Source organism: Nicotiana tabacum, chromosome 22, assembly GCF_000715075.1.
Source record: "Nicotiana tabacum cultivar K326 chromosome 22, ASM71507v2, whole genome shotgun sequence".
NCBI classification, from domain to species: Eukaryota; Viridiplantae; Streptophyta; class Magnoliopsida; order Solanales; family Solanaceae; genus Nicotiana; species Nicotiana tabacum.
This window is the reverse complement of record NC_134101.1, coordinates 71048857-71120945: the sequence shown is the minus strand read 5'-3', so window position 1 is coordinate 71120945 and position 72089 is coordinate 71048857. Positions and strand designations below refer to the sequence as shown.

The following is a 72089-nucleotide window of genomic DNA, read 5'->3' as shown; positions in this document are numbered from 1 at the left end:
CAAAAAATATAGAGATGTAGGATTTGCAACTGCCATGATTTCTGCTAAGAAAATTGCATCTAACTTGAATATAGAAACTGAATTTCGTAATAAACGTGTAATATATAGAAAGAAATAATTTTATGAGAATATTGATAATGAAATTACAAAGTCTCTTGAAGAATCTTTTAGAGTTAATTACTTCTTATACATTGTAGATCAAGCTATTTTTTCACTTCAAAATAAATTTGAACAATTTGAAGTGTATGAAAATATTTTTGGTTTCCTATTTAGTGGCAAAAAATTGAGATCTCTAAATGATGAGAACTTAGAGAAAAATTGTCCAGTTTTTAAGGGGTTTTTTGCTTCTGATTGTAAATAACTTTTTCCCAGGTAATAAAATTTAATTACCGAAAAAAAAAAGGCTTTAAAAGATGAGCCATACAGATCATGGGGACCAGACTGTTTCACCAAACTACTAAGAAAATACAATATAGTATTCACAGGATTGGCATCTTTCTATTGAAACATAGTACGACTAAACTTTGTCTTACTCTTTTAATTATAAGATCTATTTTTGTCGTTTTTCAAACTGGTTGCTAGGAGATAAGAATCCTGATTACTGGTACGTAGCTACCAATAACCAATAGGTGGGGAAGGATTAGGGAGAGCAGGCCAGCCTAATGGCCGAAGCAAGTAAAGCCCTTGCTTAGGCACCTTATTTGTAGGGGTCCCAAAATTTTCTAACATATTTGTCCATTTTCTTTTAACAATATTAAGTATTTGAAAAGAAAAAAAAAATGCAAGTTCCAAGGAAAGGGGTCGTTGAAGAACAATTGAAAAAGAAATATATTTTTGGGATCCATGCCTTATTTACGTGTGAACATTCACAATCTTGCCTCATTTATGTACCATCATTATTATAAACAGGCCCACATACTTTTTATCTCTTTTTATCTTTCTCTGCAAAAGTCTATTAAATTTTACTATTCTATTGTTCCTTTGGCCTTCTCTACATTCTAATCTCATTGAATCACTATCACAAAATAAAAGAGTAGAACACAAGTACCATCTGTTTATTTGTTTTCAAGTATTTTGGCGTTACATCAAGAATTTTGAAGTAGTAAAAGCTTATCAAATTATCTATTTGTTGAATCATATTTGATTGTTCTATATTTTATTATTTGCATTTATTTTTAAAAAAAATTTGGATATATTTTCTTTGTAAGTATATATTATATTTTTAGTTATTTATTAGAGTTTTAATATGTCAAGTAAAAAATATGAATCCGTACGTTCAAAACGGCAAAAAGGGAAAATGATTGAAACTCTAATACAATCCCAAAAAGGAGCACTTGATAAATTTGTAGAGAATAGTAAAAATACTAAATCAAAAAATATGAAAGATTTTATGATAGATGAACAAATCACTAATATAATTGTGATAGACAATAATAAAATTCAAGAAGAAGATGAAAGAGGAGAAGTTGGCGAAAAACCTAACATATATCCTCAAGAAAAATAAGAAGTTCTAAATAAGTTGGATAATTATACTCCTAGGAACATATATGATCCTAGTCAATGGACTAGTATAGATACAAAGTTGAGAGATCTATTAGTAGAAAAGGGACCAATTGAAATTACTAACATAAATTTTCCAAAGGATAAATTCTTTAGACATTTTTCTACCACAAATTATATTCAAAAATTGCTAATGGAGAAAGACAAGAAAGAAGATGGTTAGTTTACTCTAAAGATTTGGATAAAGTATTTTATTTTTGTTGTAAGTTGTTTAATACGACTTCTAGCTTTTGTACCAGTAAATTAGCTAGTGATGGTAGTACTGATTGGAGAAATATAAGTGCTAAGCTCAAAACTCATGAAACATCAAAAGAGCATACTATTAATATGGGTGCATGGATTGAATTAGAAATGAGATTGCACAAAAATAGAATAATTGATAAAGATGTTCAAGAACAAATCAATAAAGATAGAGAGCACTGAAAAAATGTATTATCAAGAATTATTGTTGTGATAAAAACTCTTGGAAAAAATAATTTGGCATTTGGGAAAAAAATAAAAAGATCTATCAAGAAAGTAATGGAAATTTTTTGAGTCTAATTGAAATGATTGCAGAATTTGATCCAATCATACAGGAACATGTTCGTCGAATTAAGCATGATTAAATCCATAATCATTACCTTGGACATAATATACAAAACGAATTGATAAATTTATTAGCTAGTGAAATTAAGAATAAAATTATTGAAAAAAATATAGAAACAAAGCACTTCTCAATCATACTTGATTGCACTCCACATGCAAGTCATCAAGAACAAATGACTTTTATATTACGGAGTGTCGACATAACTGTAACTCCAATAAGAATTACTGAATATTTTTTTAGAGTTTTTAATAGTTGATGATACAAGTGAAAAAAGTCTTTTTGAAGTTATTGTAGATGAGTTAAAAAATATTGGACTTGATATTGATAATTTAAGAGGTCGAGGATATGATAATGGATCCAATATGAAGGAAAAACACCAAGTAGTGCAAAAAAGACTACTCGACATAAATCCTGGATCATTTTATACACCATGTGGTTGTCATAATCTAAAATTGGTACTTTGTGATATGGCTAATTCTTGTACCAAAGTTATATCATTTTTTGGAGTAGTACAACGCATATATTCATTGTTTTCTTCTTCTACTAAGCGATAAAATTTTTTAAAAGATAATGTACCCAGCCTAACTCTTAAATAATTATCACAAACCCTTTGGGAAAGTCGTATTTAAAGTATTAAATCAATACGATTTCAAACTCCACAAATAAGAAATGCTTTATTGAAATTAGTAGAAGTTAGTGATGATCCAAAAACTAAAAGCGAAGCTAGTTGTTTAGCAACTTATGAGCTTGAAAATTTTGAGTTTTTACTGGATATGACTATTTAGTATGATATACTATTTGCAGTTAATTCAATTAGCAAACATTTACAATAAAAAAGATATGCATATTGATATCGCCATAGATCAACTTAGGGGTTTGATTTCTTTTTTCAAAAAATATAGAGAAGAAAGATTAACAACTGCCATGATTTCTGCTAAGGAAATTGCATATGAGTTGAATATAGAACCTGAATTTCGTAATAAACGTGTAATATATAAAAAGAAACAATTTGATGAGAATGTTGATAATGAAATTACAAAGTCTCTTGAAGAATCTTTTAAAGTTGATTACTTCTTATACATTGTAGACCAAGTTATTTTTTCACTTCAAAATAAATTTGAACAATTTGAAGCGTATGAAAATAATTTTGGTTTCCTATTTAGTGGCAAAAAGTTGAGATATCTAGATGATGAGAACTTAAAGAAAAATTGTCTTAACCTTGAATGTTCTTTGAAACATAATAGTCACTCTGATACTGATGGTTTAGACTTATTTTTTGAATTAAAATTTTTATGGAAAATAATACATATAGAAGATGATACTCTAATCGATATACTTAATCATATAAAATGAGTTGATTCTTTTCCAAATGCTTATATTGCTTATAGAATAATGTTAACAATTTCAGTAACAGTTGTCTCAACGGAAAGAAGTTTTTCAAAATTAAAATTAATAAAATCATACTTAAGATTAACAATGTTTCAAGAGAGATTAAATAGATTAGCTATATTATCAACTGAAAAAGAATTATTAGAAGAAATCGATTATAAAAAAGTTATTAATAATTTCGCATTTCAAAAGCTAGAAACATAAATTTCAAATAAAATTATGAGTTTTCTGCTACAACAAAAATTTTAGGGCCTCTCATTGGAATTTGGTTAGGCCACAAATATCATTGAGTCGCCCTTGATGGTGCTTTAAGGACTTATTTCAAGGGAAATTTTCAAATCAATTTCCTTTTCCAGAAGCTGAACACCTCATCGTTCATAGCAAAATTTATGAAAACTTGCAAAAAAGGAGCTCAAAACTTCAACTCCATAATTTTTCTTTTTAAATCTCTAATTTCACTCGCATATTGTCTAAAGGGCTTAGTTTTTAATTTTTTTCAAACTCATTTAACTCTTCAAATTTTAAACTTGAAAAATGATGTTTTCTACATCTGTCAAACTAATTTTTAACCATTGCTTCGCTTCTAGTAATTATTAATTAACATAAGCTAAATCAATATTTTAAATCTAATGTTCAGTTAAATACATCAAATAAAATAGACAAACTCTTTTTATTTCTTGCAATTTATTTTATGTTATACTAGTACTACTTGGAGAGTGACACAACTTTTTCCTTCTAGAAAAAAATAACCTTTTTGTGACAACAAATTTTTATATATTTTACAGTATTTATAAATAACAAAATTATTACTTTTAAGAAACCAATTTGAATTAAAAAAAAATTCAACTCATTTTTCGAAATCCTTCATTTTTTTGAGAAGGCGAGTATGTTTAGACTTAGCTAGATCACTTTGATTAAATATATTTAATTTTTACTATTTGTCATAATTTGGTTAAACTCTACTAATTCTCAACATAGCTTTCGTTTCATTTCTATTTTTGTTAATATTATTACTAATAATTGGTAATGCAAAGTTAAAAATTCCTTTGTGTCGTTTTCCATATCTACTTCTTTGTATTATGTGAAAGACAAGAGTCCCGTATGGATTAAGAAGAACTCTCTTTTTTCTTTATATATAGTAGTCCTTTATTGGGCTAGTAAAAAGGAGGGACCTTGCGCATATTGAAAACTGGTCAATTTGTCCCCTTGAACGCGAAGATATACATGAGGCCTAATTTTGCATTTTGCTAAAATTATTTTTGGTATTTTGAGCACCATGGATATGTTCAATTACATGCTTACGAGAATATGTATTAATTTCTATAACATCTGACTTTATTCTTATTTATTCCTCAGATTAATTCCCCTTCTTGGCATATAAATGCAGCGTCTTTGTGAATAATCATATACACCAGCACATAGAAATTATTCCTCTCATTTCTAAAGTTGTTCTTCTCAAATTTATTTTTGGACAATTGTATTTGTGCAAATTTCAAATGTGCATGTGTCTTGGGTATTGTGGTATCTTGAGGAATACTTACATCCTAATAAGGTCGAAATCGCTTTCAAGTATATGACTTACCACGAAGCATCGTTAATCCGATAAGTTGTTTCCTATTTCCCTTGTTCTTGGTCAATACCGTCACTTGTCTTTTCCAACAATTTTGTTTAGAGGTTTAGCTTTCTTGCATGATCAAGTCAATTGTAAGCGACAAAAAGAAGCGTTTAAGCCAATTACGGATAAGAGTTCATACCTAGTATCAATCAACAACCAATAAAGGGTGTAAGCAGCCTGTTATAGACTCGTAGTCAATAAAATGTGGTACAAAGGATTGTTTCTATACTCTATTCCAATTTATCTACATGGCCTGCGTTTATATGCATCGTAATATTCGCGTTGTTAAAAGGTTTACAAATAGCATTTTCCAAGGGCGAAGCTAGGTTGGGTTAAGGGTGGTCAATTGATCACCCTTCTTCGAAAATTTATATGTATATATAGGTAAAATATTAAATTTTAGAGATATAATATATATTAAACACTCTTTGTCAGAGAATTTATTTCTCTTCTTTCAAGTTTGAAGAACCTTGGAGAAATTTCTGGTTTCGTCACTGATATTTTCTAAATCGAAGATTCGAGAAACTTTCACCTAACTTGGGATTGACTCTAATTACTATGCTTCAGAAAAGACTATATTTTAGATTGCATGTCGTGCTAAAGGGATTCTAATAGTACAAATGTTGCAGCCCACAATAGGTGGACGTTCACAACCCAAATTATCATCAAGCTAAAAGCTTTTCGGTTTGTTTTTGGTTGAAATTTTCAACAGTTATTGAACAAATGCCTTAAGAAGCTGATGTATTCACAGCCCAACTTGCTATACTCAGACCACTTCCAATAATTTGGGCTGTTAACGTCCACCCATTGTGGGCTACAACATTTGTACTATTAGAATCCCTTTAGCACGACATGCAATCCAAAATATAGTCTTTTCTGAAGCATAGTAATTAGAGTCACAGTTGACGAATTCTCTTAGGAAACAAATGTAAAAGGGTCCCAACGTAAAAGGGATCTTTATGCTGCCTGTTGTTATAAATATATTATATTATGGATGTTCATTTAGTACTTCATTGTAAATAAGTTTCATGAAGAAGTTTATCCATATAAAACTCCATCGTAAATATGTTTATCTATTTAGTACTCTATTGAAAATAAGCCTCCTGAAGAAGCTTATCCTTTCGGTACTCCGTTATGGATAAATATTACCCATGATAGAAGATTATCTATATCTGGCACAACAGTTTATAGCAACAGCTTACACAGCAGCTTAAATAGAGGAGAATTCAGTTCATTATGTACATAAGTTTGAAGTTTGAATAATATACCAATCTCTCTATATACTTGTCTTTACTTTACTGTCTTTATTTTATAACACGTTATCAGCACGAGACTCTGCCATCTCGAGAAAATACTTTAAAAGTATCAGAGGTACGAACTTTCTTTTTCTAAATAATGTCAAATCTTTCTAAATTTGAGTTTGTAGCCCTGGATATATCGGGCAAAAGCAACATGTCTTGGGTTCTTGATGCCGAAATTCATCTTGATGCGATGGGTCTGGCAGACACCATCAAAGATAAAAATCAGGCATCAAACCAAGATCGTGCCAAAGCAATGATATTCCTACGCCATCACCTTGATGAGGGCCTGAAAATGGAATATCTTACTATTAAAGATCCAGTCATACTGTGAAATAATTTGAAAGATAGATATGACCACCTGAAGATGGTCGTTCTTCCACAGGCACGTTATGATTGGGCTCATCTAAGGCTACAGGATTTTAAATCTATCAGTGAGTATAATTCTATTATGTTAAGAATTATTTCCCAATTGAAACTATGTGGTGATAATATTACTGATCATGATATGTTGGAGAAAACTTTCATCACTTTTCATGCCTCGAATATGCTCCTGCAGCAGCAATATCGAGAGATGGGATTCAAAAAGTATTCTGAACTTATCTCACATCTTCTTGTAGCCGAGCAATATAATGGACTATTAATGAAAAACCATGAAAGTCGACCTACTGGTTCTTCTCCATTCCCTGAAGTGAATGAGACGAACTTCCACCAAGCTAAGCGTGAAAGAGGATGTGGTCCCAGTCGTGGTCATGGCCATGGTCGAGGAGGAAACTCTAATCGTGGTAATAACAATGCACCAAAGAACCCTCCTCACCACCAGCAGTGAAAAAGGAAGGAACAAAAGCATGAAGCGGTGCAAGCAGCAAAGCTAGAAAATGCATGCTATAGATGTGGAGGAAAAGTGCACTGGTCACGTACATGCCGTACGCCAAAGCACCTGGTTGAGCTATATCAAGCCTCCCTAAAGAAGACAGAGAAAAATGTTGAAGCAAATTTTATTTCTGAAGATAATTTAGACTTCATGCATTTGGATGTAGCTGATTACTTTGCACTCCCAGAAGGAGAAACAAGTCATGTGATCGGTAGTGAATCTGTAGAGATGTAAATATTTTAATTTTTGTTATTTGTAGTAGATAGTATGGTTATGTAATTGTTGTACATAAATAAAAGTTATGCTTTGATAATAATGTTTACTATCATATTTATTTTGTTTATGTTATTTTGAAGAATATGGATAATCCTCAAATTATGTTTGGATCAAAGACCAATCATGAAGATATTTGTGTAATTGATAGTGGAACAACTCATGCCATATTCAAAGATCAGAAATACTTTTCTTATTTGCTTTACTTTACTGTCTTTATTTTATAACACTGCCAGATTTATTGTTTAATTTTTCTAGATTATCAATTAAGTGTTCTACTATTTAGGTTAATGCTTCAATGTAAAATGTGTATGAGGGTCCGCAGATCAAGGCCTATTGGGCCTTTTGATGAGTTCCTTGTAGATCACAATATAATCGAACAAAATAGAGGAATGTGATGGCTGAAATGAATTTAAGGGTTATAACTTATATAAATAATAGATATATCATTTTATTTGTGTAACAATTTTTTTTTTTTTTTTTGATATACCAGTGACTTGATTAACATGCCCGCATTTCATTTTCAAGCAAGCCTACAAATAGGAAGAGGATACACTCAATGGCAGAGCCATATAAACTGAATGGTAGAACATCTTTTATCAAAAAATTATATTATGTATATAGTATTATGAATATATTATATTATGGATGTTCATTTAGTACTCCATTGTAAATAAGTTTCCTGAAAAAGTTTATCCATATGAGACTCCGCCATAAATACATTTATCTATTTAGTACTCTATTGGAAATAAGCCTCTTGAAAAAGCTTATTCTTTCGGTACTCTGTTATGGATAAATATTACTCATGATAAAAGATTATCTATATCTGGCACAACAGTTTAGAGCAGCAGCTTGCAGCAGCAGCTTGCAGTAGCAGCTTACACAGCAGCTTGCAGTAGTAGCTTACACAGCAGCTTCCTTTCTTCTATAAATAGAGAAGAATTCAGTTCATTATGTACATAAGTTTGAAGTTTGAATAATATATCAGTTTCTCTCTATACTTGTCTTTATGTTACAGTCTTTATTTAATAACACGTTATCAGCACGAGACTCTACCTTCTCGAAAAAATACTTTGAAAGTATCAGAGGTACGAACTTTCTTTTTCTAAATAATGTCAAATCTTTCTAAATTTGAGTTTGTAGCCCTAGATATATCGGGCAAAAGCTACATGTCTTGAGTGCTTGATGCCGAAATTCATCTTGATGCGATGGGTCTGGCAGACACCATCAAAGATAAAAATCAGGCATCAAACCAAGACCGTGCCAAAGCAATGATATTCCTACGCCATCACCTTGATAAGGGCCTGAAAATAGAATATCTTACTGTTAAAGATCCAGTCATACTGTGGAGTAATTTGAAAGATAGATATGACCACATGAAGATGGTCGTTCTTCCACAGGCACGTTATGATTGACTCATCTAAGGCTATAGGATTTTTAAATCTATCAGTGAGTATAATTCTGCTATGTTCAAAATTATTTCCCAATTGAAACTATGTGGTGATAATATTACTGATCATGATATGTTGGAGAAAACTTTCACCATTTTTCATGCCTCGAATATGCTCTTGCAGCAGCAATATCGAGAGATGGAATTTAAAAAGTATTCTGAACTTATCTCACATCTTCTTGTAGCCGAGCAACATAATGGACTATTAATGAAAAACCATGAAAGTCGACCTACTGGTTCTTGTCCATTCCCTGAAGTGAATGAGACGAACTTCCACCAAGCTAAGCGTGGAAGAGGTCGTGGCCCCAGTCATGGCCGTGGTCGGGGAGAAAACTCTAATCGTGGTAATAATAATGCACCAAAGAACCCTCCTTACCACCAGCAGTGGAAAAGGAAGGAATAAAAGCATGAAGCGGTGCAAGCAGCAAAGCCAGAAAATGCATGCTATAGATGTGGAGGAAAAGGGCACTGGTCACGTACATGCCGTACGCCAAAGCACCTGGTTGGGCTATATCAAGCTTCCCTAAAGAAGATAGAGAAAAATTCTGAAGCAAATTTTATTTCTGAAGATAATTTAGACTTCATGCATTTGGATGTAGCTGATTACTTTGCACTCCCAGAAGGAGAAACAAGTCATGTGATCGGTAGTGAATCTGTAGAGATGTAAATATTTTAATTTCTGTTATTTGTAGTAGATAGTATAGTTATGTAATTGTTGTACATAAATAAAAGTTATAATGTTTACTATCATATTTATTTTGTTTATGTCATTTTGAAGAATATGGATAATCCTCAAATTATGTTTGGATCAAAGACCAATCATGAAGATATTTGTGTAGTTGATAGTGGAACAACTCATGCCATATTCAAAGATCAGAAATACTTTTCTTATTTGCATAAGGAAAAAGCAAATGTTTCTACAATTTCTGGTAATATAAGTTTGATTGAAGGCTCCGGAAGAGCTATTGTATTTCTGTCTAAGGAACAAAACTTATTATCGACAATGCATTGTACTTCTCCAAGTCCCGAAGAAACTTGTTGAGTTTTATAGATATCCGCCGAAATGGGTATCATGTTGAAACAATAGATGAAAAGAATGTGAAATATCTTTGTATTACAAAGAATATTTCTGGCCAGAAATGCATTGTAGAAAAGTTACCAACTTTATCTTCTGGTTTATATTATTCAAAGATTAGTATAGTTGAAGCACACTCTATCGTAAATCAGAAGTTTACTGATTCAAATACTTTTGTACTTTGGCATGGACGTTTGGGCCATCCTGGATCAATAATGATGAGACGAATTACTGAAAATTCGAGTGGGCATCCATTAAAGAACCTCAAGATTCTTACAAATAATGAATTTTTTTGTGATGCTTGTTATCAAGGCAAAATGATCACTAGACCATCACCAATGAAGGTTGGCATTGAGTCCCCTACCTTCTTAGAACGTATATATGGGGATATATGTGGACCTATTCACCCACAAAGTGGGTTGTTTAGATATTTTATGGTCCTAATAGATGCATCTTCAAGATGGTGTCATGTGTGCCTATTATCATCTCACAACCTGGCGTTTGCAAAGTTATTAGCCCAAATAATTCGATTAAGGGCACAATTCCCAGATTATCCTATAAAGGCTATTCGCCTTGATAATGCTGGAGAATTCTCATCTCAAGCTTTTGATGATTATTGTCTATCAGTTGGGATAAAAGTTGAACATCCGGTAGCTTATGTTCATACTCAAAATGGCCTTGCAGAGTCATTTATTAAACGACTGCAATTGATAGCAAGACCACTACTTATGAAAACAAAATTGCCCACTACTGTTTGGGGCCATGCTATCTTGCACGCAACATCACTTATCCGTCTCAGACCAACACATTATAATAAATATTCTCCATCACAATTAGTTTTTGGTCATGAACCAAATATTGCCCATCTACGAATTTTTGGATGTGCTGTATATGTGCCAGTAGCACCACCACAGCGCAGTAAGATGGGCCCCCAAAGAAGGTTAGGAATATATATTGGGTTTGAATCACCCTCTATTATTCGCTATCTTGAACCATTGACGGGAGATTTATTTACTGCTCGATTTGCAGATTGTCGATTTGATGAAATAAATTTCCCACAATTAGGGAGAGAGAAAAAGGAAATCAAAAGAGAAATTGTGTGAAAAGTTTCATCATTATCTCACTTTGATCCACGTACCGCTATATGTAATCAGGAGATCCAGAAGATCATCCATTTACAGAATATAGCAAATCAAATGCCAGACGCATTTACTGATTTGAAAAGGATAACTAAGTCACATATCCCTGCAGAGAATGTGCCTATCCGAATTGATGTCCCAGCAGGACCATCTATTAGCATGAGAGCTAGTGAACCTAAAGCACGCCTGAAGCGTGGTAGGCCTATGGGTTCTAAGGATCGAAATCCTAGAAAAAGAAAATCGACAAATGATCAAAATGATATTATGAAGGGATCTCCTGAAGAGACCCAAGATCTGATTAGTTATGAGATTCCTGAAGAAATCAATAAACCCGAGACTCAAGTGAGCGAAGAACTTTTAATAAGTTCTACTGGTGATGGGATTAATTTAAATCGATCTGAAATAGTGGTGGATAATATTTTTGCATATAATGTTGCACTTAACATTATGCAAGATAGTGAGGATTTTGAACCCCGATCTGTCGAAGAATGTCAACAAAGATCTGATTGGCCAAAATGGCAAGGGGCAATTCAATCATAATTGAACACACTTGCTAAAAGAGAGGTCTTTGGACCAGTATTCCAAACACCTACTGATATAAAACCAATTGGTCATAAATGGGTTTTTGTGCGAAAAAAGAATGAGCAAAATAAAGTTGAAAGATACAAGGCTCGCCTTGTCGCACAAGGATTCTCACAATGGCCTAGAGTCGATTATGAAGAAACATATTCACCCGTTATGGATGCCATAACATTTCGATATCTCATCAGTTTAGCCTTACGTGAAAGGCTTGAAATACATATGATGGATGTGGTTACAGCTTATCTGTACGGGTCACTTGATAATGAGATTTACATGAAAATCCCTGAAGGATTTAAAATGCCTGAAGCATATTCAAAATCTCGGGAAATGTACTCAATCAGATTACAAATATCTTTGTACGGTTTAAAATAATCTGGGCGCATGTGGTATAATCGCCTCAATGAATATTTGTTGAAAGAGGGTTACATAAATGATGTTATTTGTCCATGTATTTTTATAAAGAAAATGGCATTAGAATTTGTTATACTTGCTGTTTATGTTGATGACATAAATCTTGTTGGAACTCCAGAAGAGCTCCAAAAGGCAATTGAATATCTTAAGAAAGAATTTGAGATGAAAGATCTTGGAAAGACAAAACTTTGTCTTGGACTGCAAATTGAATATTTAGCAAATGGGATCTTTATGCATCAATCTGCCTATACAGAAAGGGTCTTAAAACGCTTTTACATGGACAAAGCGCACCCATTGAGTACACCAATAGTTGTTCGATCACTTGAAGTGAATAAGGATTTGTTCCGACCTCCAGAAGAGGACGAGGAACTCCTTGGTCCCGAAGTACCCTATCTCAGTGCAATTGGTGCACTTATGTATCTTGCTAATGCTACAAGGCCTGACATAGCATTTTCTGTTAAGTTACTAGCAAGATATAGCTCTTTTCCTACACGGAGACAGTGAAACGGGATTAAGCATATATTGCGATATTTAAAGGGAACTCTTGATATGGGTTTGTTTTATGCTAACAAAGATAGTGCAGATCTTGTTGGTTATGCAGATGCAGGTTATTTATCTGATCCCCATAAAGCTAGATCTCAGACCGGGTACGTGTTTACATGTGGAGGTACTATCATATCATGGCGCTCCACAAAATAATCTATTGTTGCTACTTCTTCAAATCATGCTGAAATAATAGCCATTCATGAAGCAAGTAGGGAATGCGTATGGTTGAGATCAATAATTCATTTTATTCGAGAAAAATGTGATTTGGAATGTGAGAAAAGACTCACAATTTTATACGAAGATAATGCTGCATGCATAGCCCAATTGAAGGGAGGATTTATAAAAGAAGATAGAACGAAGCACAGTTCACCAAAATTATTCTACACACACGATCTTTAGAAAAATGGTGACATTTATGTACAACAAATTCGTTCAAGTGACAATCCGGCAGATTTATTCACCAACTTCAACTTTTGAGAAGATGGTATACAAGATTGGAATGCGGAGACTTAAATATTTGAAACAAGGTTTTCATCAGGGGGAGTAAAAAATATGCGATGTACTCTTTTTTTCTTATTAAGGTTTTTTTCCACAGGGTTTTTCTTATAAGGTTTTTAATGAGGCAGCTAGCAATGCGTATTACTAAATATGTGTACTCTTTTTCCTTCACTAGGATTTTTCCTAGTAAGGTTTTAACGAGGCACATTATCTTTTAATGAACATCCAAGGGGGAGTGTTATGAATATATTATATTATGGATGTTCATTTAGTACTCCGTTGTAAATAAGCTTCCTGAAGAAGTTTATCCATATGAGACTCCGCCATAAATACATTTATCTATTTAGTACTCTATTGGAAATAAGCCTCCTGAAAAAGCTTATCCTTTCGGTACTCTGTTATGGATAAATATTACTCATGATAGAAGATTATCTATATCTGGCACAACAGTTTAGAGCAGCAGCTTACACAGCAGCTTGCAGTAACAGCTTACATAACAACTTCCTTTCTTCTATAAATAGAGGAGAATTCAGTTCATTATGTACATAAATTTGAAGTTTGAATAATATATCAGTTTCTCTCTATACTTGTCTTTACTTTACAGTCTTTATTTTATAACATATAGAATATTATACACCGTATATAGATTTAAAAAAAATCATAAATTTTGCTACTGAATACACCTAATGAATATTCCTTTTCAGAACTTAAGAACTACTCCACATAGAAGCCTTTTTGGATAATTGCGTTTTTCATCATTCAGTAGATGATTTTTTTTATTATTATTATTTTATTTTTTAACTTTTGGGTTAATCGCTTATCAGCAGCTTGCAAAATATATGGAATTGTCGAAAGAAATGAAAAACCGTAGCAAAAAGGCCTTTATGTCTATTCTCATAGCTCATAGAATTTCTAAATCTTTTTTTTTCTGTATATCAACTACGAGTATATTTAACAGTAATTTTCATAAATCACTATCGTTTAGTGCCTATTAACTTCCTATAGCTATTATATACATAATTACTTCCTATAGCTACTATTCAGTTGTTACGGTAGTGTATTCACATGTATTCGCGTTGTTGTATTCATGGATACATCAGCAAAAAGCGCCTAAAATCAGGGCAGTCCAGCTTGTACGCACATGTATTCACATGTATTCGCGCCATGTATTCATAAATACAACAGTAAAAAACGCCTAAAATAAGGGCAGTCCAGCTGTACGCGCATGTATTCATATGTATTCACGCTGCTATATTCATGAATACAACAGTAAAAAATACCTAAAATTAAGGCAGTCCAGCTGTACGCGCATGTATTCACATGTATTCGCGCCATGTATTCATGAAATACAGCAGCAAAAAGCGCCTAAAATCAGGGCAGTCTAACTGTATGCGCATGTATTCACATGTATTCGCGCTGCTGTATTCATGAATATAGTTGTACGCGCATGTATTCACATGTATTCGCGCCATGTATTCATGAATACAGTAACGACAATCCTTTAAAAATAGGTATGTCCAACTGTCTAATAGAGAGGAAAAATATAAATAGCGTATTTCATGCCTCAATGGTAGTATATACCATAAAATACTTATTTTGATATAAAATATAAAAGATAGCTATAGAAAATAATATTTTAAAATAATTTTGGTTTATAATAAATAGGATGTATACCTTTGATATAAGAATTAAAATTTCTTATATTTAATCGTACAATGGGGTTGAGAGAGATAAATAAGGAAAAAGAAAAGCAGATAGAGAAAAATGAATATATATTTTTTAGTATAGAGATGAAGAAAGACAAGGAAAAGGTAGGGATAAACGTTAGGTGAGGATAGTTACACACTTCTTAACATTTGCACAAGTCAAGCAACCCATAGTCAAATTTATTTAGATATCTAATTCAGAAATTTATCTTTTTTTTTGGGTCTACGTACAGATCATGGACTCTTATTGGGTTGTCTCTAAACAAATATTATCTACTTGGCACACTCTAATGAATAAATAGTTATTCATCTTGATTCAAGATTAAACATTAGACTAATAAGCGGAGTACATCATGTCATTAGATAAACCCCGTTGATCATTACTTATTTACTTACAATATTAGTAGTCCAAGCTTTTACACCAAATTATACCAATTTATAATAGTTAAATAATTTTATTTGGTAAAAATATGTTTAGTTAACCATGATCAAGTGAAAGGAGTATATTTACAAGCACATGTCATGTATCGATTAATTTGATGTAAACTCGAATGTGAGTAAGCTTTAATATAACATAATCATATTGTGCTAGCTTCCGTTTAACCGTTTCAACTATGAGATGATGTGCTGCAAAACCTAGGGATAATCTAAATATAAGACATATTATAGATTTTTTTTGTTTTTTTCAAGAATTGGGTTTGGATGAATCTAGACATATTATATCTGCGTCTGTATCATACATAATACATGGTACACACTGACACTGACACAAAAGCATTAGCTATATATCGTACTCCGTCTACTCAATAATTTCCTCTTGCCATGGTAACTAGATAATTGCGTTTCCCTCTTGACGTAGACATTATTATTGTCTTCTTCGTTGTCTACTTATCTGTTTTCGATTTTGAATTTGGGATAAAGTTCTTTGACCAAAAACTAGATAAGTCCCGTGGATATGGAGAAGATTGACGAGCATATACAAAGACATCACATTTTGCATATTAATTCCATCAAGAGAACGCACGTGAAACGAAAGCTGGATCGAACACATGATTTTAAAGAAAAAATTCCAACGTTTTTTTTTTTTGAGTTTAATTAACTCCTATGCATTGACTATATATCATGTCATTTAAAAGATACTCAAATTACATGTATTTATTCATCATATATGTGAGATTACTAACTAAAAAATAGGGTAGATATCCACTACGACATATTAAAATACATTAACAATGTAAAAATTATAATAACATATTAACGATATAAGTAAGTTAAATCCTTCTATCAATTTGGAAGACCCACCAACTAAAAGTTCTTCTCATAAAACATGCATGTCGCTAGTCCTCCCAAAGCATAATGGATTTTATAATATAATGAAAAAAGTTAAAACTAAAACTTCCCCCATAATAAACTAATAGAATATTTAGATGACACAATGGAAGAATCTCTCCAAGTACACCCATTATCCTTAAAATGCATCATCTAGCTATTTTCTTTTCTTTATTCCTCTGTGCTTTTCCTGTATTTGTGTTGGTGAAATATTGGATTAAGGAGAATAAAATTTAGTTTGAGGTGTGTCAAGGATACTATTCTTAAGGATATTTTTTCATACCGTAATAAATAAAATTAGACGTATTCTTAGAATTCAACAAGTTCTCCTAATATAACTAGGAACACAAACAACAAAAATGAAAAAAAAAAAAAAAAAAAAAAAAAAACCAGCACCGAAAGTAATTTAGAAGAAGAGTTTTGCTTTCTGTTTCATACTCTTTTTTTTCTCCAATTTTCAAAGTGAATGTAAAATGAATTATATAGTCCAAAAGTGGACATACGCTGGTAAGCAACAGCAACAAACAAATCCATTAAGATTAAGCCATTAAGATTAAACAAACGTTATATTTTGACTTTCAAAATAGTGACGTACAAATCTCATAATAGTCATTCAAAGTCTTGTAAATGCTCTTTCAATTCTTTTAACTCTGGCGGGGTCATACGGTATGATGGGATAGAAATGGGCTGTGTGCCCGGAGCTAAATCAATACAGAAGTCAATAATTCTGGCGGGTGGCATACCCGGCAAATATGTAGAAAATACTTCTGGAAATTCATGAACAACTGGTACTGAGTCCATAGAAGGAACATCCACATTGGGATCGCGAATATAAACCAAATAGGTTAGACACCCTTTCTTGACCATACGCCAAGCCTTCATATAGAAAATAACCTTGCTGGTAGAATGACCAAGAGTTCCTTTCCACTCTAATCGAGGTAACCCCGGCACGGCTAGGGTCACTGTCTTGGCATGACAATCCAATATAGCATGATAAGGTGACAACCAATCCATTCCTAAGATGACATCAAAATCTATCATATCAAGAAGTAGAAGATCCACACTAGTCTCAAGACTCCCAATAGTAACCACACACGAATGATAGACATGATCTACCATGATAAAATCTCCCACCGGAGTGGACACACACACAGAAGCACTCAGAGAATCACGAGGAATCACCATATATGAAGCACAATAAGAGGACACATAGGAATAAGTAGATCATGGATCAAATAGAACTGAAGCATCTCTATGGCAAACTGGAACAGTACATGTAATCACAACAACGGATGACTCGGCCACAGGCCTAGCTGGAAAAGCATAAAATCGGGGTTGGGCCCCACCACTCTAAATTGCGTCACTGGGACGACCTCTAACTGGCTGGCCTCCACCTCTAACGGCCTGACCTCCACCTCTAACGGTCTGACCTCTACCTCTAGCTACCTGACCCATACCTCTAGCTGGCTGAGCAGGCGGTGAAGCAACCAATACTGGAACCATAGCATGAGAACCTTGTTGTTGCATGCTGCCCTGAGACCTGGGCAGAATCTAGCAGTGTGCCTCGGATCACCACAAGTATAACAAAACCTCGGCTGCTGTGACTGCTGACCCTGAAATTGTCCATGTCAACCTAAGTAACCATCCTGAAAACTCTGGATCAGAGGTGCACTGATAGGAGTTGGTGGTGCACTGTAGAATGCTTGGAGCGCTGAATGGAATGTCCTGGGAGGATGACCCCTACCAAAATTACCCATGCCTCCAGACTAGGCACCACTGAACCCACCGAACTGACGAGGTCTCTTATCAGACCCCTGCTCTCTTTCCTGTGCAAGAACCATCTCGATCCTCCTAGTAATATTAGCAGATGCCTGAAAGAAAATCTCACTTTAGGTCTCCTTGGACATCTGAAGCCTGATAGGGTGATTATGTCCTTCAATAAACCCCCTTACTCTCTCCCCCTCAGTAAGAAGTAAAAGGATAGCATGATGGGCTATATTCACAAAACGGGTCTCGTACTAAGTAACAGTCATACTGCCCTGTTGGTGACGCTCAAACTGCCTACGAAAATCCTCTCTCAATGTGATAGGGAGGAACTTCTCTAGAAATAGCCGTGAGAACTGCTCCCAAGTCAGTGTAAGTGACCCAGCTAGTCTGATCAACATAAAATCTCTCCACCACCTCTTGGCGGAACCAGTCATCTGAAATACAGCTAAATCGATCATATTGGTCTCAACTATACCCATGTTCCGCAGTACCTCATGGCAGCGGTCAAGATAATCCTGTGGGTGCTCAGAAGGTGTACCACTGAAGTGAACTAGAAAGAGCTTAGTAAACCTATCGAGTCTCAATAAGGCCTCAGAAGACATGGTGAGCATATTACAGGCCTGTGCCGCAACAACTGGTCCAATTACCCCAACTGGTAGGGCTGCTGGAGCCTGATTCTTTGGAGCCATCTACTCCGGAGTGGGGGTAGTGGGAGTCTGTGCTCCTCCCCAACCTGTGTGACGGCTGGTGCCACTGGAAATGTACCATTCTGGGCCACGCCCTCCATAAGACTCACTAAACGGACTAGAGCGTCCTTACGCACTTGAGTAGATATAAATCTTTCCGGGACCTGAACTGGTCCAATCGGAACAGTCTGAACGAGAACCTCCTCCTGTAGATCCACCTGAGGTTCTACAACAGGTGTTGTTGCTCGAGCTCTAGACTGAGCTCTACCTCTGCCTCTGCCTCGGCCCTAGCACGACCTCGGCCTCGACCTCTACCCCTGGTCATAGTTGCCACCGGGGGCTCTTGTCCCTGTCCATCGGTTGATGTATTACGTGTTCTCACCATCTGCAAGAGAATAAGAATTGAATGGTCCAATCATCGATTATAGAATAAAATCGCATGATAGAAAAAGAAAGAAGGGATATTGTTCCTAAACTTCATAGCCTCTAAGAGATAAGTACAGACATTTATGTACCGATCCTTTAGACTTTACTAAGCTTGCTCGTGACTAGTGAGACCTATGTAACCTAGTGCTCTAATACCAACTGTCACGAGTCACGACTTGAAATTTCCCACCTTCAGGATCGTGATGGCACCTAACATTTCACTTGCTAGGAAAGCCAACGTTAAAATAATCTTAACTATTTTTTTAAGCAAATTTAATTAAATAGAAATTAATTACTAAGATAAAGTGCGAAAGACCATAAGTACCGAATTATCAAAATACATCCCCGAATCTGGTGTCACAAGTACACGAGATACTAGGATAATACAAATAAAGGTCTTAATAAAGTTCAAGCTGTTTGAAAGATAATACACAGTTGAGACAAAATAGAAGGGGACTTCAGAACTGCGAAAGATGTGCAGTTATACCTCAAGTCTCCACTAATAGCTTTATTCAGGCAAATCTAATGTATGTCGTTGGGACCAACTCCGAAATCTGCACAAGAAGTGCAGAGTGCAGTATCAGTACAACCGACCCATGTACTGGTAAGTACCGAGCCTAACCTCGACGAAGTAGTGACGAGGCTATGACAAGACACGTATGTAATCAACTTGTACAAGTATATACAAATACAAAGTAACAATAATACAATAAATAATAATTTATAAATTGGGAGGGAACATACGAAGGGGGAGGATATAATAATTTCAGCATGAGAAGTGTCACTTAGCAGCCAATTAATTTATCAAAAATAAAATGAGCAAATGATAATATGGAAATGGCACGGCACCACCCTTCGTGCTTTTACTCTCATTTGACACAGCATCACCCTTGTGTCACAAATAATGACACGGCAATACCCTTCATGCTTTTGTACTAACAAATGACACGGCAACATCCTTCGTGCTTTTACACTTACAAATGGCACGGCAACACCATTCGTGCTTTTACATTCTTCCTTACCATGAAAATAATAATATAAATTTGGAAGAGTATTTAAATACGGGGATATACACTTATCAATCAATTCGATACGAAAATACCGATTTCACCTTCCAAAATATTCAACAATAATTAAATGAATAATAATTTCACGAATAATGATCAAATAATGAATAATAAACTTAAGCAGAAATATATTAATTAAATAGACAATTATTCACAATAAACAAATTCCACTCGCATGCTTTGACTCAACCACAACGCATAAGTACTCGTCACCTCACATATACGTTGTACCTGCATATTAAATCATGTAGTAAATAGACAAATAAATCCTACTCCCTCAAGTCAAGGTTAACCACGACACTTACCTCACTTTGCAACCAAATTCAAGAATTCAATAAAACTTTGCCTCACGAATTCGTGTCAGAAATCCTCAAATCTAGTCATAAACAATTCAATATATTCAATACAAATTGTAGGAATTAATTCCGTATGAAATTACAAATTTTCCGGATTAAAATCCGAAATTCATCTAAAAAGTCATTACTGGGGCCCATGTCTCAAAATCTGATGAAACTCACAAAATCCGACAACCCATCCATTTATAAGTTCAACCATACTAATTTCACTCAAATTCGACTCCGAATCGATGTCCAAATCTCAAAAATGCATTTTATGAAATTGTAAAAAATTCCTCCGATTTCTCTCTAAAAATCAATAATCTAACGCCGAAATGAGGATTAATTCATGAAATATAATCAAAGGGAGTCAAGAACACTTATCCAAAATTGTGTGGAAATATTTCTCCACAAAATCGCCCAAATCGAGCTCCAAAATCTCAAATTGGTGAAAAATAGCGAAACCCCGAACTTAAAGGGTTCTGCCCAGCACCTTCGCAGATGCGGTCAAAAGGTCGCACCTACGACCCCCGCTTCTGCGGAAAATTTGGCGCATTTGCGAGCCAGGCTGCTTATGCGGAAAACCAAGCGCAAATGCGACTCCGCATCTGTGGAACAATTTGCGCACGTGCGAGCACTGCCCAGCCAGCACTCCCTCACTTCTGCGGCCTGCAACTCTATTTTCGCATGTGCGAAAATACCAGAACTAGCAGTCTTCAACAATGTAACATGCAACGAAATTGATGTGAACCTCGTCCGAAATTCACTCGAGGCCCCCGGGACCTCAACCAAATATACCAACAAGTCCTAAAACATAACACAGACTTACTTGGGGGTCTCAAGTCACATCAAATAACATCGAAATGACAATTCACACCTCGATTCGAGCTTTTGAGTTTCAAACTTTTTAATTTATAAATCTTGTGCCGAAACATGATAAATGAATCCAGAATGACTTTAAATTTGGTACACAAGTCATAAATGACATAACAAAGCTATTCCAATTTCCAGAATCGGATTCCGGCCCCGATATCAAAAAATCAAATCCGTGGTCAAACTTTTGGAAATCTTTAGCCTTTAAATTACTAGTTTCCGTTAAATGGCCATAACTTGAGCTAGGGACCTCCAAATTAAATTCCGGACATACGCCCAAGTCCTAGATTACGATACGGACCTACCGTAATAGTCAAAATACTGATCCGGGTTCGTTTGCTAAAAATATTGATCAAAGTCAACCCAGTTGGGTTCTAAGGCTCTATTTTACATTTTAATCCATTTTCACATAAAAATTTTCCGGAAAATGATACGGATTGCGCACGCAAGTCGAGAAATGATAAATAGTGCTTTTCGAGATCTTTGAACACATAATTATTTATTAAATTTAAAGATGACATTTTGGGTCATCACAGCGACAAACAACAAAGTCTATGCAAGTATAATATGATAAATAAGACACTAAACTTACAAAAGAATTCTTGATTCATAGAAGTTTTAAACTTCAGCAAGTGTGTTGTAAGTTTAATCTTATTTTATCTAGGTCTCGTTCATAGTCTAAGAGACATCAGATTCGACGCATTATGCTTATTAGTGAAAACCTTATTATCATTTCATTATTTTTTTTAATATTCTTTTTGAGATATGTGGGGGATCGAAAGAAAAGTACTTTTGATATCTCAAAAAGAAATATTCCAAAACTATGTCTAGATTCATTTTCTTACAATTATATTATTGAGTCTTTATCGTAGTAATTATTTTGAATATATTCTGTAACAGATTATTTGATAAAATTGAATTTAATTTTGGCTAAGTGCTATAGTTATGAGAAAACATGTTACTATTTTGAAAGGTTAACCAAGTATGCACATTTCATTCTAATAGCAGTTACCTATTCTTCAGAGTGGTTAGCGAAGATTTACATCCGTGAGATTGTCCGCCTTCACGATTTTCCCGTGTCTATCATTTCTGATCGAGGTACATAGTTCACCTCGCACTTCTGGATGGTTGTACAACGTGAGTTAGGCACGCGGGTTGAGTTGAATACAACATTTCATCCACAGAGAGGCGGACAGTCAGAACGCACCATTCAGATATTGGAAGATATGCTTCACGCTTGTGTTATAGACTTTGGAGGTTCTTGGGATCAGTTCTTGCCACTTGCGGAGTTTGCTTATAAAAATATCTACCAGTCAAGCATTCAGATGGCTCTATATGAGGCATTATATGGAAGGCAATATCGTTCGCTATTTGGATGGTTTGAACCGGGAGAGGCTCGGCTGTTAGGTACCGATTTGGTACATGATGCGTTGGATAAGGTCAAGGTTATTCCGATCGTAAAGTTCATGATATTGCATTCATGGTTGGAGAAATAGTATTGCTTCGGGTTTCACCTATGAAAGGTGTAATGAGGTTCGGAAAGAAGGGCAAGTTGAGCCCTAGGTATATAGGACCCTTCGAAATTCTTGAAAGGGTGGGGGAAGTAGCCTACAGGCTTGCATTACCACCTAGTTTATCAGCGGTTCATCCGGTGCTCCATGTGCCTATGCTCCAAAAATATCATGGTGATCTGTCCCATGTGTTAGATTTTAGCTCAGTCCGATTGGACAAAGATTTGACTTATGAAGAGGAGCCAGTAGTTATTCTAGCCCGGCAGGTCCGACAGTTGAGGTCTAAGAGTTATCCTTCAGTTCGGGTACAATGGAGAGGTCAACCGGTAGAAGCATCTACCTGGGAGTCCGAGTCGGACATATGGAGTAAATATCCACACCTTTTCACCAGCTCACGTACTTTTCTAATTCTGTTCGAGGACGAACGTTTGTTTTAGAGGTGGAGAATGTGATGATTTAAAAGGTCATATTTAAATTTAATAATTAATCATTCAAAGACTTCGAAAAGCACTATTTATCATTCATCGACTTGCGTGCGCAGTCCGTATAATTTTTCAAAAAGATTTTATGTGAAAAATGGATTAAAATATGAAATAGAGCGTTAAAACCTAATTTAACAGAAATTAGTAATTTAAAGGCTAAATATTTCCAAAAGTTTGATCACGGATTTGACTTTTTGATATCGGGGACGAAATCCGATTCTGGAAATTGGAATAGCTCCATTATGTCATTTATGACTTGTGTTCTAAATTTGAAGTCATTCCGGATTCATTTAACATGTTTCGGCACAAGATTTGTAAATTAAAAAGTTTGAAACTCAAAAGCTTGAATCGAGATGTGAATTATAATTTTGATGTTATTTGATGTGATTTGAGACCCCGAGTAAGTCCGTGTTATGTTTTAGGACTTGTTGGTATATTTGGTTGAGGTCTCGGGGGCCTCAAGTGAATTTCGGATGAGGTTCGGATCAATTTCGTTGCATGTTACATTGTTGAAGACTGTTGGTTATGGTATTTTCGCACCTGCGGAAATAGACTCGCAGATGCGATGTCACAGAAGCGACGACGAGGCCGCAGAAGTGACGACAAGGCCGCAGAAGCGAGGGAGTGCTGGATAGGCAGTGCTCGCAGGTGCGCAAATTGTTCCGCAGATGCGGAGTCGTATCTGCGCTTGGTTTTCCACAGAAGCGGCTTGGCTCGCAAATGCGCCAACTTTTCCGCAAAAGCGGGGGTCGCAGGTGCGACCTCTTGACCGCACCTGCAAAGGTGCTGGGCAGAACCCTTTAAGTTCGAGGTTTCGCCATTTTTCACCATTTTCGAATTTTGGAGCTCGGTTTGGGCGATTTTGGGGAGGAATATTTTCACACAACTTTGGGTAAGTATTCTTGACTCCCTTGAGATTATATTCCATGAATTAATCCTCGTTTCAGCGTTAGATTATTCATTTTTTGAGAGAAATCGGAGGAATTGTTTACAATTTTATAAAATGAATTTTTGAGATTTGAACACCGATTCGGAGTCAGATTTGAGTGAAATTAGTATGGTTGAACTTGTAATTGGATGTGTTATCAGATTTTGTGAGTTTTGTTGAAATTCGAGATGTGGGCCCCACTGATAATATTTTAGATGAATTTTGGCTTTTAATCCGGAAAATTTATAATTTCATACGGAATTAATTCCTACAATTTGTATTGAATATATTAAATTGTTTATGACTAGATTTGAGGATTTCAGGCATGAATTCATAAGGCAAAGGTTTATTGGATTCTTGAATTTGGTTGCAAGGCGAGGTAAGTATCGTGATTAACCGACTTGAGGGAGTATGACTTATTTGTCTATTTGCTACATGATTTAATATGCGGGTATAACATATATGTGAGGTGACGAGTACTTATGCGTTGTGGTTGAGTCAAAACATGCGAGTGAAATTTTTTTATTGTGAATAATTGTCTATTTAATTAAGATATTCCTGCTTAATTTTATTATTGATTATTTGATCATTATTCGTGAAATTATTATTCATTTAATTATTGTTGAATATTTTGAAAGGTGAAGTCGGTATTGGATTGATTGATAAGTGTATATCCCCGTATTTAAATACTCTTCCGAATTTATATTATTATTTTCATGGTAAGGAAGAGTGAAAAATCACGAAAGGTGTTGCCGTGCAATTTATGAGTGTAAAAGCACGAAAGGTGTTGTCGTGCCATTTGTGAGTGTAAAAGCACGAAGAGTATTGACGTGCCATTATTTGTGAGTGTAAAAGCACGAAGGGTGATGCCGTATCAAATGATAGTAAAAGCACGAAGGGTGATGCCGTGTCAAATGAGAGTAAAAGCACGAAGGGTGGTGCCGTGCCATTTTTATATTATCATTTACCCATTTTATTGTTGATAAATTAATTGGCTGCTAAGTGACAGTTCTCCTGCTGAAATTATTATATCCTCCCCCTTCGCATATTTCCTCCCAATTTATAAATTATTATTTATTGTATTATTGTTAAATTGTATTTGTATATACTTGTACAGGTTGATTACATACGTATCTTGTCATAGCCTCGTCATTACTTCGTCGATGTTAGACTCGACACTTACCAGTACATGGGGTCAGTTGTACTGATACTGCACTCTGCACTTCTTGTGTAGATTTCGAAGTTGGTCCCTGCGGCGTACATTAGATTTGCCCGGATACAACTATCAGTGGAGACTTGAGGTATAACTGCACAACGTTCGCAGTTCTAAAGTCCCCTTCTATTTTATATCAGCTCTGTATTATCTTTCAAATAACTTGAACTTTATTCAGACCTTTATTTGTATTATCCTAGTAGCTTGTGCACTTGTGACCCTAGATTCGGGGATGTATTTTGATAATTCTGTATTTATGGTCTTCCGCACTTTATCTTAGTAATTGATTTTTATTTAATTAAATTTACTTTAAAAATAGTTAAGATTATTTTAATGTTGGCTTGCCTATCAAGTGAAATGTTACGCTCCATCACGATCCTGAAGGTGGGAAATTTCGGACAGTCGCGGTTTTGCGCTAATAGGCCATGCGCACGCCTGATTTTCATGAGCGCTCTAAAATAATTTTTTCATAAATTTCATAGGAGTGGCCCCTATACACCATCAGGCCATGAGCGCTCTAAAACACTCATATATGTCCATCCATCAGGTGTATTCTTTAGCACAATACACCACCTATAAAAGGCTATGGATTAGATTAAGAGTTTAATAACTTAGCCTCCCATTCCTTACAGTCTTGCACTATATATACACACAACATAGGAAGGGATATAATTTAATAGTTCATATTTGATCAACTAATAATTTGTTATTACCCATATGAACCTACTTCATGAGATCTCCAATCACATAGGTTGGGTTACCATCATAGTTGATATAACTCAAATTGGCAAAAGTCTCATTCCCCTCGATGTTCCAGATATTAATTTTCTTCCCAAAGGTTTAGTTAGAGGATCGGCCAGATTGACTTCTGAATTCACATAATCTATGAAAATAATTCTGTCTTTCAGTAGCTACTTTATCACATTATGTCTCAATCAAATGTGTCTACTCTTCCCATTGAAAGATTTATTTTTGATAATGGCTATTGCAGCTTGGCAATCATAATTCCTCGACACAGAAGTTGTCGGTTTTATTCCTAGTGGAGTACTTCCCAAAAGGTTCTGTAACCACTCAGCCTCATTGACAGCCAATTCCAATGCCACAAACTCAGATTCCATGGTAGATCTAGCTATTATTGTTTGTTTAGCTGATTTCCATGCCATAACACCCTGTCACGACCCGAAATTCCCACCTTCAAACCGTGATGGCGCCTAACATTTTACTTGCTAGGCAAGCCAACGTTAGAATAATATTAATTATTTTTAAAATAATTTTAAATTTATTAATAACAAGAAAATAAATGCGGAAGCAAAGTTTGAAATATAGTGAAATAATCCATCAAAACAACGGTGTCTAAATACCATCCCAGAATTGGTGTCACAAGTGTACGAGCTTCTAGAATAAATACAAATAAAGGTCTGAATAAAATAAAGCTGTCTGGAAACAAACAGACAGCTAAAGTAAAGTAGACGGGGACTTCAGAACTGCGAACGCCGTGTAGTTATACCTCAAGTCTCCTCTGAATAGTTGAAATCCGAGCAAGTCTACAATACGCCGCTGGGACGAACTCCAAAATCTGCACAAGAAGTGCAGAGTATATTATCAGTACAACCGACCCCAGGTACTGGTAAGTGCTGAGCCTAACCTCGACGAAATAGTGACGAGGCTAAGGCGGTTCACTTACATTAACATGTACGCAGTATTAATAACAACCACAAATAATAGAAATAAATCAGGTAACTCATTTATTATAATTGAAGCCAACGCAACAGTCATAATCAATTATCATTTTCCTCAATTCTGTTCCAGTGTGCAACCCGCCCTCACAATATATTCACATTCAATTCTGTTGCAGCGTGCAACCCGCTCTCACAATATTTTCCTTTTAATCAAGTCTGTCATATATTTATTTCAATCAAGTATATATATAGACTTTTAAATAAGTCTGTTGCGGCGTACAATTCGATCCCCCAATATTGACTTTTCATTAAGTCTATTGCGGCGTACAATCCGATCTCCCAATATTAACTTTTTAACAAGTCTGTTGCGGCGTGCAACCCGATCCTCCAATATTAACTTTTAATAAGTCTGTTGCGGCGTGCAACCCGATCCTCCAATATCTCCATTCCAATCAATTCTTATAGAAGAAATTTCCCAATAAATGCAACAATTAATATAAAATCATAAGACAACAAGCATACAATAATTATAATTTAATTATGAAACAAACAATGACAATTAATAATTTATTATAGAAATCAAGGAAAAAATAAGCAGTTTAATATTTAATATGTTAAATGTCAAATAATAATTAACATACATAATTCAAATAGCACGTAACAATTAATGTAGGAATTCAAGAATTAATATTTTGACAAAGAATAAGAGAGAAACAATTGTTATAATAATTAATTTATGATTAAAATCGATTTATGATTTTTTAAGTAAACAGGCAAACAATTAATTTGACGTGTATAGACATTCTTCACCTCTCCTATACGTCATTCACATGCAATTCACATAATAAATAATTTAAGGGTTCTATTCCCTCAAGTCAAGGTTAACCATGACACTTACCTCGCTTTGCAAATTCCAATTAATTATTCAACCACATCTTTTCCTTTTAAATTTGCCTTCGAAAGCTTCAAATCTATTCACAAATAATTTGATATATTCAATTCGAATTATAAGAATTAATTCCATATGAATTTACAAATTTTTCGGATAAAAATTCGAAATTCATTAAAATATTCGGCAGTGGGACCCACGTCTCAAATCCCGAAAAAACTTACGAAATCCGAACACCCGTTCTGATACGAGTTCAACCATACCAAATTTGTCCAATTCCGATATCAAATGGGCCTTCAAATCTTAAATTTTCGTTTTCGGAAGATTTTATAAAAATCTGATTTTTCTTCCATAAATTCACGGATTCATGATATAAATAAGTATGAAATCATGAAATATAATCAATATAGGATAAAGAACACTTACCCCAATATTTTTCCGTAAATATTACCTAAAAATCGCCTTACCCGAGCTCAAAAATGGAACAGGTTTGAAAATGGGACGAATCCCATTTTCCAGAACTTAAGTTCTGTTTCTGGGTCTTTTACCCTTCGCGAATGCGGTGAGTGCCTCGCGTTCGCGAAGCACAAATTCCTACTGCCCAAATTTTACTCTTCGCAAACGCGAGGGCTACTTCGCAAATGCGAGGGCTACTTCGCGAACGCGAAGCTTTCCTGGCTTGGCCTTCGCGAACGCGAGATGCCCTTCACGAACGCGAAGGCAATTGACCTGGTCAGTCCCTTTCCCTTCGCGAACCACGAGGCTTCGATCGCGAAAGCGAAGCTTCGCATCCCAAGCCTTCGAGAACGCATTCTCTCTGTCGCGAACGCGAAGCACAAAATGTGCCAACCCCAATTTGCTCTTCACGAACGCGAGACTCCCCTCGCGAACGCGAAGAAGGAAACCAGAAGCAGGTTTCTGTAGTTTCCTCAAGTCCAAAAATAGTCCGTTAACCACCCGAAATCAACCCGAGCCCTCGGGGCTCCAAACCAAATATGCACCCAAAGCCTAAAACATCATACGAACTTGCTCGCGCAATAAAATCGCCAAAATAATACCATGAACTACGAATCGGACACCAAATCAAAGAAAATTTTTAAGAAAACTTTAAAACATATATTTTTACAACCGGGCGTCCGAATCACGTCAAATCAACTCCGATTCTTACCAAATTTGGCAGACAAGTCATAAATATTATAGTGGACCTACACCGGACTCCGGAACCAAAATACGGACCCGAGGTCAATAAATCCAACATCAGTAATTTCTTAAAACTCATTAAGCTTTCAAGCTTTTAATTTTTCATCAAAATTCCATATCTCGGGCTAGCGACCTCGGAATTCGATTCCGGGCATACGCCCAAGTCCCAAATCACGATACGGACCTACCGGAATTGTCAAAATATCGATCCAGGTCCGTTTTCTTAAAATATTGACAAAAGTCAACTTGGTTGAGTTTTAAAGCTCTAATTCACATTTTAATCCATTTTTTACATAAAAAATTTCCGAAATATTGTACGTACTGCGCACGCAAGTCGAAAAATGATAAAATGGCGCTTTTCGAGGTCTTAGAATACAGAATTACTTATTAAATTTAAAGATGATATTTTGAGTCATCACACACCCCCTCCAAGGCTAAACACGTAACCACTAGTGGATTTTATCTCATATGAATCAAAGATCCAGTTAGCATCACTGTATCCTTCAAGTACAGTGGGAAATCAACTATATTTGATACCATAGTTCATGGTACCTCGCAAATATATCATTACTCTTACTAATGCATCCAATGATCTTGACTCGGATTTTAGTATATCTACTCAATCTACACAAAGTATATGCAATATCAGGTCTACTAAATTCATTAAATGCATTAGGCTATCAATAATTTGAGCATATTTATTTTGATCTACAACATCTCCCTTAATCTTTTTAATTAACTACTAGCATCATAAGGAGTGTTTACATGCACCACATCAAAATTATCAAATTTTTTAAGAATTATTTCAACATAATGTTTTTGAGTCAACATCAAGCTATTGTCATCTCTAATAATTTTCATGTCTAAAATAACACTAGCTTCTCCTATGTCTTTCATCTCAAAATTAGAAGATAACAAAAATTTGGTTTTATGTGCCAAATCAAGTCTGGAACTAAAAATAAGCATGTCATCCACATAAAGGCAAATAATAATACATATACCATCTACACATTTTGTATAAATACATTTATCTACTTCAATTGATGAAAACCCATCATTAATCAATACTTGATCAAATTTTTCATGCCATTGTTTAGGTGCTTGCTTTAGACCATACAAAGATTTTCGAAATCTACATACTTTATTTTCTTGGCCAAACACTATACAACCCTTAGGTTGCTCCATGTAAATTTTCTCTTCCAAATCACAATTAAAAATATATTTTTAACATCCATTTGGTGAATAAAAAGTTTATACATAGAAGCCCAAGGCAAGTAAAACACGATTTGAGAAAATTCTAGTTACAAGAGCATAAGTATCAAAATAATCAACATTTTGCTTTTGAGTAAAACCTTTTGCAACAAGTCTAGCCTTGTATTTATCAATGGAACCATCGAGATTGAGTTTCTTCTTAAAAATCCATTTACAACCAATGAGTTTATCTCCCGGAGGTAAATCAACTAAAATCCAAATTTTATTTTGTAAAATTGAACTTATTTTTACATCAATAGCTTCTTTCCAAAATGATGCATCAAACGAATAAATTGCCTCAAAATATGTCAAAGGATCATTATCCACAAGATAACTATAAAAATCATTACCAAAAAATCTTCCTTTCCTTGTTCTTTTGCTTCTTCTTAAGTCCTCACTTTTAAAATTATTTTGAATAATTGGAACATGCGACATATTTTATCATTATCTATAAGATAAGTACAAAAATTATTACTATTTTTTTAATGTCATATTTTTCCTTTCTGCTACACCATTTGATTGTGGAGAATATGGCGGAGTTATCTTATGTATTATACCTTCTTTCTTACAATAATAATTCAACAAAATAAATTCACCACCTCTATTGGATCTAACTCTTTTGATTTTCTAATCTAATTGATTTTCTACTTCAGATTTAAAATTAAAAACTTATCAAAAGCTTCATCTTTGTTCCTCAACAAATAAACTTTTGTATATCTAGAAAAATCGTCTATAAAAGTCACATCATATTTTCCCCTCCCCTGGTCATAGATTGTTTCAAATCTTCTAAATCAGTATGTATTAAGCTTAACAATTCAGACTCTCTAAATACAGAAGCACATGATTTCTTAGTTTGTTTAGCTTCGGCAGAAACTTCACACTTATCAATATTTGAATAATTAATATTTGAAATGAGACCTTCTGAATCCATTTTCTTAATATAAGATAAACTAACATGTCTTAATCTAGCATGTCATAAATTAAAAGAATCGATCAAGTAAGCAGAAGAACTAGCATTTTCATTCATAACATTGAGTACAAACAAGTCAGGGCTATAATAATCCCTGCCAACAAAATTATTATTCTTGGTCAACACGACCTTATCAGATTCAAAAGAAACCTACACCCCAACTTTTCCTAATAATCCCACAAAGACCAAATTGGTTCGGATACTAGGAATATGCAACACATCATTCAATGCCAAAGTTTTGCCAGATGTGAGTTTGAGAAGAACTTTATCTTTTTCAAAAACTGGAGTAGTCCTTAAGTCACCAAGATATACAACCAAAGGCGGATCCAGGATTAAAATCCTATGGGTTTAACTTTAAGATTTTTGGCATTGAACCCATTATATTTTTAAAGTTATGGGTTCATGTCTAATATTTTTGTAATTTTAATAAATTTTTACATACAAATTTTTACTCCGCATCAAAAGTTATGGGTTTAGTTGAACCCGTTACCGAAACGCTACATCCGCCTCTGTATACAACCTCTTCTCCTTCCTCAATTTGGGTGTAAGATACAAAGTCTTTTTTGTTAGCATATATGTGCCTAGTGACACCAGAATCTAACACTCAATCTTTCACATTGGCCACAAGGTTCACTTGGGAAACAACTGCAGCAATTATGGCATCCGCTTTGGCTTCAGTTAAATTTACTTCAGCCTTAGCGGGATTGTCATTCCCAATCCTTTTCCGATATTGAGCAGCATGGTGGTCAGATTTGCCACACATAAAGCAATTGACTTTTTTCTTAAAGGTTTAATTGTTGGTTTTGGGCTTATAATCATTTCTTTTGCCATACTTGTTGTTTGAATTGTTCTGCCGCTTGTTGTCCTCCACAATGTTGGCTCTTGTAGCAATCTCCTTTTTTTTTTTATGAGCAATAACTTACTTGCGGTTAGTATTTTTAATTAAAATGTGCTTGACCAAGTCCTTCAACAACAACTGCTTGTGTTTGTGTTTCAATTGTTGTTTGTAGTCACTCCAAGATTTAGGAAGTTTTTCAATAAGCATACCAGCAACAAACTGTTCGGCAGAAAGATATCTTCAGATTTGAGATCTTCAATCAGCTTGTGATATTCGTTGATTTGTGCAGTTATGTCCTTGTCCTCCATCATCTCCCACTTGTAGAGTTTCTAATTACAAATTTTTGTTTGGTAGCGTCTTCAGCAGTATACTTTATTATCATTGACTCCCAAATTTCTTTTGCCTCCTTGTAGAAAACGTAGACATCGAACAATTCGTTAGAAAGAGTAAAAATTATAGTATGTCTACACACCTTATTAGCATGAACCCATTGATCCATCTGAATGGAAGTTGCTTCAGTTGGCTTAGGATTAGTAAGTACAAAAGCAACTCCATACATATCCAAAATAGAATGCACGCATTCTTGCCAACGCTTAAATTATCTCCACCAAAAACCTCAATTTTCGAAACATCAGGAAAAGGTTTGGCATATGTAATTGGTGATGGAACAACAACAGTAGGTGCAACGGGTGTAGTAGCATCAACAATAACATTAGCAGCGTTATTCTCTATAGTAACAACGTGAAAATATCCTTAAGATTGTTAATTTTATATTGGATTATGGAAATAAGATTTAGCTTGAGGCGTGTCAAGGACATTGTCCTTAAGGATATTTCGCCCACACCGTGATAAATAAATTAGGCGTATCCCCATGATTCAACAAGCTCTTCTAGTATAACTAGGAATAGAAATAGCAAAGTTTAAACAAAATAAAATCCAGCACCGAAAGTAATTTAGAAGGAGAGTTTTGCTTTCTGTTTCATACACTTTGTTTCTCCACTTTTCAAAGTGAATGTAAAATGAATTATATAGTCCAAAAGTGGACATACGCTGGTAAGCAACGGCAACAAACAAATCCATTAAGATTAAACAAACGTTATATTTTGACTTTCAAAATAGTAATTTTACATCATGGATCATGTAAAATTCCAATCTTAATACGATTTGTGTGATGCTTCTAACTATTCAGAAAATTAGTTCTAAGATACGTGCTTTGCGCGTGTACCTCAGTTTAATAAGTATAAACGATGGTAGGCTAAAAACATTAATTTTTGGCTTTACTTCACCTATTATTGACTGCTCTTTACTTGTGTTTGAATTAAAAGGTGAAGAATTTATACTCATCACGTGATTTCTAACATGTTAGTTATGATTCCGAGTTCAGATATATTATTTGGAGCTAAATTGGACAAAATAGAACTTTAAAGTCAGAGTAGAAGTTCAAGAATTAAGTTGGAATTGAGTACAATGGTTGAAGACGAGATATGCTGAGAAAAAATGACAAAGAAAATGTCAAAGACAAGTTGTGAGCTTAAACGTTAGAAGAAAAATGTGAAAAGTTCCAAGATTACGCAAAATATAGCAAAGGGAAGTTTTTGATATATTATTGAATACAGTGTTTTTAGAAGTGAAATGACGACAAGTAGTGAAGATTCAAGCAATAGATATTGTGATTTAGAAGTAGGAGCAATAGTTTCTCTCCAAAAACATATGATTCAAATTTAATAGAGGATATCAATCTACGAGGAGTTTTTATCATAATTCTTATGGAAAAATATAGAATTTTGAGTCTAGTTTCCAAATGTTTAAATGGCTCGTTGTTTCGACTCTCCTACACAAAGTTATGATCTTTTACTGGATACTGTCAAAGATGCGCGCCCAGGTACACGCCCATGCTCCCAGGTGCGCAACAATGCACGTCTACTTGCGGGAAACTCAAGTCAAGGTTATTTTTGTAATTTTGGGTGTTCCCCTAAAATATATAAGCCTAAGCTCGTCCCAAAGTAGGATCTTGGAGTTTTTGAGCAGCTTTTGGAGAGAAGAAGATAAGGAAACAATGAAGATTTGGAACACTTTATCTGAATTATTCAATACGAAAGTTTGTTAGAGTTCGAGGGTTGTAATATCTTCTTGCTTTCTTAATACTCTTTTGACGAACGTCTCCTCCATTATGGAGCAGTCTCTTTTAAGGTTTTTTGACAAGTATAGTGTCGTGATTGTTATTCAAGGATTTAGCTCTTATTGTTGTTTGAATTCGTTGAAAGAGTTTCGAATCGAATTGCGAAGTTATTTGCTATTTTACTTTAATCAAAAGAGAAGTATTGTTGCAAATATCATTGTGTTATCTTGTTTGGATGAATTTAACGACTCTTGTAGGTAATAGAAAGAACTTGTGGATTTATCAATTAACCTAATCTAGAGAAATAATCGAGAGATGATCTTTGTTAGACCAATCATTCAACGCATTCTTGCATATATTCGTAGCGCTATTCATTTGGTTAATTAGTGGAACTCTCCTTCATTTGAAAGAAGAATTTGAATCCTAAGGATAATCTGATCAGTTGTTGAAATCGAAAGAGTCAACATTACTTAAGGATTGAACTTGCAACATAGTTAGATCCTGAATAATAGTTGCGCACATGTCTTGTCAGAGCCCTTATTTCTCTCATTGATATTTATTTATTGTAGCTCAATTCTTCATTCTCTAGGAGTCAATAGTTATTTGATAATGTTAGTTGTTACTTTTAGTTCTGTAACCATCTAAAGCCAGAGGTTTATTCTTCTGAATAACATTAGGCCGGAAATTATTCGAATATTATTTAGATTAATACATGCGAAGACGATTTAATAACTATACTATTTTTGATCAGCAAGCCTCAGTTTTACAGATCGGTTTGCGCTCGTCAATAAGCTTAAAAAATTATATAAAAATTAATAAAATATGTGTTCTTGACGTTCAATTGTTAAATGCCGTTACGAAAGTATTTTTAAAATTTGATGTTGAGTTTTTACAATGATTTCTTGTTAGTCGCACATTCTGTGCATACATTGTAATTTTTATTAAGTAGATGAATCTCATAAAAACTTCTCAATAATTTATTTTTATATAAGACTATTGTTAGAAAAATAGCGCATCTAATAATGATATTAATTTTTGTATGCAACTTGTAATAGGCAACTTAATTCCTAGATGTTTTAGGAAAGGGCATAATCAATTTGCTAAGCTTACATTTTTTTATAGGTCTCTTCGTCCACAAGAATTTATATATTAAATTAAATAAAACAAATAGAAAAATGAATAAGTTTCATAATATTACTTGTAAAATAAAAGAGTTCTTCTATTGTAATAAATAACTATAGCACCCAAGCATACAAAGAACAACATAAACAATATAACTCACAAGTAATTCATCTATCACTTACAAAAGAACTTTAAAAATACTTAATAGCTCCATCGTCTTCAATTGGTTCGTTCAAAACCAACAAAATCGGACTGAGCAAATTTGTGGAGAAAGCAGACAATTTGAATGATATTTGTTGAGAGAGGCTTCCTTCAATTAGCGATTTTTTTAGCTATTCTATATTTAAAATCTTTCCTTATTTTTAAATTCAAAATTTTTAAAATTTTAAATTTACGTATTTAATTAATTAACCATTACGTGTTGTAGTGCTTCCTTTCTAAAACTCTTACCCTTATTTTTTGTTTTTTCAGATCTTTTTAAAATTGAATTGAATTAATTTCAAATTTCTAAATATAAGGAAGATAATAACGAACGATATTTTCGCTAAAGGATTTCGTGTATTTTTAATTTTAATGTTAATATTCATATAATATAAATTACTTATCTATCTTAAATCAAACACTAATCTTAATTCATATTCAACATGATTAATTAGGAAGTAGGAACCAATGAGAGCTAATGGCTTGTTTTTAGTTTCAAAGAGTACGTCTTATTTGTAAACACGTTAACAGCTGAATGCACAGTACACAATTTTTGACTTTAGTAACTCCACGAGAAAATAGTGTCTTTGCTGACTCATCGTACCAATCTAAAATGGATAAACCCTGACGTGTCAAATAAAGATCTCCAAACAAAAAGTTACCACGTGTCCACGACAATTGGTTGTCCAGTATATTCCACATGGAGATGGAGTGCTCAAAGATGGAATATCCTCCATCTATTTAATATCCACCGTTTAAATTTACGGAAAAATCTAAATTTACCTATCTATTTTTTAATATTGTATACATCTAACTTACGTTATATTCTTCGGTCAAATTTATACCTATTATTATATTATCTGGTCAAATTTACTCTTACCATCAACAAACTTTTAAAAACTACCCATCAATCCATCAGGTGACCCATAATCTCTCAATTCATTTTAGTTAAGTCACTTATTCTTCTTTTTGATCTACTATTTTCAGAATAGTTAATAATTACCTGCTTTCTTACTTGGAAAAAAAAAATAAGAGAAAGAAATATTAAAATAATACAGCGATTAGTAAAGAAAGTATTGTAAATTAAATAATTTAAATTAGGTAGCTAGTCTAAATTTCAAAAGTATTTACAATACCATTGCTTTAATGAATTTGTTCCACCAAAGGCATGAAGACTTTGCAAGTATTAGTGATAGAAGTTGAATGTCCTCTAAGATTTTGCATTATCGAATTCAACTTTGTTTTAATAAAATACCTACGCATTGTGCACTCTTAAGTTATTTGACCGAACTCTATACTAACTAGACAATTATAAAATATATTCGAATATACATGTACATACATGATGATCAGCCGTATATAATACATAACAAATAGACCCACATAATTTCTGCGGTGTGTATATGGTTGAAAAATTATAAATTTTTTAAACCAATTTCAAAACTATTATCACAGAAAGAGAAGTGGGTGCAATGATAAGTAAAAATATCTATGAATAATTTGTATAGTTTAGTACCTTTAGCATTCACATTAATAGTAATTTTTGAAAATAGTGGATTAAGAAGAAGAACAAGTGATTTAGATAAAAGGGATTTGAGAGATTTTGGGTTACCTAACGGATTAGGAAGTAATTTTTAAAAGTTTGTTGATGATAAGGATAAATTTTTCCAGATAGTATAATGGTAGGTGTAAATTTGACTGAATAATATAATGGATGTTAAATTTAGACAATATTCAAAAGTAGAGAGATAAATTTGAAACTTTTCCCTTAATATAAGGGTTAAGAAAGAAAGTAGAATATTTCAAACTTGTAATTTTAAATATAATATACTATAGCGAATTTGTTTTAAATTAAACTACTTTTAAATATAAAAGTATGTCATTCGTTTTATACCTGGAAGAGCGACGCAAACAAAGGTATAGAAGTAGCTGAGCAATATTATCATATCCTAGTCGATGACCAGCTCTTAAGAAATTGTCATTTAAAAATTATTATTTGGTGAATTAAAATATATATAACTTAATTATGTTGTGAATAGTATATTAAAAAATATTGTAGGTGATCAATAATACAAAGAAATATTACAAATGAATAGTCCGATTAAAGAAATAATATCGTAATTTTTTTTCGCACCAATATTTATATTAAATAAATAAATGTAAGATAGTCTTTATACATTTATTTTTAGCTGCTAAAATTAAATTACTTGAATTTGTGTAAACATAATTTCTAAAAACCAAACTTAGCATGAATTATGGAGAGTTCTATGCTAAAACATGAATGTGATACTATTATTAATTAATTAACTTAACACAAGAGATTACATTATTAAACGAACGTCACATCATTTACTGGAATTTTAATATCAGGATTAGACTTAAGATGCGGCGACCAAAGAAGCCCCTTAAGAAAACGAGAAAAGCGAAAGAAATCGAACCAAAGAAACGTCGCCGCTTGAAAGGATAGTTGTTGATGTGCTCATTGGACCACACTTGGAACGCCTATAAAAAGAAGGGCCTGTTTGCCACTAAGCAATGCATTAACTTAGGAAACGTAGTCCATTGTGTCTTAGTACGTGGCCATCTCTCCAAAAATCTTGCATAGCCTTCTCTTTCTCTGTTTTATACTATCATCTTTATTATCCAATCATTTTTAAAAACTAGACTAGAGTTATTGTACTAAGTATTAAAGATAACATATAAAGTACTAATAATCATGTGCGGGATCTTGGCTGTTTTGGGTTGTTCTGATGATTCTCAGGCCAAAAGGGTTCGTGTTCTCGAGCTCTCTCGCAGGTAAATTATATTCCCTTCTTTTCTCTATTGTTAATGTTATTGTGTTGCATGCGTTATTAATTCTTTTTATGAGAAAGTAGTTTCCTGAGCGTTTGGAGCTGCTACTGATTGCTTGCATTTTAGAATAAAACTTAAGATGGATTATATATTTAGATATTCTTGACGTGGACCTATATCTTAGATTCACAATTTTCTCGGACCAACTGTTTTAGCATGACTTGTATATGATGTTGATATGAAAAGCTGTGGTTTAGTAATTCATTTCCATGTTACAATTACTAATCTTTCTCCTATCTGTGTTCTTGCCACTGCTAGAGGCAGATCTATAATTCGTAATTAGAGTATTGAACACATTGTACTTTTCAAAATTATAAGTGCGCAATTTAATATTTGTTAAAATTTTGAAGGCTTTTTTAATTACATGTATATCGTGTCTCGTATAGCCTCTCTACCCATGTAAGGTCTGCGTACACATTACCCGCCCCATGCCCTCCCGTGAAATTTTACTGGGGTTTGCTGTTGTTGTTGGTATCGTGTGTCGCATATACTTTGTTCTGTTGAATCAATATATGCGTCATCTGCCACTGTTTGCAAATGCATGGAATGGAAAAGTCATGCCTCATCACTGTCACACAGGATTTTTATTTATTTATTTATTTATTATATATGATTCTTTTTCTTGATGTGAAATCTATTAGTGGGTACTGAATCTGGCTAACTGACTAATGAAACAGGTTGAAGCATCGTGGACCAGATTGGAGTGGGCTGTATCAACATGGGGACTGTTACTTGGCACATCAGCGTCTAGCTATTGTTGATCCTGCTTCCGGTGATCAACCTCTGTTTAACGAAGATAAGACGATTGTTGTTACGGTGGGTGCTTTTAATTTCATGTTTACTCTCATTACTTGCTCAGTTTACTGATGAACATGAAACTAATGACTATCAATCAGCCAATCAACCACGCTTAATTCCATACAAGTAGGGGTCGACTATATGATTCATTATATCCTTTCCTCTATTCCGGTTCCTTTTTATTCAAATAGTTGATGATTAATTTCATGCCAAAAATTTCAGGTAAATGGAGAGATCTACAATCACGAGCAACTTCGCAAGCAAATGCCTGATCATAAGTTCCGGACTGGAAGTGACTGTGATGTCATTGCACACCTAGTGAGTAATCTAGATTACTCATCTTCCAACTTAGGAAACATGTATGTATTCCCCTGATTATTTCATCATCTTTATGTACATTAATCAGTATGAAGAACATGGAGAAGATTTTGTGGACATGCTGGATGGGATCTTCGCTTTTGTGTTACTGGATACTCGAGATAACAGCTTTCTTGTTGCTCGTGATGCCATTGGAATTACTTCCCTTTATATTGGTTGGGGACTTGATGGTAAGATTCCATATTATTTTCTCACTTAGATTTTGTTATTGCAAATGAATATGTTGAATCTTTATATGTAGTAACTGTTGTAATTTGGTTCCTTCTCAGGGTCTGTATGGATATCATCTGAGCTTAAGGGCTTGAATGATGACTGCGAACATTTTGAAGTTTTCCCACCAGGACACTTGTACTCTAGCAAGAATGGCGGCTTTAGGAGGTGGTACAATCCTCTTTGGTTCTCTGAGGCTATTCCTTCCACTCCTTATGATCCCTTAGTTCTCAGGCGCGCCTTTGAAAATGTGAGTTATTATTGTTGTTGTTGAAATGGATCCAACATGTTGGTTCTAAGGCTGGATATCATTGTGCAGGCTGTTATCAAAAGGTTGATGACTGATGTCCCCTTTGGTGTTCTGCTCTCCGGGGGACTCGATTCATCCTTGGTTGCTTCGATTACTGCCCGCTACTTGGCTGGCACAAAGGCTGCCAAGCAGTGGGGAGCACAGCTTCATTCCTTCTGTGTTGGCCTTGAGGTCAGATAATCTTGAGATTTCTGTGATTACAACATTAATAACGACCACACCTCATTCACAAGCTAGTAAGGTCAGCTATATGAATCTGATACCGATTTGCTTGCTTTCAAACGAACAGGGATCACCGGATCTCAAGGCTGCAAGAGAAGTTGCTGACTACTTGGGAACCGTTCACCACGAGTTTCACTTCACCGTTCAGGTATTGATGGAGCAACTCTATTTTGACTTGATCTATCATCCTCTGCGTTCCCTTTTGTTTACCTGATGGCAAATGACATGTGTCGTATTTGCAGGATGGAATTGATGCAATTGAAGATGTTATTTACCATATTGAGACATACGATGTAACGACAATCAGAGCAAGCACTCCTATGTTCCTTATGTCGCGTAAGATTAAGTCACTAGGAGTGAAGATGGTTATATCTGGGGAAGGCTCTGATGAAGTGTTTGGTGGCTACTTGTACTTTCACAAGGCTCCCAACAAAGAAGAGTTCCACAAGGAAACATGTCGCAAGGTATAAAAAAGTGTTTCCAGTTCCTTGTTTAAAACCTTATTTAAATAGGATAAGCAACAACAACAACAACAACCCAGTATAATCCCACTAGTGGGGTCTGAGGAGGGTATTGTGTATGCAGACCTTACCCCTACCCTGGGGTAGAGAGGCTGTTTCAGATAGAAACTCGACTCCCTCCCTCCAAAAACCTTATTTAAATAGGACAAGGAGTTGAGAAAATGTTGATCTTTTTCCTCCATCTCTATGCAGATTAAAGCACTTCACCAATATGACTGTTTAAGAGCAAATAAGTCAACATCTGCATGGGGCTTAGAAGCTAGAGTGCCTTTCCTAGATAAGGAGTTCATCAATGTTGCCATGAGTATTGATCCAGAGTGGAAGTTGGTAAGTAGTTGAACCCCAATTGTTGATCGAATAAACGATCAACTGTCCCTAAAACCTTGTATTCTATCCATTTCAGATTAAACCAGAGCAAAGGAGGATTGAGAAGTGGGCTCTAAGGAGGGCCTTTGATGATGAGGAGCATCCCTATCTCCCAAAGGTGGTACTAAATCGCCCTTTTCAAACTGATTTGCAAGTGATTTCGAATGTTATATTGTTAACCAAACTAACAATTTACTCATTACATTTCCTGCAGCACATCCTATACAGGCAGAAAGAACAATTCAGTGATGGCGTAGGCTATAGTTGGATAGATGGACTCAAAGCACATGCTGAACAACATGTGCGTTTCAATGACTAATCAACAACTTTCTAATGTTCTTATTTATCTTCCAATGTTTGTTTGTTTTAAAGCTGACTTGGAATTTTTTTGTTTCCTTTAATAGGTGACCAATAGGATGATGCTTAATGCTTCACATATATTCCCTCATAACACACCGATTACAAAGGAAGCATACTATTATAGGATGATTTTCGAGCGCTTTTTCCCACAGGTAATTTGTTCATGTATTGTGAGGATTCATGATAAATTAGCTAACTTATGCTGGTTTTCAACCTTGCAACCTTCCGATAAGTCACATTGTTGGAGTTTGTTGTTCAAATGCGAGATTTACTTTTAACCATGTTCCTCTGGTATTTTTGGTTCTGCAGAATTCAGCTGGGCTAACCGTTCCTGGAGGAGCGAGTGTGGCGTGTAGCACAGCTAAAGCTGTAGAGTGGGATGCTTCTTGGTCAAAGAACCTTGATCCTTCAGGAAGGGCTGCTATTGGTGTACATAACTCAGCTTATGAGAATCATGAACCTGCTATGGCTAATGGGAATTTGGCCACAAAAATCATTGGCCGTGCGCCGTCTATGGTAGAAGTTGGTGCTGCTCATGAGCTCACAATAAGGAGTTAGCAGCAGTCTGTTATCCATGACTTCTTGCTCATATTTAATATTATTATTATTATTACAATTATTATAAGTTTTAGTCTATTGTCATTGTTAAGGGAAGAGGCAGCATGTCTTTTAGCTGTTCTGCTGCATTAAAAAGCATCAGGTCATGTTTGTTTATATATAGAATAAAGACCAGATTGGGGTGGTTTTAAGCTGAGCAGTATTAATACTATTGTTCTATTAGCAGGTCTTAGGAGTTTTTCAGTTGCCCCCGTTATTGTAATTTTAGTCATTTCCATTTCTCTAGGCCTTTTTCTCCCTCTGCCCCGTTACATAAGGTGCAGTAGAAAATCAGAAAATCAACCTGGACTATGTACCTAGCTGATCGCCATTTTCAATTTGGTTCATTTAATTTGAGTTATATATTTCATCTCCATTGTTAAGGATAAAGTCCTGCCCATTACAAAGGCAACTCTTCTAAGAGGGCACTTCAACAAAGGAAGGATCCTAATATTGGGTCGTACATGAATTTCCAAGAACCAGCATTTCTTTTGAGACAGATAATTAGGGTTAGGGATAGATGACTTAAGTCCAGTAATTAGAAGGAACTATAAGTAAATGAATAAAAGAAAAGCAAACATAGAAACCTGTGGGTGGGTTTGAACATTGAAGTGATCACACCAGCCGAAAATGTAACTAGCTGAAATGTTTTCAGTCAGAAATGCAACGCTTAGTTAGGAAGGTAATCTCATATAGTCAAAAAAATATCCATAGTAAATTAAAACATCACAAACTCAAACCCATATCAAACTAATGTAAATACAAACTCTTGTATGATAACTCAAACATTTCAAAATTTATATAAAGTGGTTCCACAATATATAATATGAAAAAGTACATATTTGCTTGGTTATTCATACTGCTGCCATCAATCCTTTTACATCCATAAGTGAAGTAGGTTCACCATTTACATCACTAAGCTGAAATGACAAAATTTAAAATATTCGATGAGGAACTTGTACATGATTCGACAAATAAACATACACTAGTGATGTGCATACATTAATTATCCGCACTTGAATAGACAGAACTTAAAGCAATTTGCAAAGATGGAAGTTCAGAGATAAATGGTAATTGCTGTTCAACCAAAATAAACTTAAAGTAATACATTAATAACAGTTGTTATATTTTTATACTTTTTTTTTAAAACCCGAAAGACAAGTGTACTTTCATACCTTATGCCACAACTACGAATTATTCTCTTCTTTAATCACTCTAATTTATCCGGTATCACATGAAAGACAAAGTGATTGTTTACCTGAAAAACGGATAGAATTAAATTTGTACGTAGTTCTAAGGGTACGTGGTATAACTTGGCACAAATCGTAAAAGTAAGTCGAAATATATCGAATATTGATTTATAAAGAATGAAATACAAACCAAGTTGAATAGAGAATGATTTATAAACAAGTAAGATGAATTAATGTATGAAGCTCACAAGAGGATAATCTCTGTTGTATTTCACTGTGAATATCAATAGTATCTGAGTTTGAGAGTGTATGAATGCCTTAATAGTTGGATCCCTTACAGAAATAATAGTCATCCCTCTTATAGTGGAGGGATTCTACCTTGGATATAATTAAAAATACATAGTGGGGAACCCATGATAGATTAGTTTTTTCCTAAGTCCCGCCGAGATTCTCTCCCTTGGTGCGTTTGTAACGGCTCTTGTCTCTTGGCTCGATCTTGATCGGACTTGGTATCGGTCGATCTCCAGATTTAGAGCTCGATATTGATTCGGGGCCCGGTATTGATTTGGGCTCGGTATTGGTCGGTCTCTGGCTCTTAAGCTCGATAAAGCCGCTTCGCATCATAATTCGATTTGGACTTGAGCTCAGTAATGACTTCGAGCTCGGTATTTGATCGGTTCCAAAAATTTGAGCTCGGTAACTTGGCTTCAGATCTCATCTCGATATTATGAAGATGACCTTCGGTCCATTATATTCCAATCATGACTAATCATACGAAGGTCAAAATCAGTTTTTACCGTATATAAATAGTTCCCTCGTTTCTCGGGAAGAATGTGGCGAAAAACGATATGATTTTCCAACAGTATGACTAGATATAGACTGACGTTTGCATCGATCCCGACCATGACGTACGTGATAGATGTCCCATCGGTTCAGTTACCAAGGCATTAAATGCGTGTCAGGCGATGGTCGGCCATTGCTGATATTGAACTGTCATTGCCAACCCTATAAATAGCTCATCTTTTTACCATTTATTACTTTTACATCTCCAATTTCCAAATCTTCTAAGTTCTTTATCGCATCTTCTGAGTTCTTCATCTGTAAATCTGTTATTTTCTATGCAAAATCCCTCTTTAGAACACCAAATCTTGTCATCTTCCTCTATTTTCAATCTTCAAATCCAAATGGCGAAAACGTCGAAAACCGTTCCCCAAAAAGAAAAAGCTTCTTCTTCGCATCCCGTCGGCGATAAAACACCGGTGGAGCCACAGCCTGAGGAGTGTGTTCTTACCTCTGATTTTAAGATCGACAAAGCCTCACCGGTTCCTGGTCGATGCGATCAAGTATCGAGGTATATGTGCTCGATAATCGAGGTATATCTTAAACAGATAAGGAAAGATTGCAATTGGGAGAACAAAGAAGTGATAATCCCGGCTCCCGAAGAAGATATTACTACTCATGTGAAAGGGTTTTTAAGTGTGTATACTTACCTTTTCACGTTGGGCCCCCTCGACCCTGTGGTTATCGATTTTTGCTGCCAATACCAAATAACCTAGGACAAATCCATCATTCTTTTTGGCGAATCATTATTCTGATCCGCTTCTTCGTGAACAAAGTCGAGGGGATGCCTTTCACTCTTGACCACCTCATTAGCTTGTACAGCCCCCGCCTCTATCGAGGTGGGTTAATAAAACTCCAGTGCTAGGCTACCAAAGTGCTATTCTCGAGCATAGACGAGGACAAAGACCGAGGCTGGATGGGCAGGCTGGATCGGATATGCCTTAACTCCCTTCGTTGGAACCACCTCTATGTTTTTTTTTCTTTTATAACTTTTTTTTTCTTTCTGCGTAGGCCTCAGCAGTTCAACTGGAAGCATATTCTCGGTCTCGAGCTGAGCTGAGTCGGTACGAGGCCGATCTCCGAAGGGTCACGGAGGAGAAAAATGCCCTTAAACTCATCTGCGAGCAAAGGTAAGAGTAAAACAAGGACCTCCGAGCCGAGTAGGCCAAGGCTCACCAAGATCAGACCGACCTGACCGAGCAGGTAATGAAAATCTTAAAAACCCATGGGCTTGATTCAGGAACGGTGGCTAATATTTTGATCTCACAACTGCAGCAGAAGCTTGAGGTGATCGGGAAGCTCCGTAAGGAGGTCGATGTGATAAAGGCGGAGACCTTGGGGTGGAAAGAAGGCATAGGCCGCCTCGCTGCAGAAAAAGAGACCGCTTTATCCCAATTGTCATCGTCTGAAAGTCAGCTTCGAGGTATGAAGGAAAAAGGCTCGATTCAGACGAAGAAAATAGAGGAACTCGAGGCCCGGTTAGCTTCTGAACTTGCAAAGGCCAAATCTGAAGCCGTAAAGTCAAAGGCCAAGGTAGAGGAGATCGTGGCCATCTATCAGGCTGATGCTAAAGTCGCTCAAGTTCAAGCGAGAGAGGCAGCCGAGATCGCTCAAACTCGAGCACATTGGGTTGCTGAACTTGCCAAATGCCAATCTCTGAGGGAACCCTCGAGGAGATCCATGCTCGAGATTTCGATCTTACCGAAGAGATAAAAAAAAGGCTAAAGAGCTTGAAGCCGATACTGGAGCCCTGACTTCTGATGATAATGATGATGATGATGATGATGAAGGGAACAAGAGTGGGTCTGAGAGCGGGGAGGAGCTACGATGGAGAAGAGACTGCTCCCAGAGATAATCAGGAACCTTAGGGTTTTTTATTTTTGGTCTTTTTGTGTTGGGTACTGATCGGACCTTGTAAATACTCATATATATGAAGATATTTTCCTTTCCTGACTTGTCTTTGTTTCATTTTCTGCCTTGTGAATTTTTTTTTCTTTCATGCCTTATGAAAGTTTTCATAAGTTCGAGGCTTTAGGTAATTTGATCGAAGTCAAACCTTGTAGTCTTTATAACCGAGTGAGAGTTTGCTCGAACTTGAATTAAAAATAGCCCTTAGGCTTAATAGTCGAGTGTGTTTGGTTTCTCGAACTTGAAGCAAAAGTAGCCCTTAGGCTTTATAGTAGTAATTTAGCCCTTAGGCTTGATAGTCGAGCGAGTGATTGCTCTAACTCGAAGTAAGAGTAGCCCTTAGGCTTAGTAGTCGAGTGAGTGGTTGCTCGAACTTGAAGTAATGTAGCCCGTAAGCTTTATGGTCGAGCGAGCGCTTGCTCGATCTCGAAGTAAGATAATCCATTAGGCTTAGTAGTCGAGTGAGTGCTTGCTCGAACTCGAAGTAATGTAGCCCGTAGGCTTTATGGTCGAGTGAGAGCTTGCTCGAACTCGAAGTAAGAGTAGCCCTTAGGCTTAGTAGTTGAATGAGTGATTTATCGAACTCGAAGTAATGTATCCCGTAGGCTTTATAGTCGAGTAAGTATTTGCTCGAACTCAAAGTAAGAGTAGCCCTTCGGCTTAGTAGTCGAGTGAGTGCTTACTCGAACTCGAAGTAATGTAGCCCGTAGGCTTTATGGTCGAGCGAGCGCTTGCTCGAACTCGAAGTAAGAGTAGCCCTTAGGCTTAGTAGTCGAGTGAGTGCTTGCTTGAACTCGAAGTAATATAGCCCGTAGGTATTATGGTCGAGTGAGTGTTTGCTCGAACTCGAAGTAAGAGTAGCCCTTAGGCTTAGTAGTCAAGTGAGTGCTTGCTCGAACTCGAAGTAATGTAGCCCGTAGGCTTAGCGGTGCTTGATCTCCTATCATGGACAACCCTTAAGCCTGTTTGAACATGAAGCAGAAAGATCTTTCTGAGATATGAGACTAAGGTAAAGAAGAAATTTCTCTTTATAAGTCATTATACATGTGTTTTTGTGCCTCGATCGAGCAAAACTATGCGGGCATGATTCATTCGACCATTTGGCCCTTACAATTTTTCCTATCGAGACCCTATTTGACATGAAGTAACTTTCTTGTATTGAACTTGATTTATTCGATGGCAATGCCCCCAGTATTCGAGGTTGATTGTAAAGAGGCCTCGCATACTGTTGAGTTGTTCTAAGTTAGCACGATCAATGGTTGCCTCATTAAAAATCTTGCCGAAAAACCCATTTTGGACAAAACCGGTCTAAGGAAAAAAAAAGTGCAACACGTGCTTTCAGGCCTAAAGGCTTCGGGTTTAATAATCCATCCTTGTTCCTGGTCGAACTCCTGCAAGGGTTAGTTTCGAAATATAAATGAACATGAGAGGGTTGTACCTTAGCAGTAGTATTGTTTTAGATGCGACACGTTCCAATTTCTTGGTAGTTGTTTGCCGTTTATCATACTGAGCTTGTAGGATCCTTTACCGACGATTTCGAGAACCTGATACCGTCCTTCCCAGTTTGGACCCAGTTTCCCTTCATTTGGATTCCGGGTGTTGAGGGTGACTTTCCTTAGCACTAAGTCCCCGATTTTAAAATGGCAAAGATTGGTTCTTCGATTATAGTATCTTTCGATCCGTTATTTTTGGGTGGCCAATCAGACGAGAACTGCTTCTCATTTTTCGTCCAATAATTCAAGGCTCGTGTTCATTGTTTCGTTATTCGACTCATTTGTTGCATACCAAAATCTAACGCTAGGTTCTCCGACCTCAACCGGGATAAGAGCTTCTGCGCCATAAACCAACGAGAATGGTGTTGCTCCGGTATTGGATTTCGATGTCGTTTGGTATGCCTACAGGACCTCAGGTAGTATTTCTCTCCATTTTCCTTTAGCGTCGGTTAATCTTTTCTTAAGATTTTGGATGATGGTTTTGTTTGTCGATTCAGCCTGTCCATTCCCGCTGGGATGATAAGGTGTTGATAGGATCCTTTTGATTTTGTGATCCTCGAGAAATTTAGTTACTTTGCTGCCGATGAATTGCTTTCCATTATCACATACAATCTCAGATGGAATCCTGAACCGACATATGATGTGGTCCCAAATGAAATCTATTACTTCATTTTCTCTGACTTTCTCGAAAGCCTATGCTTCAACCCATTTAGAGAAATAATCAGTCATAAACAAAATAAACTGAGCCTTACCAGGGGCCGATGGGAGGGGGGCGGCGATGTCCATCCCCCATTTCATGAAAGGCCATGGAGATAGGACCGAGTGGAGAAGTTCCCCGGGTTGATGAATCATGGGCGCATGTATTTGGCATTTGTCGCATTTTTGAACGAACTCCTTTGCATCCTTGTACATATCAGTCTAATAATACTCTGCTCTGATTATTTTGTGGACCAACGAATCGGCACCGGAATGATTTCCACAAGTGCCTTCATGAATTTCACGTAAGATGTAATCGGTGTCTCCCGGTCCCAAACATATTACTAGTAGACCAACGAACGTCCTCTTATATAGCGTTCTGTCTTCGGACAAGGTGAACCGTGCTGCCTTTGTGCGCAGAGCCCTCGATTCTTTTGGATCTGACGGAAGCTTTCCGTTCTTGAAGTACTCTATGTATTTCTTTCTCCAATCCCGGGTTAAACTCGTGGAGTTTATCTCGGCGTGGCATTCTTCGATTATCGATTTTATGAGTCGTATGACAGTCCCCGAGTTGAGTTCGTCATATTCGACCGACGAACCTAAGTTTGCAAGAGCGTCGACCTCACTGTTCTACTCCCGAAGTACATGTTTCAAAGTCTATTCCTTAAATCGATGTAGAGTCACTTGTAACTTATCCAAGTACCTCTGTATTTGATCTTCTCGGACTTTAAAAGTCCCGTTGACTTGATTTACCACGAGAGCCTCTACGACCTCGGCTCCCAAACCTTTGGCTAGTTCGAGACCTACAATCACGGTCTCATAATCGGCCTCATTGTTAGGTCAATTTTGTAGTTTTAATAGACTGTCTAACTATATTACCTGTGGGCAATTTTAGTACAATGCCTATTCCGGACCCCTTTGCGTTCGATGCACCATCCGTAAAGAGGGTCCAAACTCCCGAAGTGGTACCCAATTTTATCAGTAATTCCTTTTCAATCTCGAGTATGAAGGCCGGCGTAAAGCCAACCACGAAGTCTGCTAAAATTTGAGATTTAATAGCGGTTCGAGGTCGATACTCGATGTTGTACCCGCCGATCTCTATGGCCCATTTGGCTAGTCGACCTGAAAGCTCAGGTTTGTGTAAAATATTTCGTCGAGGATAAGTTGTTACAACATGTATCGAATGGAACTGGAAATATAGTTTTAATTTCCTATAGGCACTTATTGAAGCAAGCGCTGATTTTTCTAAGTGTGAAAATCTAGTTTCGGCCTCGCCTAAAGTTCGACTGACATAATAAATAGGGAATTGCGTACCTCGTTCTTCTCGAATTAGGACTCCACTTACCGTTATCTCCGAGACAACTAGATACAGATAGAGTTGTTCATTTACCTTCGGGGTATGAAGCAATGGAGGGCTCGGTAAATACCGTTTTAGCTCTTCTAAAGCCTGCTGACATTCCGGAGTCCATGCAAAATTGCTTTTCTTTTTAAGCAGAGAGAAAAATCGGTGGCTCCTATCTAAGGATCTTGAAATGAATCGTCCCAGAATGGCTATCCATCCCGTTAGCCTCTGTACGGCCTTTACATTATCTACCACTGTGATGTCCTCGATAGCTTTGATTTTATCATGGTTAATATCAATTTCTCGATTGGACACCATGAAACCGAGAAAATTGCCCAAACCAACCCCGAATGCACATTTTTCGAGATTGAGCTTCATATTGTACTTCCTTAGTATGTCAAAAGTTTCCTGCAAATGCTTTAAATAGTCCTCTGCTTGCAGGGATTTAACTAACATGTCATCAATATAAACTTCCATTGATTTTTCTATTTGTTTTTCGAATATTCGGTTTACTAGGCGTTGATAAGTTGCACCAGCATTTTTTAGACCGAACGACATTACATTATAACATTAAGTCTCGTACTTAGTGATAAACGAGGTCTTTTCCTGATCCTCCGGGTTTATCTGTATTTGGTTATACCCGGAATAGGCATTGAGAAAACTGAGAGTCTCGTGGCCGGCCGTGGCATCAATCATACGATCGATATTAGGCAAAGGATTAGGGCATGCTTTATTCAGGTCTTTATAATCTATACACATTCTAAGTTTGCTCCCCTTTTTAGGGACTACCACCATATTTGCTAGCCATTCGGGGTATTTTACTTTCCGAATGGACCCTATTTTAAGAAGTTTAGTTACCTCGTCTTTGATGAAGGCATGTTTGACCTCGGACTGGGGCCTTCTCTTTTGTTTTACTGGATGGAATTTTAGGTCCAAGCTTAGCCTATGAGTGGTGATTCCCGGTGGGATCCTTGTCATGTCAAGATGGGACAAAGAGAAACAACTCATGTTAGCTATAAGAAATTGAATAAACTTTTTTCTAAGCTCGGGGTCTAACCCAGCGCCCAGGTATACCTTTCGATCGGGCAGATGTTCGACTAGTGTGACTTGCTCCAGTTCTTCAACTATTGATTGGGTAGCGTCGGAATCATCGGGGACCACGAAGGATCGAGGGATCCCATGTTTATCATCTTCGTCAGTCTTCTGATTCTCTAGTTGGGTCGAAGCTAACGTTTGTGATTGCTATTTGGTATCACGTTCCCCCTTCGATTCCGATCCTTTTATCTACGATAGTGAAGATATCGGAATTACTTCCTCGATGGCATGCATTTCTCTTCAGCCGGTTGTTCTCCGTAAACTGTTTTGACTCCCTCCGATGTTGGGAATTTCAGAACCTGGTGGAGGATCGAAGGTACAACTCTCATATTGTGGATCCACGGTCTTCCAAAAAGGGTGTTGTACCTCATATCACCTTCGATTACGTGAAAACTCATTTCTTGGCAGAATTATCTCGCCTTTGGTAGTTTCACATGCCATATTGAATTCGTTTAGAACCAGGGTTGCGAGCACGACCTGGTCTTGTAGACCGAGCTTCTCTACGACCTTCGATCTAATAATGTTGGCCGAGCTACCTGGATCAATTAACACATGCTTAACTTGAGTTTTATTCATAAGTACAGATATTACCAGTGCATCGTTGTGAGGTTGCATTACTCCTTCTGCATCTTCATCATTAAAGGACAGGGTTCCTATGGGTGTGTAATCCTGAGTTCGAAATTGCTTCTCTCTTATAACTAACATCTTAGTGCGTTTAGGCACCGTCCCATGAGGGATATCGATCCTACCGATGATCATGTGGATGATGTGTTGTGGCTCTTCTTGTTCATTATGTTTACTGAAATCCCTGTTTTTGAAATGGTTTTTGGCCATGTCACTTAAAAATTCTCGAAGGTGTCCTTTATTGAATAACCGGGCTACCTCCTCTCTTAGTTGCCTGCAATCTTCCGTTCTGTGGCCATGAGTGCCATGATATTCACACATTTGATTGGGATTCCTCTGGGCAAGATCGGTCTGCTTAGGTCGAGGCCATTTAGTATCTTTGATGCATCCGATAGCCGATACGATGGCGGATGTATCGATGCTGAAGTTATACTCCGATAACCGTGGTGCTTCCTTAGGTCTGGTATGCCTGTCAAACCCATTTCTGTTCATCAGCCCCTGAGACCCTTAGCCTCGATCACTTCTTTTATTGCCTTGTAAGGGGTTACGTCTTGGTTCGTTCCCCCTATGGTCTCCACTACTATATGGTCGGTATCGATGGTTACATCTTGGTTCTCGATTGATGTCCCTTTTAACAACGGACCCAGAACCCAAATGATCATTTTCGACTCTAATTTTTGATTGATACCGATCGTGCACATAGGCCCAAGTAATAGCTGGGTACTCGATCAGGCTATGCTTCAACTGCCATAAAGACATCAAACTTTGTTCATTTAGACCTTGAGTGAAAGCTTGAACAACCCAATCGTCTGTGACTGGTGGCAGATCCATTCGTTCCATTTGGAAACGAGATACGAATTCTCTTAGCATCTCGTTATCTTTTTGTCTCACCTTGAACAGACCCGACTTCCTGGTCTTGACCTTTATGGCCCCTGCATGTGCTTTTACGAAAGAATCTGCAAGCATAGCAAAAGAATCGATAGAGTTAGGCGATAAATTATGATACCATATCATTGCTCCCTTTGAAAGGGTTTCACCGAATATTTTTAATAATACAGATTCGATTTCGGTGTCTTCTAGATCGTTCCCTTTAATGGCACATGTCTAAGAGGTGACGTGTTCGTTGGGGTTGGTCGTCCCATTATATTTAGGAATCTCGGGCATGCAGAATTTTTTGGGGATCTATTTTGGAGCTGCACTCGGGGGAAAGGGCTCTTGCACGAATTTTTTGGAATCCGACCCTTTCAACACTGATGGTGCCCCCGGAATCTGATCGACCCTGGAGTAATACATTTCCACTTTTTTGTCGTTTGCTTCGATCTTCCTTTCTCCCGACTCTATTCGTTTTGTCAGTTCCTCGGGTATCTTAGCAATTTCGGGATTAGTCCCCGTTTCTTGCTCATTTGACCTTACTATAGCTGGCTCCGTTATGTGGGTGACTTCTCAGGGTGGACTGGGCTCCGACCTGCTCGGTGCCTGGGTTTGACTCTGCAACTGAGCTATTGCTACCTGTTGAGCTTGCAACATTTCGAAAATCATACGCAAGTTGATTCTGTTTTCCTCAACATTTTGGGTATTACGAGCTGCAGATCGAGTTCCACGAATGCTATTTTCAAGGTCGGAACATTAGTTTGCATCGATGGCCACATGTGAATTAAAGTCTAGTGGCACTTCGATCCGAGCTACAACGGCATTGACGAACGACCTTTCCTCCACGAGCGTCAAGTTGTTGTTTTCATCTTGAAGACCAGCTTCGTTGTCGATAGATAGGGCCATTAATTGAGAGTTTGTTGTTTCTAACCTCAAATCAAAGACACTTCCGAGAGCAAGCGTAAAATGGCGTGTTTTATAGAGATTCGTACCAAATAACCACTGTTATCCTTAGCCCCACGGTGGGCGCCAAACTGTTTACCCGAAAAATGGATAGAGTTAAATTTGTACGTAGTTCTAAGGTTGTGCGTGGTATAACTTGGCACAAATCGTAAAAGTAAATAGAAATATATCGAATATTGACTTATAAAGAATGAAATACAAACCAAGTTGAATGGAGAATGATTTATGAACAAGCAAGATGAATTAATGTATGAAACTCACAAGAGGATAATCTCTATTGTATTTCACTGTGAATATCAACAGTATCTGAGTTTGAGAGTGTATGAATGCCTTAATAGTTGGATACCTTATAGAAATAATAGCCATCCCTCTTATAGTGGAGGGATCCTACTTTGGATATAATTAAAAATACATAGGGGAGAACCCACGATAGATTAATTTTTTCCTAATTCCCGCCGAGATTCTCTCCCTTAGTGCGGTTGTAACGACTTTTATCTCTTGGCTCGATCTTGATAGGACTTGGTATCGGTTGATCACCAGATTTAGAGCTCGATATTGACTCGGGGCCCGGTATTGACTTGGGCTCGATATTGATCGGTCTCTGGCTCTTAAGCTCGATAAAGCCGCTTCGCATCATAGTTCGATTTGGACTTGAGCTCGGTAATGACTTCGAGCTCGGTATTTGATCGATCCCAGAAATTTGAGCTCGGTAATCTAGCTTCAGATCTCATCTCGATATTATGAAGATGACCTTCGGTCCATTATATTTCAATCATGACTAATCATACGAAGGTCGAAACCGGTTTTGTCCGTATACAATGTAATATTATTATAATCTTTAATGTTGACTAATTTCTTTCAAATATAATTTTTCTAATATTGACTGTAAAAAAGGAATGAAATACAAACCAAATTAAGTAGAGAACGATTTATGAACAGGCAAGATGAATCAATGTACAAGGCTCAAAAAAGGATAATCTTTATTATATGTGTGCAAATCTCAATAATTTCTGAGTATGAGAGTGTATCAATATATGCTTCTCTGGATGTTCCCCCCTTTACAGAAATGATAGTTACTCTTTATATTGTGGATGAATCCTACTTTGGATATAATTAAAAATATATAGTGAAAATCCCATGATAGATTAGTTAATTAGTTTTTCCTTAATTTCCGCCGAGATTATCTCCCCAAATGCGGCTATAACGACTCTTTTGTCCCTTGGCTCGAGTTCGAACTTCGACCGTTCTCGATTGTGGTCTCGATTGACCTCTATTTGCTCGACCTCCATCTAGGCCCGTTCTCGATTTCGGCCGATCGAGGTCCGACGACCTAGGTCGGTTTCTAGGGCTCGAACTTAGCAACTCGACTTCACATCATATCTCGATATTATCATGACGAACCTCGGTCCATCACACCTTAATCTCGATTAATCACACGAAGGGAAAACTCGGTTTTTACCGTATACAATCATATAAATTGAATCTGAAATCTGAAGCAATATGACCCAACAAAATGGACCACGTGTTGACCGGGTAATAGTTTGCCACAATATACAAAGATGATGAGGAAAATGACATTAGTGCAAAGTTCCGTAGTCAAATACATCCGTAGTAAGAAAGGTGGAAGAAAAATAGTTGTCGATTTTGCGTGTTTCACCTTAATTTCTAAATTTTGATAGTCCACATTTGTCACACTGCTTTCCTTTCTCTCCAACAAAGAGTGTTGTTTCGTCTTTTAAATTATAACAATACTTTAAATATTTAAAAAAACGCGCGTTACATCAAAACATAAAAAATCGGATCGACAATATACGTTTTAGCGTGTACGTGAGTACATCTTTGCTTAACAGACGACAATGAAGAGGGAATGAAATATGGTACCTTTCGCTCCATACTTCTGCTGAGGATGCTTAGTCCTGGAGAGTCTTTGATATAGACATATAGTGATTAAAATATAGTTCTAATTGTATGCGATTTCTTTAAAAGATAAATAAATTAATTATTCACATAATATATTTTTATGATTTGAATACTCACACTCGTGTTGAAGACCAGTAAGTTGACTGTCACAAAAGAATAGTAAGTACAAGGATGGGTGTTGGCTATGGCAAAGTCATTTTTCAAAATAAAAAATGTCAAATTTCTTGTGTTCGGTGAAACAATTTCTATTAAAGAGGAAAATGACTTATTCGCTTATGGAAAGAATATATTTTTCTTGTAATTATCTTAAATTGAACTTTATGTTACTTGTTTCAATTAATATATAGAGATTATTACACAAAATTTAATGCTGACTAATTTCTTTCAAATATAATTTTCAGTAAAATAACTTTGTCATATTAAATATCTTTTCCGGGGGGCAAAATTGACATTAGAAACGGAATGGCTGTGCACACAAGGAATGGTCAAAAGCATAGTAATAAAATCACCGCTCTCAAAACACGGGATGGACTATGTGCAAAACTTCCCACTCTGGTCTGGCCCTCTATACTTTTGACTTGCCAGTCTGCTACTACAAGTTATCATCCGCTCATATAAATAGCTCCCTTTTCCTCTTTCACAATACAAAACACAGAAAAACGATTCGAACATTAACGAGAGAGATCGGGAAAAACAGCCGCTGAAATATGTCTTGTACTGTTGCCATATCAAACTCGCCGATGTTCTCACCGTCTAGGGCTCCGGTACCCGCTTCTTCTTCTCCGTCATCGCCGTTACGGATTCTTCGTCTTCAGAAGCCTTTACCAAGTTCTCTTATTAGAGCTTCGACCGATTGTTCTGTTTCTACTTCTCCTACGGTTTTGAAGAGGAAGAGACCGTCTAGGTTGGATGTTCCTGCTTTTTCTATGAGTTTCGGGAATATTCCGGCAACACCAACTGCAGTGGCAGATTTGGTGGAGGCTGAGGGTGATGGGTATTCTGTTTGCTGTAAAAGGGGAAGGAAAAGTGCAATGGAGGATCGTTACTCTGCAACGGTCAATCTTCACGCAGATTCGAAACAGGGCGTTTTTGGTATATTTGATGGACATGGAGGAGCAAAAGCAGCAGAGTATGCAGCAGAGAATTTGAAAAAGAACATTATGAACGAACTAGGAAATACCGCAACAGATGATGAAATTAAGGTGGCGGTGAAAAACGGTTATTTGAAAACAGATTCTGAATTTCTGAACCAAGAAGTTGGAGGTGGATCGTGTTGCGTAACTGCATTGATCCGAAATGGCAATTTAGTAATATCCAATGCCGGCGATTGTCGTGCTGTTGTGAGCAGAGGAGGGGTTGCTGAGGCATTGACTTCTGATCATCGGCCTTCAAGAAAAGATGAGAAGGATAGAATTGAGGCTTCGGTAAGCAGCTTGACATGATAAATGACCTGAATATTTTATTTTTTACACTTGTCACTGCATAGAACTTAAACTCGTCCTGATCTTTTTGTGCTTTGTGTTATGTAGGGTGGCTATGTAGATTGTTGTCGCGGCATTTGGAGAATTCAGGGATCTCTTGCTGTATCAAGAGGTATTGGAGATCAGTGTCTTAAACAATGGGTTACTGCAGAACCTGAGACAAGGATTCTTGGGCTTAATCCTGAACTGGAGTTCTTAATCCTTGCATCTGATGGTTTATGGGATAAGGTTAGCAATCAGGAAGCAGTAGATATTGCTCGGCCATTGTGCACTGGTATCACTACCCATCAGTCATTGTCAGCCTGTAGAAAGCTAATTGACCTCTCTATTTCGCGAGGTTCTATTGATGATACGAGTGTGATGATAGTTCAACTGGGAAGATTCTGTTGACAGAATTCCCCTATTTAGATTTTAGGTTAGGAAGATAACAACAGCTTACAGGAAATCTATCTTTACTGACTCTCACACGGTTGCTAGCTAGAGATTATAACAAGAAAAATAGTTTACTAGTATGAGCTTTTACCTCTGTTAATTGAATTGTTTTGATAATTCTTTATGGGCAAAACCCCCTTTTATCAATTTGCTCATTAGACAATGTTTATTTTACTTCAGATATGTACATATTCTGATCTTTTTATCTTGGCAATTCGCATTGTATGTAAGAGTTTCTTGTCTTTCAATTCTGGTACAACATTTTCCACTTGCTTTAACATATTCATTAGTTCCAACCCCCTCCCCGGCCCCTCCCCCCTATAATGGTGTGTCAATATTCATTCTTTGAAATTCTTTATTGTTGCATTTGACTCATTGCCTGCTTGTATATGATGTTCAACAGGTGCACCATTATATTACATTAAAGACCAAAGCAATAAGTTAAAACAAAAGAAAAAAGAAAAAAGAAAAAAGAAAAAAGAAAAAGCTTAATAATTGCAAATTTATTTTTGATCAAACAAGTGCTTATAGCATAAGAAAGAGATTTGGTAGGTAAGTAGGTCTTGTAATGGAGTGAAGATGTCCAAATGCAGTCCACTATCAAACTTCAACTCTGGAGTTCTAGTAGGTGAATTTGGACTCCCTTTTTTGACAATACTTAAATGCTTACACTGGATATCTAAGTAATTAGGTACGGTCTTGAGGTAATTTGACACATTAAGTAATCATGATTCAACGATAAAAATGTTTGTAAAAAGCACAAGTAATGCGAGTAGTTTTGTTAATTAATTTAGCCTAATCGTTATCTCTTTTTTTAGGCACTTTCTATGAAGTTGGATTCGTTCGTATATAAACGAAGAGACTGCGAAAAGGAGAAAGAGTAGCAAAGATATAAGTTATAAAGGGGTGCCAACTAATAAAGATTCGACTTTGTGTTTGTCCTTTAAGATGAAGCTTCGTCCTATTTATTTAGGAAAAAATTACACTTTTTATTTGTTTTTATTTGAGTTTGAAATCCAAACCAGGATCTAAGATTTGAGATTATTTTTAAAATGGGTGTTGCTGTTTGCTTGAAAACATCATTGGGGAGAAGGGAACTGCGTTGAGAAGGGATATGGTGAGAGGGAGGGTAATTTAAGTAGGCTTAATTCAGTAAAAGAGATTTTCCTAATATGGAGTTTGAACATTTGAAAGTATTTCACTTTTTAATTTGAAGATAAAGAAGAGCTAAAACTTATAAAAATAAATTAATTTATCTCACAAGTAATTACTATTGGACCGTTAAATGAGATTTATCATTGCACTTAGGACCTGAGTTCAACAACAACAACACAATATAATCTCACTAATGGGGTCTGGGGAGGGTAGTGTGTACGCAGACCTTACCCGACCTTATCCCTACACTGGGGTAGAGAGGCTGTTTCCGATAGACCCCCGGCTCCCTCCCTCCAAGAACTCCCTACCTTGTTCTTGGGGTGACTTGAACTCACAACCAATTGGTTGGAAGTAGAAGGTGCTTACCATTAGAGCAACTCACTCTTGTCCCTGAGTTTGAATTATATAAATTACTATTCTTTCATTTAGATAACTTATTATTAAATAAATAATTAAATAAACCACTTAGTTAAAAACCAAAATGTTCAAACATACCTCAATTTGAGGTAGTTTTCTTGACTAGTAAGCTCCGCGAATTTCATAAAAATGAGAAGGTTAAATAAATCGCTGCAATTTAAACAAATAACTGTCACAAATTGATACAGTTTGTGGCGATTGCCTAACCTCTGCATTTTGATGTATTTTGCGGAGGTTGCTACAACCTACGCATTAAAACCGCTGCAAACTGAACCTTTTTTGTAGTGAATACCAAATAATATCTTTCATTAGCAGCACATACGTGAATGCCAATTCAGTTTCATTGTTAAGCACTCTAACTATATAAACTCATGTAATAGTCAATCAGTCATCTCAAGTACTGCACTAGTGTGAACATTAGTGTCTCCTAAAATGAATTGCATGGTAGCAAAAGTAAAATACTAGTAGTACCGGTGAAAACTAAGAGTCCACCAAACTGTGTAGAGAACCTAATCCTCTATCAGTTCCCACAGAACATATGCACACAGCGGTAAGTAAATAACACAACAGTATTTTACGTGAAAAACTTTCAGCTCACAGGATTAAAAACCACGACCTACACTCGTAGGATTTCAATTTCACTAACTGAGCAACTTTAGATTATAACCTATTGTAACCTAGGAATTAAACTATTAATCCCTTACCTACTTGCAATAACTATATTGCAAGCCTCTTTGTAATAACTCTATTACAAATCTCACCACTTTGACTAACTCTAGTCAAACACAAACACAAGGTTTATGGTTTATAAAGATATCCTACGAGATACTTCTAATTAAGCTAGGCAGGAATTACAAGTGAATAACATTAATAAAGATACACCAATACTAGGGACGCTCGATGTACTCAATGCTGGGATCTGGTCCTTTGTTCTGTTGCTACTTTGTTCTTCAAGCCTTGAAGTAAATGAGGGCGGCTGCACACTTGAGAGTGAATAATGTTTTAAGGTTTTGCAAGTGTATGTAATTCCTTGCCTCATGTTGATAATATATAAGTGTGGTCACTAGGATGATGCAAGCAAGTATCCGGTACACAATATGCTTCAACAGTGAATGTTGCACTGTTGTGTCTGCAGTGCAACAACTTTAATAGCTGCAAAGAGTTGATTTGTACTGTGACCGGAGGAACTGATAGCCATTTGTTCCCTCTGTTGTTCCCTTCACCGATATCATTGGAACTTATGCCAGACATGTAACTTGTTGTTCTAAGCACAGAGAGGATTTTCTATCTGGTTCTCATATGAGGTTTATTAAATCATCAAAACACAAAGGCACATAACTTATCAATTTTCCCTTTTTTAATGATGACAAACTTAGAATTGAAGTTCCCCCTGAGAACCAGATCTCCATATGATTCCCCCTACAGATTAGCCATATTCCCCCTAAGAACCTGTTTCTCCCCTTCAATTTTTCTTCCCCCTTTTGGCATCATAAAAAGAATATTTTCAAGTAAAGGCAAAAAGAAGTCCCTCAAAGTTAACTCATGCCACTTGTGTGCACACAACATAACTAAAAATATAACACAAGAGTATAACATGCATAGAGAAGGACTGAGATGCTCATTAATTAAAAAGAGAAGAAAACATAGGCAGTAGTAGCATATTTACAAAACATCCACAAAATAAACAAACTAAAGTACCACAGTCATGGGGGAACCATATCAAAATAGGACACTGGGACTAAGACAAGCATTGATAAACTAGACACTAATAAGGAGACAATTTAGGGGGCACTGGAAGACAGAAGGAAGGATGAACGGGCAAGGGCTTTGAGAAGAACATCCACTAAAGCATTTGCAGGCCACTGCTCATTGATTATCTGCTCTCAACTTATTTCCTCAGGTCTGCATTTTCAGCCGTCAAGTGGGTGGCCTCTGCACCCTGAGCACTGCTAGAATCAGGTTCATCTTTGGCTTGACTGAGTTATCCCTCAAGAATGACATTCCTAGACTTCAACCTCCTTATCTCCTCATTAGCAGTAGTCTGAGCATCAAGCAGTTGAGAAATCGTAGAATTGCTGCCAACTCCCCCTTCTTGTCAATACATTCGCATTCCTCCAAAGTAGTCATTGAGAACATTTGCTTTCAAAAACTTTGGTGATCAGGAACCCATACGGCAATCCATGATTCCCATCCCTGAAGTCTGCCACCTTCTTCATATGTTCAATCATGATTCCAGGCAAGTTGATAGTAGTGTATCTATCCAATGCCTCCAGGATGAATATGTCTGCTATTGATGCAATGGAACGTCTTTCAGCTCGAGGGAGCAGAACCTTGTTTACCATCTCAAACATGAGTTGGTATTATGGAAGCAGGGCCTTCTTGTGCACTTGTTCCCCTCGCTGAACAGCCTAGGCTTTAGAATAACCTTAGTAAAATCTAAGGAACAAGTCCCTTCAACATACGAGAGCCCCTCTGTAGGTACATCCAGGATACTCCCAATATAGCTTCATCCATCACAAAATCCACTCCATTGATCTTCAGGTAGATATTGTCATCCTCCACAGTGAATAAATCAGCGTAGAAACTGTGAACTTCCTCTTCATAGACTTTTGGACTTTGAATAGTAAAGAGATGAGTCCACTTCTGAAAATTACAAATTTCAACTAGCTGTTTCATGCCTGACATGTCAAGAATGGCAGCATCAAACACTCTGCCCCACTTTACTTTTTGCTTCTTCAGCTTTTCTTTTCTGTCAACTTCAGACACTTCCACTCTGGCTCTTTTGGAAGAACCAGGTTCCTCATTGTCACTTGCCTTTCTCTTGTAAGATTTCTTCTTCTCAACACCTTTCTCCTTCCTACCAAACTTAGATTTCTCACCAGACTCCTTCTTCTCACCTTTCATAGACGATACTTTCTTGGACTTCACAAGCACAGACTTCTTAGAGGATTTAAGAACAAGGGAAGCAAGATCCTCATTCAACTCTTCATCCTCAACATCCACAACAGTGGCCGGAGGAAGATCCTCCCCATTCACTAATTTTTCTGCCTTCACCAATCTTCTTCTCTTCTTTTTCTCCTTCTTCTTCTTCAAAGCATTTTAAGGGCTTCTTTCTTCTGCTACCTAGTAGTGGGTCTTTTAAGAACATGCTCCTTAGAGGTTGTCCTACCACTTCTAGCAGCGATAAATTGGCCTACAGGCATATCATCATAATCCTCCTCACTTTCATCATCTTCTTCTTCAGACAGAGGTTTCATCTCATAAATCACAAAATCTAATGGGACTGCATCAAGATGAGGGGAAGGAATAGGGTTGGTACTGTCCAGGGGCTTTCTAGTGGAGCATTGAGTTTCATCCCAAGTAGGAGCAGAGTGCTCCTCTTGGGCAGAAGGAGTAGGTCCCTATGTTGGCTCCCCTGTATTACTAACTGGTACCAAGTCACCTTCAGGTACCAGGTCCCCATTTCTATTCTCATTCCCTTTTTCGTCCACCCTGAGGCCCAGCACTCACATCACATGACACATACTCCCTAACCAGACTCCCTTCAGCATCAATAAGCAACATATTTTCTATGGCTTCTTTTTCCACTCAAATCTTCCAACAAAGTAGAGTCAGTAGAAGCTAGAGAGGCATTACCTGATGGTGATAGGTTGTTTAGATCAAAAGTTGGAGCATAAAGGGTGTTAGATGATGCACCAGATGCTTCACCAAGACTAGCAACATCCTCTTTGCATCAGTTGCTTCCTCAACCCGCTGACTCGAGACCTATGTTCCTTCTTCCCCTTCCACCAGCTTCTTCTTCCATTTTTTCCGGCGTAGCAGAGGGAGAGATAGAAGTGACAAACTTCTTGGGTGTTTGATTTTTCCGGTTACGATGGGAACCAGAAATTGGTAGAGTCGGGGAAGAGACAGTAGGTTGTGGTTGGTTGGAGATGGGGGTTTTAATGGGTGAAGGTTGAGACTCCGATTCAGACTGTTGTGCTTTGTAAGACGAACACATAGTAGGAATGTCAGTCGTGACTTTAGGAGACTCTGATTTCTGAGAAGTCATGGTGAAGTTTTTAGAGTAAAGACATGAAAGAGAGGGTTTTGGGAGAGAAGAAGAGAGTTTGATGGCTTTGATGTAGATAGTTATGAGAGAGACATATTTTTTGGGGTTATTTAGAGGGAAGGAGGGATCGATTACAGTTGGACGTGACAGACTCCTAGACGGTCGGTTTGAAATGGTTGTGACGTTTGGGCTTAAAAGGTATGGGGAAAAGGGTGGACACATTTAATGACGTGACACATTTAGCAGTTCAAAATGCGTATGAGTGTAAGAGGAACTACTAACCTGAGTCAAGGGAACCGGTTCCCTGACTGATTTAGCAAATATGAGCATCATCCTCGTACCAAATTGCAATATCATTAGCTGCTTGTTTACCCTGTAATTTCCATGTGTGTTTACCTGTAACGGTATAGAATTGAGTTAGAAATTGCCAGAAAATACGTTTTAGCAGTTTACCTTACCAGTCTCATAGCCAGTCATTGAGGGACCAGGTTCTCAGTTCAATTTGATCAGTCTTAGCTCCAATCGTTTCTTTACAAAATGCTCTTTGCTCAATGCTTTGGTGAAGATATCAACTACCTGGTCCTCTGTTTTGCAAAACTTTCATACAGATGGGACCCTCTTCAACATTGTCCTTGAGGAAATGATGTCGCCCATCAATATGTCTTGTCCTTTTATGTTGAATCGGGTTCTTTTCCATGTTGAGGGCACTTGTACTATCACACAATAGTGGCACACAGTCAGAAAATACACCAAAATCTTCTAATTATTGCATGATCCACAGCAGTTGGGCACAACAGGAAACAGCTGCCACATATTCAATTTTTACAGTAGAGAGGGCAACAGAGTTTTATTTCTGTTGTACCCCATGAAATCAAGCATGGCCCCAAAAATTGTGCCATGCTAGATGTACCTTTTCTATCCACCAGATAACTAGCATAATCAGCATCAATATATCGAATTAAGTTAAAATTATCTCCTGAGGGATAATAGATAACCAGGTCTTGCGTTCCTTTGAGATACCTCAGATTATTTTGGCATCTTTCAAATGAGATTCTTTAGGCCTTGATTGGAATCTAGCACATAACCCCACGCGAAACACAATGTCAAGTCTGCTGATTATTAGATACTAGAGTGAACCAATGATGCCCTGATACATGGTTTTATTCACATGGGAACCAGGTTCAGCCATGTCTAGACGAGTGTCTGTGGCAATAGGAGTATCAATGGTCTTTGAACTTTCTATCTTAAACCTCTTCAGAAGCTCCTTAATGTATTTCTGTTGACTTATCATCGTTCCCTTAGAGGTTTTCTTAACTTGCAGACCTAGGAAGAAGTTCAGTTCTCCCATCATGCTCATTTCAAACCCATAAGCTTGGCAAAATCCTCACACAAGGAATCATTTATTGCACCAAAGATGATGTTATCAACATAGACTTGCATAATTAGCAGGTTCCTCCCTCTTTTCTTCAGAAAAAGAGTGTTGTCGATTTTTCCACTAGTAAAACCATTTTCCAGAAGGAGCCTGGACAACCTTTTATACCATGCACGAGGGGCCTGCTTTAATCTATATAGTTCCTTGTCGAGCTCGAATACATATTTAGGATGCTCATGGCATTCAAAACCATATGGTTGTTTGACAAAGACTTCTTTCTTCAAATATCCATTTAGAAATGCACTCTTGACATCCATTTGGAACAACTTGAATTCCATATGAGATGAAAAAGCAATGAGAATTCTGATGGCTTCCATCCTTACAACTGAAGCAAAATTTTTATCATAATCAATTCTTTCCCCTTAATTATAGCCTTGAACCACCAACCTGGACTTGTTTCTTGTTATATTTCCAAACTCATCAAACTTATTTCTAAATACCCACTTGGTTCCAATAATTATTCTATTCGAAGGTCCGGGAACCAGGTGCCACACACTGTTTCTCTCAAATTGATGGAGTTCATCTTACATAGCAGCAATCCAGTCAGCATCTTTCAATGCTTCATTGATATTTTTGGGCTCAATTTGAGATAGGAAAGCTGAGAAAGAAAACATGTTTTTTTGTCTTTGATCTAGTCTGAATTCCTGAATCCAGAGGAATGATTACATTCTGGAGAGGATGTGAGCTTTTGTGCTTCCAGTTGGATACCTGAGTCTCATGGTGAGATGAGTCAGGTTCCGCCGTGTGAAATTTATCATTAGCATCCATGGAAGTGTGAGTGCCACTTCTCTGCTCAGCATCAGGGGTGCCTTACACAACATCAACAACTCTATTTTCTGCTTCAATTGTTGTAATGGAGGGACCAGGTTTCTCTGAATCAGCTGGAGGTTCTGCCTTCCTGTTTTCCATATCAATGACTTCTCCAGGAATTTTCGAATGCTCTCCATCTTGATCATTATTATCACGTTAATCTTTCTCACTTGAGTGGTGTGATTCATTAAAGATTATATGTACACTTTCTTCTACACATTGAGTTCTTTTGTTGTAGACCTTGTATGCTTTTCTTTGTGAAGAATATCCAATAAAAATCCCTCCATCACTCTTGGCATCAAATTTTCCCAGCGCTTCCTTACTATTATTGAGAACAAAGCATTTGCAACCAAATGTTATCAGGTAAGTCAACTTTGGTTTTCTCTCATTTAGCAATTCATACGGGGTCTTGTTTAGATCATGCACATGTTTATCAGATAGCAGGCAGTGTTCACTACTTCAGCCCAAAATCTCTTTGGTACACCACTATCAATTAGTATCGTCCTTGCCATATCTCCAAGAGTCCTATTTTTTCTATCCATAACACCATTTTGTTGGGGTGTTCTGGGAACTGAAAAGTTATGACTTATACCATTTTCAGCACAAAATACATCAAATTTTGCATTGCCAAACTCGGAACCATGATCAGATCTTATGCTTACAACATTATGGCTCATCTTCACTTGAATCTGCTTCACAAAGGCAGCAAAGACTAGAAAGGTTTCATCTTTGGTTCTGAGGAACAAGGTCTATGTGAACCTGGAGTAGTCATCTACAATAACAAAGATGTACTTGTTTCCTCCTCTACTGGTCATCCTTATAGGTCCACACTGATCCATATTGAGAAGATCCAGTGGCCTTGAGGTGCTCACTTACTTCTTTGGCTTGAAGGAGGACCTGACTTGCTTCTCTTTCCCACATGCATCACATACCTTGTGATCCTTGAACTTTGACTTCGACAGCCCACGAACCAGGTCCTTCTTGACTAGCTTGTTCAACAAGGAGAATCTTGCATGTCCGAATCTTCTGTGCCACAGTTCAGCATCATCATCAACAACACTCAAACATGTAAGGTCCTTACTGTTCAGAGACTCAAAGTCTGTAACATAGATATTTTTGAATCTTTTTGCCACCAGAACCACTTCTAGTTACAAGATTGGTGACTGTGCAAGACTTTCATAAGAACTCTACTTTGTTTCCTTTGTCGCAGATTTGACAGACACTCAATAGAACGTATTTTAGGCCATTCACATAATACACATTTTCAATTCAATGAGTGAGTGTCTTCCCAATTTTTCCAACTCCCAGAATGTATCCCTTTTTGCCATTTCCAAAGGACACACTCCCACCTTGCAGGGCTTTGAGTGAAAGAAAATTGTTTGTACTTCCATTCATGTGTTTAGAGCAGCCACTATCTATGTACCATCTTTGGCTGCTTTTTTTCACTGCTCCATGCACAACAAAATCAGAGATTAGACTTAGGAACCCAAACATGTTTGGGTCCTTGTTTGGGTCCCTTGTAATGAGAAAAAGGGGCGAATTAAGTTTGGCCACGAGATTTGCAGGCAGTTCGGTGGGCGCGGCAATTTCCGGTCTCTCCGAGATGAACTGAAGGAGAAGGATGACAAGTTGGTGAGGGTCATTAGAAAATGGAGCATCCTCAAGAGGGCATTGAGGGACAAAGAAGAAGAACTTGAGGTGAGCAAGGGGGTTGAGGCCCAATGCGTCGATCTTCAAGCCCAGGTGGTTTTGTTGTGCGCCGAGCTCGAGGAGTGTCAAATCAAAGTGGACGCTTTGAGTGGCGAGGTTGCTGATAAGGCGGCAGGCTTAGAGAAGGCGGAGTTGGCTCAGTTGTCGACTGCGAGGAGAGCGGAGACTTTTATAATCATGATCCGCATTCTTCGTTCTGAGCGGGAGATTGCTTTGGAGACAGCCAGACTCAAAGAGGAGTGGCTTGATGATCGGATATGGGAGTTGGAGAAAGAGGCTTCGAGCCTTAGTGATCGAGTTGTTGTTCTCGAGGCCAAGAAGGCGCAGTTGTTGGCTCAACTGTCCTCTTCCTGCACTTCTGCTTTTCTTAATGTTCCACGGGAGTTTTACGAGGAATGGATTCACGTCGGTGCCCAGCTGGATATATTCAGGTATCTGTTGGGGTGGGGGCTATTTCAGATAGCGACTTCGAGGATGCTCGTGCTAAGGTACATAAAGCTCGATTTGCTTGCGGCTACAATCCTGCCACACCGGAAGCCGGTGACGACGAGAAGGGTGTGGGCATGGATCATATTGAACAGGATACATGGTACGAGGATGAATATCCCGCTGGAAATGGCGATGAGGTAGGTGGAGATGATCTAGACGATCAAGCTGGTGGTGATGTTAGGCCAGGCGGTGATTAGTTGTTCTTCTTTTTTGTTTAGCTACAGGCTTGTGTATACTTTTTGTAGCCGTGTATTCGAGCCTTTGTAAAAAAGTATTCTAAGTATGAATTGTTAGTTTTTTTATTCGTACCTGATTCCTTTTCTTTGTTTGGGTTTGTGCTTTTTTGAATTTGTTGCTTGGTTGCCTTTGTCATAATAAATTTGTTTGAGTAGATTGAACGAGGTTTAAATGAAGCGTAGGTTTGAGTGTAGTCGAGGGCCAGTAGGTATTGGTTCGAGGTGGAACACGTCGCATATTTAGTTAAGGCTATGGGCTGATTAGGTATTAATCTGAACGAGGTCGAATGTAACCTTCATTTAGTTAAGGTTGTGGGCTGAGTAGGTATCAATTCGAATGAGGTCAAATGTAACCTTTAATTAGTTGAGGTCATAGGCCAAGTAGGTATTAATTCGAACGAGGTCGAATGTAACCTTTAATTAGTTGATGTCGTGGGCCGAGTAGGTGCTAATTCGAACGAGGCCGAATGTAACCTTTAATTGGTTGAGGCCATGGCCGAGTAGGTGTTAATTCGAACGAGGTCGAATATACCCTTTAATTAGTTGAGGCAGTGGGCTTTGTTCATGTACTTATTCTTTGTTCATATTCTTGAAGAGATTTACATATTTTTCGGGCGTTGGCTGGTAGTTCAGTCCCAGTCTATCTAGTCCTTTCATTGGCCGAACTAAAAAAATAGTGAGAGATCGAGAAATGAACTAGTCGTCCAGCATCTTCGTCTGTGCACACTTCAATCCTGAAGTATCCCTGTCATCGCCTCATTAAACACCTCCTCGAGAAAACCCAATTGGGACAAAACTCGAGTGAGGGAAAAAAAGTGCGACTTTGGGGACCTCGTCCTTTAAAAGTTGAAATACTTGAGGTGTGTAATGTTCAAGTTGTTTGGTAGTCGCCTTCCTTCCATTGTTTCTAGTGTGAATGACCCTTTGTTTGCTGCTGCCGTGATTTTGTAGGGGCCGTCCTAGTTTGTTCCTAGTTTGCCTTCCCGTGGATCTTTGCTTGCTTGTGTTTTGGCTTTAAGCATATACTTCACGACTTTAAGTGGCATGATCTTTGCTCTTTTGTTATAGTAGCATTCAGCTTGTTGCTTTTGGGCGACCATTCTCACGTAGGCCATATCTCTTCGTTCCCCGACTTCATCGATTTCCTGCCTTCTACTGTCATCGTTCTGGGTTCCACTTTCACGGAAGTATCTTAGGCTAGGCTCCCCGACCTCGACTGGTATTACTGCATTAGTCCCATAGACTAATGAGTATGGTGTTTCCCCTGCGCTTGTTTTTGGCATTGTTCGGTAGGCCTAGAGTATTTCTGATAATATTTCTGGCCACAGCCCCTTGGCATCTTCGAGCTTCTTCGTCATGATGTTCAGTATTGACTTGTTGGAGGACTTCGCTTGCCCTTTGCCCGTGGGGTGGTAATGCGTTGACAGTAATCTTTTGATGTGCCATTTTTCCTGCAAATTGAGGTCAGTTGTTGCACCTGATTTTTTTGAGGAGACCGAAATGGCATATGATGTTTTTCTATATGAAGGCGATCACTTCTTGTTCGTGTATTTAGGCGAATGCTCCTGCTTCCACTCATTTAGAGAAGTAGTCAGTTAAAATCAAGAGAAATCGTATGTTACCTCGTCCTACCAGGAGAGGGCCCACGATGTCCATTCCCCATTTGATGAACGGCCAAGGAAAAGTTATAAGTATAGGTGTTCGCCTGCTTGGTGGATCATTGGGGCGTACTTCTGGCATTGCTCACATTTTTTCACGAAATATGCAGCCTCCTTTTTAATGGTGGGCCAGTAATACCCCGCTCATATGAGGCACCTAACCAAAGCTCGATTACCGGAGCGAGCTCCACAGTGGACTTCGTGTACTTTTTCAAGGACGCGCAATGTCTAATTTGGGCCTAAGCATTTTGCCAAAGGGCCGCCATATGACCTTTTGTATAAGTCGTTGTGAACGATGTTGTATCTGGACGCTTACATTCACAGCTTCTTGGCCTATTTTTTAATCATTGGGGAGTATGTCATCCTGCAAATATATAATAATATTGTTGCGCCAGTCCCAAGTCAGGTTTATGGTTCTTACCTCGATTTGGTCTATCGTCGAGTTGAGGAGGTAGACCATATTTTGGTCTCCAGTTGTAATTTTTTTGGCTGTTGCTAATTTGGCGAGGTCGTCAGCCTCGATATTTTGTGCTCGGGGAATATGGTCGAGCTTACATTCGTCGAACTCGGGTAGTAGTTTGCAGATTTCGGTCTAGATTTTTGTAACCTCTGCTCCTTGATTTGGAAAGTCCCTGTGACTTGGTTGACCACGAGCTGAGAATCACAGCGCAATCTTAACTGCTTCGCCCCGTATTTGAGTGCTAGTCTTAACTCTGCAATTACGGTCTCATACTTGGCCTCGTTGTTAGTTATGTCCGGACACCTTATGGACTGGCAAATCACTTCGCCTTTTGGAATTTTGAGTACGAGTCCAAACCCGGACCCCGACGTGTTAGATGCGTTGTCGATGTACAGGACCCAGAGGTCATGTTTGGGAAGAAGCGTTGACGACTTCCTTTTTGACTTAGGGCATTATTTACGCACTGAAGTCAGCGAGGACTTGTGACTTTATCGTCGTTCACGGTCGATAGGTAATATCGTGCCCGCTTAGTTCGATGGCCCATTTGGCCAATCTGCCCGATAGTTCGAATTTGTGTAAAATGCTTCTTAAGGGGAAAATCGTGACGACCGACATGGGATGACATTGGAAATACGGTCTAAGCTTTCGTGAAGCTATGACTAAGGCCAGAGCCAGTTTTTCAAGATGGGGGTACCTGGTCTCGGTGTTGACTAGTGTCTTGCTAATGTAATAGGTGGGAGATTACGTACCTTTATTTTCTGGGACTAAGACTGCGCTCACAGCTACTTCACACACGCCAAGGTAGACGAGGAGGTATTGTCCTGGTTTCGATTTTGAGAGCAACAGTGGCGAGGACAATTACACCTTTAACTCCTTCAGGGCTTGGACGCACTCAGGGGTCCATTGGAGGCTGTTTTCCTTTTTGAGTATGCCAAAGAACTTGCGGCACCTATCGGAGGATCGTAAGATGAACCTCTAAAGGGCGGCGATACGGCCAGTCAGCTTCTGGACCTGCTTTTTGGTGGTCAAGTGTTCGGGTATCCGATCGATGGCCTTGATTTGGCCGGGATTGACCTCGATACCCCACTGCGACACTAGGAAACCTAAGTATTTCCCTGAGGCCACGCCGAATGCATATCTTTTAGGGTTCAGTTTCATGTCGTATTGCCTGAGTATGCCGAAGGCTTCTCTTAAGTGGTCGATGTGATCTTCTTTCCTTCTGGATTTGACCATCATGTCGTCGATGTATACCTCCATCATTTTTCCGAGTTGTTCTTTGAAAATCTTCATCACCAGGCTTTGGTAAGTTGCCCCCGCATTTATCAATCCGAAAGGCATGGCCCTGTAGCAGTACGTCCCCTGGTGAGTGATGAAGGTGGTCATTTCATGGTCCTCTTCCTCTATAAGGATCTACTTGTAGCCCGAGCAGGCATCCAAGAAACTTAGCAGCTCGTGCCCGGCTGTCGCGGCGATGAGCTGGTCGATATGAGGTAATGTGAACGAATCCATGGGGCAAGCTTTGTTCAGTTTGTCACACCTCCTTTTTCCGGATGAGATAAGGGAGTTTTCTCAATTAAAGTAACATTATTCGAAATGGGATTAATTATTTATTTTTAGAGTCGCCACTTGGAATAATTTATGGTATCCCAAGTCACCGATTTATTTTAAATCCCAAATCGAGGAAATTGACTCTATTTTATGGTCCGCGAATACAGAAGACCGGGCAAGAAATTTTGTTAACCTGGGAAAAGGTGTGAGGCACTTCTGAGTTCTGTGATTTTAGCATGATCGCGTAACAATTAATACTTGGCCTAATTATCTGATTTATTACATGTTTTAAACCTATTGTGCATTTTACTCTTCTATACTACTTTTAATTATTTAAAACAATTATGGAGTTTATTTAAACAAGTCGCGATGTTGCGCACTTGTTATTTTCTTGTACACATCTCAAATCACGCCACGTGAAATACACCCGTGATTTACAACATATTTATTTTAACTATTATTTAAAATTGTGATCGAGTCGCGTGAAACGCGCACTTGAATTAGGAATTATGTATCGTGACCATGCCACGGGAACCGTACTCATAGTCATGATGATTTATTATTAATCATGCCTAAAGCAAGCTACGATGTTAATAAGTAAGATCTATTACTTGGCCCAAATCTCAAACCCCAAACTCACTTTACATATGAGCATGGTCCATTTTTTGCTTAAACAAATTGTTGTCTTCCTCCCTCGTCACTATTTTTAACTTTGACAAGAAATCAACAAAACCTGATTAATAACATCTACTAATTCAACTTAACC

The 72089-nt window shown here is 37.1% G+C and overlaps 2 protein-coding genes across 2 annotated transcripts; both read left to right on the top strand.

Annotated features, from left to right (window-relative positions):
• Positions 1-38418: 38418 nt before the first annotated feature.
• LOC107794767 (asparagine synthetase [glutamine-hydrolyzing]) lies at positions 38419-42879 on the top strand. Its single transcript, XM_016617288.2, has 13 exons — positions 38419-38684; positions 39419-39557; positions 39762-39857; positions 39946-40087; positions 40187-40377; positions 40447-40608; positions 40727-40807; positions 40902-41123; positions 41373-41507; positions 41584-41664; positions 41761-41847; positions 41951-42058; positions 42216-42879. Exons 1-13 carry the CDS (start codon positions 38605-38607, stop codon positions 42462-42464), a joined length of 1773 nt encoding a protein of 590 aa, XP_016472774.1. The 5' UTR covers positions 38419-38604; the 3' UTR covers positions 42465-42879.
• Positions 42880-56077: 13198 nt separating this feature from the next.
• On the top strand, positions 56078-57603 carry LOC107824119 (putative protein phosphatase 2C 25). Its single transcript, XM_016650853.2, has 2 exons — positions 56078-56868; positions 56974-57603. The coding sequence occupies exons 1-2, from the start codon at positions 56152-56154 to the stop codon at positions 57313-57315; spliced, it is 1059 nt and encodes a 352-aa protein (XP_016506339.2). The 5' UTR covers positions 56078-56151; the 3' UTR covers positions 57316-57603.
• Positions 57604-72089: the final 14486 nt, after the last annotated feature.

Coding starts and splice junctions, on each gene's coding strand:
- LOC107794767 (XM_016617288.2), top strand. CDS start 38,605: ATGTGCGGGATCTTGGCTGTTTTGGGTTGTTCTGATGATTCTCAGGCC. Junction 39,558..39,761: donor ATAAGACGATTGTTGTTACG/GTGGGTGCTTTT, acceptor CAAAAATTTCAG/GTAAATGGAGAGATCTACAA. Junction 40,088..40,186: donor TATTGGTTGGGGACTTGATG/GTAAGATTCCAT, acceptor GTTCCTTCTCAG/GGTCTGTATGGATATCATCT.
- LOC107824119 (XM_016650853.2), top strand. CDS start 56,152: ATGTCTTGTACTGTTGCCATATCAAACTCGCCGATGTTCTCACCGTCT. Junction 56,869..56,973: donor AGGATAGAATTGAGGCTTCG/GTAAGCAGCTTG, acceptor TGTGTTATGTAG/GGTGGCTATGTAGATTGTTG.